Below are 72,089 nucleotides of genomic sequence, written 5' to 3'. Positions count from 1 at the left end.
CTGAGCACATTACTTACTAATTCTATCTCACACTTATCCTAACTGATTTGAGTAAGAATACCAAGAGATATGATCTAAGATAAAACCTAAGCACATAGTTAATGCAATCAACGAAAACAAATCGCAACTAAATTATCTTTCATCCAAAAAACATGAGAGCCAGACTTGCTTATTGAGACCCCAGGGCACCACCGTTTGCAACTTATGAATCCACTCGATCTCTCTTCTGAGTAATTTATTCACATCCCCACCTCTGGGGGGTCTGTTAACTTGATCTATAGGCATACAGCGAAGGTCAGCAACCGTATGTTTCTCTTGCAAATAATGCAATGCCACCGGCTGGTCACTCTTTCCTTTCTTCAGGGCTTGTCTTATGCTTGACCGGTAATTAGCCATTCTGTCCTTCAGGGGGCACTCCTTTTTGCCTACATAGGTAAGGCCACACGGGCATTTAATAATGTAGACCACCATCTGCGAAGAACAGGTTAATCTATGCTTTAAAAAGGTCCTTTTGCCCGTCCTGGGGTGACTAAACGATTTGTCCATAATAAGGCTGTTGCAGTTTATACATGCATCTAATCTATGGCAGCCTGGGTTAATGTCCCAACTTGTGACGTCATAACTTCGAATAGGGTCAGTTCGAACCAGAAGGTCCTTCAAACTTTTTCCTCTCCTATATCCAATCAGAGGGCGGGTTTTGAAAACACACTTCAGAGAGTCATCTGTAGATAGTGTCCCAATACGTGTATATTAATTGTTTCATCTGCTGAGTGACTAAATTAAACCTAGGGGTAAAGACACATGAACGTTGTTCAGAGCTTGCAGCTCTCTTGGTCATCTTACTCCTTATTCTGGCACTCTCAACACTCTTTACTGAAAAGCCTATATCAAGGAATTTGTTGGTCATTTCCTCCTCCCTAACCTTTATCTGTCCCTCATCAGAGACAATTCTATTGATCCTTGAAAATTGGATAATAGGTAAGCTATCCAATAGTTATTTGGGGTGAAAACTTAAAGCCAAAAGCAGTGAATTTCTATCTGTATCCTTCACATAAAGGTCAGTCTGTAGCACCCCTCCCTGCTTCACTACCATCACATCCAAGTATGGAATATGAGTGCAGCTCTCATTCATAGTAAATCTGATTTCGAGGGAATCCTATTCAACTTGTTAATAAACTAAGTCAGTTTGTCCATGGTGTCAGTCCATACAAAAAACAGGTCATCTATATATCTACAATAACCTTTTATCTTGTCACCAAATTCAATATCTCCAAAGATGTGTCGCTGTTCATATTCAAACATAAACATGTTGGCAAGCAAAGGGGCCACATTCGAACCGATTGCTGTCCCAACCCGTTGTCTATAGTAGGACTTCTCAAATTTAAAATAATTATTAGACAAAACAAAATCCAACAGTTCCAATAGAAAACCGCTACAAGGACCATTATACTGACCACTTTTTCTGATAACCCCCAGCACACTATCAATGCCCTCCTTGTATGTCTATGTTAGTATACAGACTAGAAACGTCTAAGGTTACTAAAATCATATCAGTCCTTATTTCACTATTATCTTTTAACCTTTGCAAAAAATGAGACGTGTTTTTATCACAGTCACTAACTCCCATACACAGGGCTGAAGGCAAAAATCTATAAACTGTGCAATGCGCTACATCACAGATCCCCTAGCCAACACAATAGGGCGGCCAGCTGGTGCCAACGGATCCTTATAAATTTGGGGTATGCAGTATAGTATAGGTCTAATAGGAAATTTCTGAGTAAAAAATAAAGCGGTTTCCTCATTTAATATTCCCCCCTGCAACACCTATACTGATCAATCTATCAGCTTCTCTTTTGATGTCAATGGTGGGGTCACGGTCTAGCTTCTCATAAACTGAAATATCTGTCAATTCTCTCAAAATCTCTATTTGAAAGGAGCTATAGTTTTGTACAACGATGCCCCCACCCTTATCGGCCCCCCTGATCACTATACTGTTATTTTTCTTTAAAGAGTCAAGTGTGTCCAGTTCAGGTTTAGTTAAATTAAAGAAACATTTCTTAGGGTGCATCATGACATCTTGTCTAACCCTACGGCAAAAGGTAGAAATGCTGGCATTAGTACTAGAGAAGTCCCTAACGCTTTTCAGCCTAAAGTCAGATCTATCTCCTGTAGATCCACTAAACCTCTCAACTGCCAAAAGCCTCTGCATCTTAAACAATTCAATATCAACCTCCAGGTATAAAGATGGTATAAAATTCAAACCTTTTGATAACATTAACTACTCTGACAGGGTATAGTCACTCAAATTATATATTACTTTTTGTTCCCTCGTCTGGCACTTCTTAATCTTGTGCCTATAACCTCCCCTCCTAGTCCTCCTGGGTCTGGGTCTGACCCACGCTCACAAAAAACATCCTTCTGAGTAGAGGATCCTGATCTAATCTCGTCCTCACTGCTGCTACTACTAGTGGTATTACTATCCACAGCTCTATTCTCCCTCCTACCTCTGCGGCCTCTCCTTCTTTATATATATATATATATATATATATATATATATATATATATATATATATCTCACAAAAGTGAGTGCACCCCTCACATTTTTGTAAACATTTTATTATATCTTTTTATGTGACAATACTGAAGAAATGACACACTGCTACTATGTAAAGTAGTGAGTGCACAGCCTGTATAACAGTGTAAATTTGCTGTCCCCTCAAAATAACACACAGCCATTGATGTCTAAACCATTGGCAACAAAAGTGAGTACACCCCTAAGGGGAAATGTCCAAATTGGGCCCAATTAGCAATTTTCCCTCCCCTGTGTGATATCTGACTTGTTAGTGTTACAAGGTCTCAGGTGTAAATGGGGAGCAGGTGTGTTAAATTTGGTTTTATCGCTCTCACACTCTCTCATACTGGTCACTGGAAGTTCAACATGGCACCTAATGGCAAAGAACTCTCTGAGGATCTGAAAAAAAGAATTGTTGCTCTACATAAAGATGGCCTAGACTATAAGAAGATTACCAAGACCCTGAAACTGAGCTGCAGCACGGTGGGCAAGACCATACAGCAGTTTCACAGGACAGGTTCCACTCAGAACAGGCCTCGCCATGGTCGACCAAAGAAGTTGAGTGCACATGCTCAGCATCATATCCAGAGGTTGTCTTTGGGAATTAGACGTATGAGTGCTGCCAGCATTGCGGCAGAGGTTGAAGGTTTCGGAGTGTCATGGTCTGGGCCTGCATGAGTGCTGCCGGCACTGGGTAACTACAGTTCATTGAGGGAACCATGAATGCCAACATGTACTGTGACGTACTGAAGCAGAGCATGATCCCCACTCCCTTCAGAGATTGGGCCGCAGGGCAGTATTCCAACATGATAGCGACCCTAAACACACCTCCAAGACGACCAATGCCTTGTTAAAGAAGCTGAGGGTAAAGGTGATGGACTGACCAAGCATAGCTCCAGACCTAATCCCTATTGAGCATCTGTGGGGCTTCCTCAAACGGAAGGTGAGGGAGCGCAAGGTCTCTGACATCCACCAGCTCTGTGATGTCATGGTGGAGTGGAAGAGGACTCCAGTGGCAACCTGTAAAGCTCTGGTGAATTCCATGCCCAAGAGGGTTAAGGCAGTGCTGGAAAATAATGGTGGCCACACAAAATATTGACACATTGGGCCCAATTTGGACATTTCCACTTAGGGTTGTACTCATTTTTGTTGCCAACGGTTTAGACATTAATGGCTGTGTGTTGAGTTATTTTGAGGGGACAGCAAATTTACACTGTTATACAGGCTATACACTCACTACTTTACATTGTAGCAAAGTGTAATTTCTTCAGTGTTGTCACATGAAAAGATATATAAAAATATCTACAAAAATGTAAGGGGTGTATTCACTTTTGTGAGATACTGTATGTGTATATATGTGTGTATATGTGTGTATGTGTATATATAATATGTGTGTGTGTGTTTATGTGTATGTATATATATGTGTATGTATATGTATGTGTATATATATATATATGTATATGTATATGTGTGTATATATATATATATATATATATATATATATATATATATATATATATGTATGTATGTGTGTGTATATATATATATATATATATATATATATATATATATATATATATATATATATATATATATATATATATATGTGTGTGTGTATTGTTCTACATAGTGAATGTTCTGAAAAAAATATATTGCTGCAGTGTGAGCAGGTGAAGAGTGTTCATATTTGGCCTGAATTAAAGGTGGCTACTCTCATATGAGTGTGTGTTTGTATATGTATATATGTATGACTGAGTGTTTGTATGAATACATATGTATGAGTAAGTATGTATGAGTATGTGTTTGTATATATATGGACCATGATTGTAATACTTAAAGGGACAAGAAACTCAAAATATCTTTTGTTTCTCTTAATTTTTTGGTATGCTTTATTGAAAAGAATACCTAGTTAGGCTCAGGAGCAGGGATGCATTACTGGGAGCTAGCTGCTGATTGGTGGCTGTACATATATGCTTCTTGTATTGTGTTCACCCAATGTGTTCAGCTTTCTCCTAGTGGAGCATTGCTCATCCTTCAATAAACAATACCAAAAGAACAAAGCAAATTTGATAATAGAAGTAAATTGAAAAGTTATTTAAAATTGCATGCACAGTCTTAATCGCAAAATTATGTTTATTATTGCTTGAGGTTTATTAGAGAAATATCTATTGAATAACAAAGATGATAGGCCACTTTGATTTTCGTTTGGCCATGTTGCAACAAGATAATCTGCCACATTGCCCCTCCTGATATTGGGTTCTAGATCCTCCCCTAGTCCATTTGATGTCTATTTTAAATGCTTTTTAATACAGCATGTCTAAAATAGGTAAATAAATACATTTTGCCACCAATAAACTTAAAGGGACAGTCTAGTCAAAAATAAACTTTCATTATTCAGATAGGGCATGTCATTTTTAAACAACTTTTCAATTTACTCTAATACTCAATTTTGCTTTGTTCTCTTGATATTCTTAGTTGAACGCTAAACCTAGATAGGCTTATATGCTATTTTCTTAGCCCTTGAAGGCCTTCTCTTATCTGGATTTTTCTCACAACTAGAGGGCATTAGTTCATGTGTTCCATATAGATAGCATTGTGCTCTCGCCCGAGGAGTTACCTAGGAGTAGGCACTAATTGGCTAAAATGCAAGTCTGTCAATGGAACTGAAATAAGGGGGCAGTCTGTAAAGGTTTAGATACAAGGTAATCACAGAGGCAAAATATGATGATTATGCATAACTCGGAGAATGGGTAATAAAGGGATTATCAATCTTTTTTTAAATAATAAATATTTTGGAGTAGACTGTCCCTTTAATTCCTTCGCTACAGAGAATTACAAAGAAAAACTTGCCCAAAATACTGGAGAATTTTTAGAATTTCTGTTATCACTCCACTAAAACAGAAATGGAGCCTTTTTTATTTGCCTATCAAAAAAAAAAGTCACTAAAATGCAATCATATAAAATTAATAGTTTTTCTCCAATTTTGAGCATCTCATTTAAATTATTTACATGCCACTTGTGAAGTCTGAACAAAAATGGTTGTAAAAGCTTCTCTGGGATCCCCTTTGTTGAGAAATAGCAGACATGCATGGCCGCTAATTGCAGCTGCGCACTACACTTCTGAAATTCCTGGCACAGAAATGGTTAGTTAGCTGTCAAGGGTAATATTATTGTAGTGTAGGTATTAACCTCCGACATGACACCTCCTAAAATGCTCCCTTCCCTCCACCCCACTGCTTACCACCATCTTAACCCCTTAACGACCGAGGACGTGCCAGGAGCATCCTACAAAAAAAATACCCTTAACGACCAAGGACATTCCTGGCACCTCCTCTGGGGTTTAAAGTGGTGGAAGCGATCGTGATCGCTTTCGATATTGAGGCATCACTGCAATACCTTTTTTCCACCGATGCAGAGAGGGCCACTCTGTGGCCCTCTCTGCATCGGCCAGCGATGGTGCCTATCATTGGTGGGTGGGAGCCATTACAGGGAGGCGGGTGGGCGGCTCATCGCTGGCGAATATACGCCAGAGGGGGGCGGGATCGGGTGCAGGGGTGCCGGGAACGGGTGGGAGCGCTACACTATGGAACATATTTCAGTTATACATGCAGGAAGAGGGTAATCTGAACCCAGGAGCTGCTCAAACAGTATTGCAGTGATGCCTCGATGTTGAGGCATCCTGCATTACTGTTCCTGACTGCTGGGTTCCATTTTAATCGCTCTCATGGAGTGATCACTTCCGGTTTGACTCCACGTGGATCCCAGCAGTCAGGCAGAGCATCAGAAGCCATCGATCAGGCTTCTGATGCTCTGTAAGTGTGCTTAAGTTCCTTGGTGGGTCGAGGCACTTAGTAATGTAAATTAACACACACACAAAATTAATAAAAAAATATGTATTTTTAATAAAATAGCCGCATATAGTCCCCCTCCCCCTCCTCCATGTGGCTTCAAAGATGGCGATGCCCAGTGCATCATGGGGCTTCTGGGGGTGTCCCTAGCCTGCCTCATATGGGGCAGGCTGGCGTCATCCAATCAGAGCTTGCTCTATAATTTAATTTATAATAACAAAATATCCCATTTGTCTGATCATGTCAATATTAGTAAATATTGACACTGATCAGTGTGGATCTCCCTCCCTCTCCTCACTTGCGTTTTTGTTGGAGAGAGAGAGATCTGTGTAGAGAGAGATTGATTTATTTAGTTATATTAGTTTAAAAATTGAAAAACCCAAAGGTTCTTTTCAGAGCCATTAACCCCTAGCTTGCCAGTGATCACTACAAATCACTGGCTCCTGCACAAAAGCACTTTTCTCTTGTAAGGTGTATCCAGTCCACGGATTCATCCTTTACTTGTGGGATATTCTCCTTCCCTACAGGAAGTGGCAAAGAGAGCACACCGCAGAGCTGTCCATATAGCTCCCCCTCTAGCTCCACCCCCCAGTCATTCTCTTTGCCGGCTCTAAGCACTAGGGTCTCTCTCGGGAGGGTAAAGTGAATGTGGTGTTAGAAATGTGTTTTTTATTTGATTAAAGTTTGTTATTTTAAATGGTACCGGTTTGTACTATTTACTCTCTAGCAGAAAAGTGATGAAGATTTCTGCTGAGAGGAAAATGATTTTATCATGTTGTAACTAAAATCCACTGCTGTTCCCACACAGGACTGAGGAGTACCAGAAAACTTCAGTTGGGGGGAACAGTTTGCAGGGTGAACTGCAATAAGGTATGTTCAGTCATTTATTTCTAGACAAGACTGAGATAATGCTAGAAGAGACTGACAATATCCCCATGAGGGGAGGGTAAGCTATGTTCACAGACTTAGTAAGGAATTGAATGCTTACATAATAGGGCTAATTATGCTGGTTGACACTTATTCAGGGCAATCGATTGTATAGCTAAGGAAAATATCGTTTGTAAGACACTTTGAAAGCCCTTTTGGGTTCTTTCTGGGGTTATTACCCACATGGCTATTTTTTATTCACTTAGAAGTGATTTCCTAGGCCTCACAACTCCGGAATAGAGTGGGAGGAGCCTAATTTCGCGCCTCAGATGCGCAGTTAGAATTGCAGAGAAGTTCATGCTGCTTCACATGGAGGGTCCTGCTGCTGTTTGAGGGCCTTAAAGAAGCTATATTCCCCCAAATCTGATCCCTAAGGGCAGGTAGGGCCACAGCAAGAGCTGTGGCAAGGTGCTGTAGTAATTTTAACCGGGTGTTGGCTTTAGGCCGCTCCGGTTTGGGCATTAAGGGGTTAATCGTTTTGCAATCTTATTAAGGCTTTAGGTACATACTGTGAAAATTTCAAAAGGATTGCTGCATTTTTCACTGTTTTGTAAAATTGTGTGCTCTTTTTTATCTCTTAAAGGCACAGTAAAGTTTTTTCAAATTATGGATAGAATTAAGGCTCTAAAGCTAGCTAATTCCTTTATCACTGACGCCGCTTTCCAAATAGCTAAGTTAGCGGCAAAAAATTCAGGTTTCGCCATTTTGGCGTACAGGGCGCTATGGCTAAAGTCCTGGTCGGCCGATGTGTCGTCTAAATCCAAGCTTCTGAACATTTCTTTCAAAGGAAAGACTCTCTTCAGGCCTGAATTGAAAGAGATTATTTCAGATATCATCGGGGGGAAAAGGCCATGCTCTCCCTCAGGACAAGCCCTTTAAGACAAAGAACAAAGCTAATTTTAGTTCCTTTCGCAATTTCAGGAACGGCCCCGCTTCATCCTCTCCGGCTGCAAAGCAAGAGGGTAACACTTCACAGCCCAAGGCAACCTGGAAGCCTTACCAGGGCTGGAATAAGGGTAAACAGGCCAAAAAGCCTGCAGCTGCCACCAAGACAAGACATTCAAGGACTCTCCTCCGAGGGGAAGGTTCCACATTTCTCGTCTGTCTACAGATCAGACAAAGAAAGAGGCGTTTTTACGCTGTGTAGAAGATCTACATACAATGGGAGTGATCCACCCAGTTCCGATTGCAGAACAAGGACTGGGGTTTTACTCAAACCTGTTTGTGGTTCCCAAAAAAGAAGGAACTTTCAGACCAATCCTGGATCTCAAAATTCTAAACAATTCATTCAAGATGGAGACCATTCGGACAATCTTACCAATGATCCAGGAGGGTCAATATATGACTACCGTGGATCTAAAGGATGCGTACCTGCACATTCCTATCCACAAAGATCATCACCAGTTTCTCAGGTTCGCCTTTCTGGACAAGCACTATCAGTTTGTGGCTCTTCCTTTCGGGTTGGCCACTGCTCCCAGAATTTTCACAAAGGTGCTAGGGTCCCTCCTGGCGGTTCTAAGACCGCGGGGCATAGCAGTGGCGCCTTACCTAGACAACATCTTAATTCAGGCGTCGACTTTCCAAAGAACCAAGTCTCACACGGAGATTGTATTGGCCTTTCTGAGGTCTCACGGGTGGAAGGTGAACATCAAAAAGAGTTCTCTCTTCCCCCCTCACAAGAGTTCCATTCCTAGGAACCCTGATAGACTCGGTAGAAATGAAAATATTTCTGACGGAGGTCAGAAAGTTAAAACTCTTAACTACTTGCCGAGCTCTTCATTCCATTCCTCGGCCATCTGTAGCTCAGTGCATGGAGACAATCGGTCTAATGGTAGCGGCGATGGACATAGTCCCTTTTGCTCGGATACACCTCAGACCACTGCAATTATGCATGCTCAAACAGTGGAGTGGGGATTATGCAGATTTGTCTCCTCAAATTCAGTTGGACCAGGAGACCAGAGATTCTCTTCTCTGGTGGTTCTCAGGATCACCTGTCTCAGGGAATATGTTTCCGCAGGCCAGAGTGGATCATTGTAACGACCGATGCCAGTCTGTTAGGCTGGGGTGCGGTCTGGGACTCCCTGAAAGCTCAGGGCTTATGGTCTTGGGAAGAAATGCTTCTCCCGATAAACATTCTGGAACTGAGGGCGATATTCAACGCTCTTCAGGTATGGCCTCAACTAGCTGCGGCCAAATTCATCAGATTTCAGTCGGACAACATCACAACTGTAGCTTATGTCAATCATCGGGGGGAACAAAGAGTTCCCTAGCGATGACGGATGTAACCAAAATAATCAAGTGGGCGGTGGTTCACTCCTGCCATCTCTCAGCAATTCACATCCCAGGAGTAGACAACTGGGAGGCGGATTTTCTAAGTCGTCAGACTTTTCACCCGGGGGAGTGGGAACTCCATCCGGAGGTATTTGCCCAGCTGATTCAGCGATGGGGCACTCCAGAGTTGGATCTGATGGCGTCCCGTCAGAACACCAAACTTCCTCTCTACGGGTCCAGGTCCCGGGATCCCAAGGCGATATTGATAGATGCTTATGTTTTTCCACCGTTTCCTCTTCTACCTCGTCTGGTCGCCAGAATCAAGCAGGAGAAGGCTTCAGTGTTTCTGATAGCGCCTGCGTGGCCACGCAGGACTTGGTATGCAGACCTAGTGGACATGTCATCTGTCCCACCATGGACATTGCCCATGAGGCAGGATCTTCTAATGCAGGGTCCGTTCAAGCATCCAAACCTAATTTCTCTGTGTCTGACTGCTTGGAGATTGAACGCTTAATTCTATCAAAGCGTGGTTTTTCTGAGTCAGTTATAGATACTCTGATTCAGGCTAGAAAGCCTGTCACCAGGAAAATTTACCATAAGATATGGCGGAAATATCTTTGTTGGTGTGAATCCAAGGGTTACTCATGGAGTAAGATTAGGATTCCCAGGATATTGGCTTTCCTCCAAGAAGGATTGGAGAAAGGATTGTCAGCTAGTTCATTGAAAGGACAGATATCTGCTCTGTCTATCCTTTTACACAAACGTCTGGCAGAGATAACAGACGTTCAAGCATTTACTCAGGCTTTAGTCAGAATCAAGCCTGTTTACAAACCAGTGGCTCCGCCATGGAGTCTAAATCTAGTTCTTTCAGTTTTTCAAGGGATTCCGTTTGAACCCTTACATTCCATAAATATTAAGTTGTTATCTTGGAAAGTTTTGTTTTTGGTAGCCATCTCTTCTGCTCGAAGAGTCTCAGAATTATCTGCCTTGCAGTGTGATTCACCTTACCTGGTGTTCCACGCAGATAAAGTAGTTTTGCGTATCAAACCTGGTTTTCTTCCTAAAGTTGTTTCTAACAAAAATATTAACCAGGAAATAGTTGTTCCTTCTCTGTGCCCTAATCCTTCTTCGAAGAAGGAACGTCTGTTACACAATCTTGATGTAGTTTGTGCTTTTAAGTTCTATTTACAAGCAACTAAGGATTTCAAACATCTTCCCTGTTTGTTATCTATTCTGGTAAGAGGAGAGGTCAGAAAGCGACTGCTACCTCTCTTTCCTTTTGGCTGAAAAGCATCATCCGTTTGGCCTATGAGACTGCTGGCCAGCAGCCTCCTGAAACTGTTACTGCTCATTCTACCAGAGCAGTGGCTTCCACATGGGCTTTTAAAAATGAGGCACTGCATACTTTTTCCAAATTTTACAAATTCAATACTTTTGCTTCTTCGGAGGCTATTTTTGGGAGAAAGGTTTTGCAAGCAGTGGTGCCTTCCGTTTAAGGTACCTGTCTTGTTCCCTCCCTTCATCCGTGTCCTAAAGCTCTGGTATTGGTATTCCACAAGCAAAGGATGAATATGTGGACTGGATACACCTTGCAAGAGAAAACAGAATTTATGCTTACCTGATAAATTACTTTGGCAATTGAGTCAGGTACAAAATTTTTTGTTTCATCTACAGTCACCACTGCACCCTATGGTTTCTCCTTTTTCTTCCTAACCTTTGGTCGAATGACTGGGGGGTGGAGCTAGAGGGGGAGCTATATGGACAGCTCTGCTGTGTGCTCTCTTTGCCACTTCCTGTAGGGAAGGAGAATATCCCACAAGTAAAGGATGAATCCGTGTACTGGATACACCACAAGAGAAAGTAATTTCTCCAACATAGGTGTGTCCGGTCCACGGCGTCATCCTTACTTGTGGGATATTCTCTTCCCCAACAGGAAATGGCAAAGAGCCCAGCAAAGCTGGTCACATGATCCCTCCTAGGCTCCGCCTACCCCAGTCATTCTCTTTGCCGTTGTACAGGCAACATCTCCACGGAGATGGCTTAGAGTTTTTTAGTGTTTAACTGTAGTTTTTATTATTCAATCAAGAGTTTGTTATTTTAAAATAGTGCTGGTATGTACTATTTACTCAGAAACAGAAAAGAGATGAAGATTTCTGTTTGTATGAGGAAAATGATTTTAGCAACCGTTACTAAAATCCATGGCTGTTCCACACAGGACTGTTGAGAGGAATTAACTTCAGTTGGGGGAACAGTGAGCAGTCTCTTGCTGCTTGAGGTATGACACATTCTAACAAGACGATGTAATGCTGGAAGCTGTCATTTTCCCTATGGGATCCGGTAAGCCATGTTTATTAAGATAGTAAATAAGGGCTTCACAAGGGCTTATTAAGACTGTAGTCTTTTTCTGGGCTAAATCGATTCATTATTAACACATATTTAGCCTTGAGGAATCATTTAATCTGGGTATTTTGATAAGATTATATCGGCAGGCACTGTTTTAGACACCTTATTCTTAGGGGCTTTCCCAAATCATAGGCAGAGCCTCATTTTCGCGCCGGTGTTGCGCACTTGTTTTTGAGAGGCATGACATGCAGTCGCATGTGTGAGGAGCTCTGATACATAGAAAAGACTTTCTGAAGGCGTCATTTGGTATCGTATTCCCCTTTGGGCTTGGTTGGGTCTCAGCAAAGCAGATACCAGGGACTGTAAAGGGGTTAAAGTTAAAAACGGCTCCGGTTCCGTTATTTTAAGGGTTAAAGCTTCCAAATTTGGTGTGCAATACTTTTAAGGCTTTAAGACACTGTGGTGAAATTTTGACAGTAACGGTTTTATTTTAAAACGTTTTTTGTACTTTGTTATCAAGTTTATGCCTGTTTAACATGTCTGAACTACCAGATAGACTGTGTTCTGAATGTGGGGAAGCCAGAGTTCCTTCTCATTTAAATAAATGTGATTTATGTGACAATGACAATGATGCCCAAGATGATTCCTCAAGTGAGGGGAGTAAGCATGGTACTGCATCATTCCCTCCTTCGTCTACACGAGTCTTGCCCACTCAGGAGGCCCCTAGTACATCTAGCGCGCCAATACTCCTTACTATGCAACAATTAACGGCTGTAATGGATAATTCTGTCAAAAACATTTTAGCCAAAATGCACACTTATCAGCGTAAGCGCGACTGCTCTGTTTTAGATACTGAAGAGCATGACGACGCTGATAATAATGGTTCTGAAGGGCCCCTAAACCAGTCTGATGGGGCCAGGGAGGTTTTGTCTGAGGGAGAAATTACTGATTCAGGGAACATTTCTCAACAAGCTGAACCTGATGTGATTACGTTTAAATTTAAGTTGGAACATCTCCGCATTCTGCTTAAGGAGGTATTATCCACTCTGGATGATTGTGACAAGTTGGTCATCCCAGAGAAACTATGTAAAATGGACAAGTTCCTAGAGGTCCCGGGGCTCCCAGAAGCTTTTCCTATACCCAAGCGGGTGGCGGACATTGTAAATAAAGAATGGGAAAGGCCCGGTATTCCTTTCGTCCCTCCCCCCATATTTAAAAAATTGTTTCCTATGGTCGACCCCAGAAAGGACTTATGGCAGACAGTCCCCAAGGTCGAGGGAGCGGTTTCCACTCTAAACAAACGCACCACTATACCCATAGAAGATAGTTGTGCTTTCAAAGATCCTATGGATAAAAAATTAGAAGGTTTACTTAAAAAGATGTTTGTTCAGCAGGGTTACCTTCTTCAACCAATTTCATGCATTGTCCCTGTCGCTACAGCCGCGTGTTTCTGGTTCGATGAGCTGGTAAAGGCGGTCGATAGTGATTCTCCTCCTTATGAGGAGATTATGGACAGAATCAATGCTCTCAAATTGGCTAATTCTTTCACCCTAGACGCCACTTTGCAATTGGCTAGGTTAGCGGCTAAGAATTCTGGGTTTGCTATTGTGGCGCGCAGAGCGCTTTGGTTGAAATCTTGGTCAGCTGATGCGTCTTCCAAGAACAAGCTACTTAACATTCCTTTCAAGGGGAAAACGCTGTTTGGCCCTGACTTGAAAGAGATTATCTCTGATATCACTGGGGGTAAGGGCCACGCCCTTCCTCAGGATCGGCCTTTCAAGGCCAAAAATAAACCTAATTTTCGTCCCTTTCGTAGAAACGGACCAGCCCAAAGTGCTACGTCCTCTAAGCAAGAGGGTAATACTTCTCAAGCCAAGCCAGCTTGGAGACCAATGCAAGGCTGGAACAAGGGAAAGCAGGCCAAGAAACCTGCCACTGCTACCAAGACAGCATGAAATGTTGGCCCCCGATCCGGGACCGGATCTGGTGGGGGGCAGACTCTCTCTCTTCGCTCAGGCTTGGGCAAGAGATGTTCTGGATCCTTGGGCGCTAGAAATAGTCTCCCAAGGTTATCTTCTGGAATTCAAGGGGCTTCCCCCAAGGGGGAGGTTCCACAGGTCTCAGTTGTCTTCAGACCACATAAAAAGACAGGCATTCTTACGTTGTGTAGAAGACCTGTTAAAAATGGGAGTGATTCATCCTGTTCCATTAGGAGAACAAGGGATGGGGTTCTACTCCAATCTGTTCATAGTTCCCAAAAAAGAGGGAACGTTCAGACCAATCTTAGATCTCAAGATCTTAAACAAGTTTCTCAAGGTTCCATCGTTCAAAATGGAGACCATTCGAACAATTCTTCCTTCCATCCAGGAAGGTCAATTCATGACCACGGTGGATTTAAAGGATGCGTATCTACATATTCCTATCCACAAGGAACATCATCGGTTCCTAAGGTTCGCATTCCTGGACAAGCATTACCAGTTCGTGGCGCTTCCTTTCGGATTAGCCACTGCTCCAAGGATTTTCACAAAGGTACTAGGGTCCCTTCTAGCTGTGCTAAGACCAAGGGGCATTGCTGTAGTACCTTACTTGGACGACATTCTGATTCAAGCGTCGTCCCTTCCTCAAGCAAAGGCTCACACGGACATCGTCCTGGCCTTTCTCAGATCTCACGGATGGAAAGTGAACGTGGAAAAGGGTTCTCTATCTCCGTCAACAAGGGTTCCCTTCTTGGGAACAATAATAGACTCCTTAGAAATGAGGATTTTTCTGACAGAGGCCAGAAAAACAAAACTTCTAGACTCTTGTCGGATACTTCATTCCGTTCCTCTTCCTTCCATAGCGCAGTGCATGGAAGTGATAGGTTTGATGGTAGCGGCAATGGACATAGTTCCTTTTGCGCGCATTCATCTAAGACCATTACAACTGTGCATGCTCAGTCAGTGGAATGGGGACTATACAAACTTGTCTCCGAGGATACAAGTAAATCAGAGGACCAGAGACTCACTCCGTTGGTGGCTGTCCCTGGACAACCTGTCACAAGGGATGACCTTCCGCAGACCAGAGTGGGTCATTGTCACGACCGACGCCAGTCTGATGGGCTGGGGCGCGGTCTGGGGATCCCTGAAAGCTCAGGGTCTTTGGTCTCGGGAAGAATCTCTTCTACCGATAAATATTCTGGAACTGAGAGCGATATTCAATGCTCTCAAGGCTTGGCCTCAGCTAGCGAGGGCCAAGTTCATACGGTTTCAATCAGACAACATGACAACTGTTGCGTACATCAACCATCAGGGGGGAACAAGGAGTTCCCTGGCGATGGAAGAAGTGACCAAAATCATTCTATGGGCGGAGTCTCACTCCTGCCACCTGTCTGCTATCCACATACCAGGAGTGGAAAATTGGGAAGCGGATTTTCTGAGTCGTCAGACATTGCATCCGGGGGAGTGGGAACTCCATCCGGAAATCTTTGCCCAAGTCACTCAACTGTGGGGCATTCCAGACATGGATCTGATGGCCTCTCGTCAGAACTTCAAAGTTCCTTGCTACGGGTTCAGATCCAGGGATCCCAAGGCGGCTCTAGTGGATGCACTAGTAGCACCTTGGACCTTCAAACTAGCTTATGTATTCCCGCCGTTTCCTCTCATCCCCAGGCTGGTAGCCAGGATCAATCAGGAAAGGGCGTCGGTGATCTTGATAGCTCCTGCGTGGCCACGCAGGACTTGGTATGCAGATCTGGTGAATAGGTCATCGGCTCCACCATGGAAGCTACCTTTGAGACGAGACCTTCTTGTTCAAGGTCCGTTCGAATATCCGAATCTGGTCTCACTCCAGCTGACTGCTTGGAGATTGAACGCTTGATCTTATCGAAGCGAGGGTTCTCAGATTCTGTTATCGATACTCTTGTTCAGGCCAGAAAGCCTGTAACTAGAAAGATTTACCACAAGATTTGGAAAAAATATATCTGTTGGTGTGAATCTAAAGGATTCCCTTGGGACAAGGTTAAGATTCCTAAGATTCTATCCTTCCTTCAAGAAGGATTGGAAAAAGGATTATCTGCAAGTTCCCTGAAGGGACAGATTTCTGCCTTGTCTGTGTTACTTCACAAAAGGCTGGCAGCTGTGCCAGATGTTCAAGCCTTTGTTCAGGCTCTGTTTAGAATCAAGCCTGTTTACAAACCTTTGACTCCTCCTTGGAGTCTCAACTTAGTTCTTTCAGTTCTTCAGGGGGTTCCGTTTGAACCCTTACATTCCGTTGATATTAAGTTATTATCTTGGAAAGTTTTGTTTTTGGTTGCAATTTCTTCTGCTAGAAGAGTTTCAGAATTATCTGCTTTGCAGTGTTCTCCTCCTTATCTGGTGTTCCATGCAGATAAGGTGGTTTTACGTACTAAACCTGGTTTTCTTCCAAAAGTTGTTTCTAACAAAAACATTAACCAGGAGATTATCGTACCTTCTCTGTGTCCGAAACCAGTTTCGAAGAAGGAACGTTTGTTGCACAATTTGGATGTTGTTCGCGCTCTAAAATTCTATTTAGATGCTACAAAGGATTTTAGACAAACATCTTCCTTGTTTGTTGTTTATTCCGGTAAAAGGAGAGGTCAAAAAGCAACTTCTACCTCTCTCTCTTTTTGGATTAAAAGCATCATCAGATTGGCTTACGAGACTGCCGGACGGCAGCCTCCCGAAAGAATCACAGCTCATTCCACTAGGGCTGTGGCTTCCACATGGGCCTTCAAGAACGAGGCTTCTGTTGATCAGATATGTAGGGCAGCGACTTGGTCTTCACTGCACACTTTTACCAAATTTTACAAGTTTGATACTTTTGCTTCTTCTGAGGCTATTTTTGGGAGAAAGGTTTTGCAAGCCGTGGTGCCTTCCATCTAGGTGACCTGATTTGCTCCCTCCCATCATCCGTGTCCTAAAGCTTTGGTATTGGTTCCCACAAGTAAGGATGACGCCGTGGACCGGACACACCTATGTTGGAGAAAACAGAATTTATGTTTACCTGATAAATTACTTTCTCCAACGGTGTGTCCGGTCCACGGCCCGCCCTGGTTTTTTAATCAGGTCTGATAATTTATTTTCTTTAACTACAGTCACCACGGTATCATATGGTTTCTCCTATGCAAATATTCCTCCTTAACGTCGGTCGAATGACTGGGGTAGGCGGAGCCTAGGAGGGATCATGTGACCAGCTTTGCTGGGCTCTTTGCCATTTCCTGTTGGGGAAGAGAATATCCCACAAGTAAGGATGACGCCGTGGACCGGACACACCGTTGGAGAAAGTAATTTATCAGGTAAACATAAATTCTGTTTTATCAGAGTCCCATCATTCAAGATGGAGACCATTCGTTTTTTCTCTGTGCATTTTTTTAGGGGTTAATTTTTTTTTAGTATTTTTTTGTGGGACCCAGAGCCATTTAGTTAATTTAAATTTAAATTTTGTGTTATTAACCCGTAGCTTGTCAGTGATCACTATAAATCACTGGCTCTTGCACAAAAGCAGTTTTTTGTACTCTTTTGCTCTGTGAAATTTTTTTAGGGGTTCTTTTTTTTTTTTTTAAGTAATTTTTTGTTATACCCAAAGGCTCTTTTCAGAGCCATTTAGTAAATTAAATTTGTTTTCTTTTGAAAGATGTACCGAGTCCACGGATTCATCCTAACTTGTGAGATATTGCCCTTCCTGACAGGAAGTAGCAAAGAGAGCACCACAGCAGAGCTGTCTATATAGCACCCCCCTTAACTCCACCCCCCAGTTGTTCTCTTTGCTGGCTCTAAGCAGGAAGGGTAAAGAGAAGGTGTTAAACTGTAGTTTTTATTTTACCTTCAATCAAGAGTTTGTTATTTTAAATGGTACCGGTGTTGTACTATTTGCTCTCAGGTAGGACATAGATGAAGATTTCTGCCTGGAGGATGATGATCTTAGCATTTGTAACTAAGGTCCACTGCTGTTCCCACATGAGCTGAGGAGTACAGGAAAATTTCAGTGTGAGGAACGGTTTTTGCTATACAGCAATGAGGTATCTTCAGTCATTTTTCTGCAGAGACTGTGTTAACTCAGAAAGGCTGACAGTATACCCTTTAGGGGAAGGGTAAGCAGTAATCCTAGGGTTAAGAGGTTTTACTAGCTTGCATAAAGGGCTTATTTGGTTTATTTGTGAGCACTCAGTTTGTATGTGAAACTGGAAGGACAAACGTTTGGGTGTTCTGGGAGTAACGTTCTTTATTGGGACTTTTGCAGAGGGTTCATTTGGCTTATATTGGGGTTATTATAACCCACATGGCTTCAGACAAGGTTTTTTTTGGATTTGGGTAGGCCTCAGCCACATCGAGTGGTGAGCGGAGCCTATTTTCGCGCCTCTGTTGCGCATTTAGTTCTACTGGCAAGCAGCAAGAGACTTCTCCTGAGGCCCTGATATTCATCCTGAGGGCCTAATCGAAGCTTTAATACCTTTCTATTGTTCCCTAAGGGCAGGTAGGGCCACAGCAGAGCTGTGGCAAGGGGCTGATAGGGGTTTAAACCGGTTTTAGACATTTTGTGATCCGGTTTTGTTAATTGGGGGTGCATTGCTTATTTACTTGGGGTGCAATCCTCCTAAAGCTTAATAGGTACACTGTAAAAATTTCAGAAAATTTGAAGCTATTTTAACCTGTTTTGCAGATTGTATATGCCTTTTTTTTCTCTTAAAGGCACAGTACCGTTTTTTGAAAATTGTGTTTTTTTTCATTAAATAAAGTGTTTTCCAAGCTTGCTTGTCTCATTACTAGCCTTTTTAACATGTCTGACATTGAGGAAACTCATTGCTCAATTTGTTTAGAAGCCATTGTGGAGCCCCCTATTAAAATGTGTCCCACTTGTACTGATATGTCTATAACTTGCAGACAACATATTTTGAGTTTGGCAATGGATGATTCTCAGACAGAAGGAAATCGGGTTTTGCCATCTAGTTCTCCCCAAGTGTCACAATCAGTAACGCCCGCACAAGTGACGCCAAGTACTTCTAGTGCGTCTAATTCTTTCATCTTGCAGGAGAATGGCCTCAGTTATGAATACTTCCCTTACAGAGGTTTTATCTAAACTGCCAGGGTTGCAAGGGAAGCGCAGTAGCTCTGGTTTAAGAACACATTCTGAACCTTCTGACGCTTTAGTTGCCGTATCCGATACTCCCTCAAAATGTTCTGAGGTAGGGATGAGTGATTTGCTATCTGAGGGAGAGATTTCTGATTCAGGAAGATTACTCCCTCAGACAGATTCAGATATGACGGCATTTAAATTTAAGCTAGAACACCTCCGCTTATTGCTTAGGGAGGTTTTAGCGACTCTGGATGATTATGAACCTATTGTAGTTCCAGAGAAATTGTGTAAAATGGACAAATATTTAGAGGTTCCTGTCTACACTGATGGTTTTTCCGGTCCCTAAGAGGATTTCGGACATTGTTACTAAGGTGTGGGATAGACAAGGTATTCCGTTCGCTCCCCCTCCTGTTTTTAAGAAAATGTTTCCCATATCTGACACCATGAGGGACTCCTGGCAAACGGTCCCTAAGGTGGAGGGAGCTATTTCTACTTTGGCTAAGCGTACAACTATACCTATTGAAGACAGTTGTGCTTTCATAGATCCTATGGATAAAAAATTAGAGGGTCTCCTAAAGAAAATTTTTGTTCATCAAGGTTTTCTTCTCCAACCTATTGCATGCATTGTTCCTGTAACCACTGCAGCTGCCTTTTGGTTTGAGACTCTAGAAGAGGCTCTAAACGTGGAGACCCCACTAGAGGATATTCTGGACAGAATTAAGGCTCTTAAGCTAGCTAATTCTTTTATTACAGACGCCGCTTTTCATTTCGCTAAGTTAGCGGCAAAGAATTCAGGTTTTGCCATTTTAGCGCGTAGAGCGTTATGGCTTAAGTCCTGGTCGGCTGATGTGTCATCTAAATCCAAGCTTTTGTCCATCCCTTTCAAAGGTAAGACCCTATTCGGGCCTGCACTGAAAGAGATCATTTCTGACATCACTGGAGGGAAGGGTCATGCCCTTACCCAAGATAAGTCGAATAAGTCAAGGACCAAACAAAATAATTTTCGTTCCTTTCGAAACTTCAAGGGTGGTCCCGCTTCCTCTTCCCCTGCGGCAAAGCAAGAGGGGAACTTTGCTCAATCCAAGCCAACCTGAAGACCTAACCAGGCTTGGAACAAGGGTAAACAGGCCAAAAAACCTGCTGCTGCCACTAAGACAGCATGAAGGGTTAGCCCCCGATCCGGGACCGGATCTAGTAGGGGACAGACTCTCTCTCTTTGCTCAGGCCTGGGCAAGAGACGTTCGGGACTCCTGGGCCGTAGAAATTGTAACCCAGGGGTACCTTTTTAGATTTCAAAGATTCTCCTCCAAGGGGGAGGTTCCATCTTTCTCAATTGTCTGTAAACCAGACAAAAAGAGAGGCGTTCTTACGCTGTGTAGAAGACCTCTTTACCATGGGAGTGATCTGTCCAGTTCCGAAAGCAGAACAGGGACAAGGTTTCTACTCCAATCTGTTTGTGGTTCCCAAAAAAGAGGGAACCTTCAGACCAATTCTAGATCTCAAGATTCTAAACGAATTCCTAAAAGTTCCATCCTTCAAGATGGAGACCATTCGGACTATTTTACCAATGATCCAGGAGGGTCAATATATGACCACTGTGGATTTAAAGGATGCGTATCTACACATTCCTATCCACAAAGATCATCACCAGTTCCTCAGGTTTGCCTTCCTGGACAGGCATTACCAGTTTTTGGCTCTTCCCTTCGGGTTGGCCACGGCTCCGAGAATCTTCAAAAAAGTGCTAGGGTCCCTTCTGGCGGTCCTAAGGCCGCGGGGCATAGCAGTGGCGCCTTATCTAGACGACATACTTATTCAAGCGTCGACTTTTCAACTAGCCAAGTCTCACACAGACTTAGGGGCCCATTTATCAAAGGGCTTGCGGACCTGATCCGACACTGCGGATCAGGTCCGCAAGACCTCGCTAAATGCGGAGAGCAATACGCTCTCCACATTTAACATTGCACCAGCAGCTCACAAGAGCTGCTGGTGCAACGCCGCCCCCTGCTGACTCGCGGCCAATCGGCCGCCAGCAGGGAGCTGTCAATCAACCCGATCGTATTCGATCGGGTTGATTTCCGGCGGTTCCTGTCCGCCTGCTCAGAGCAGGCGGACAGGGTTATGAAGCAGCGGTCTTTAGACCGCTGCTTCATAACTTGTGTTTCTGGCGAGTCTGAAGACTCGCCAGAAACACGGCCCTTCAAGCTCCATACGGAGCTTGATAAATGGGCCTGCTTGTGTTGGCCTTTCTAAGATCTCATGGGTGGAAGGTGAACGTGAAAAAGAGTTATCTTATTCCTCTCACAAGAGTTCCATTCCTGGTGGACATGAAAATTTTTCTGACGGAGGTCAGGAAATCAAAGATTTTAACCACCTGCCGAGCTCTTCATTCCATTCCTCGGCCGTCAGTGGCTCAGTGTATGGAGGTAATCGGACTAATGGTAGCGGCAATGGACATAGTTCCGTTTGCTCGCTTGCATCTCAGATCACTGTAACTATGCATGCTCAGACATTGGAATGGGGATTATGCAGATTTATCTCCTCAGATAGATCTGGATCAAGAGACCAGAGACTCTCTTCTTTGGTGGTTGTCACAGGATCACCTGTCCCGGGGAATGTGTTTCCGCAGACCAGCGTGGGTTATAGTGACGACGGACGCCCACCTACTGGGCTGGGGTGCAGTCTGGAATTTCACTGAAAGCACAGGGTTTGTGGACTCAGGAGGAGGCCCTCGTACCGATAAATATTTTGGAATTAAGAGCGATATTCAATCCTCTTCAGGCATGGCCTCAGCTGGCTTCGGCCGGATTCATCAGATTTCAGTCGGACAACATCACGACTGTAGCTTATATCAATCATCAGGGGGGAACAAGGAGTTCCTTGGTGATTATAGAAGTTTCCAGGATAATCCGATGGGCAGAGACTCACTCTTGCCATCTATCAGCGATCTATATCCCAGGGGTAGAGAACTGGGAGGCAGATTTTCTAAGTCGTCAGACTTTTCATCTGGGGGAGTGGGAGCTCCATCCGGAGATGTTTGCTCAACTGATTCAGCTGTGGGGCACACCAGAATTGGATCTGATGGCGTCTCGTCAGAACGCCAAGCTTCCTTGTTACGGATCCAGGTCCAGGGATCCTCAGGCTGTACTGATAGATGCTCTAGCAGTACCCTGGTCGTTCAACCTGGCTTATGTGTTTCCACCTTTCCCTATCCTTCCGTGTCTGATTGCCAGAATCAAACAGGAGAGAGCTTTGGTGATTTTGATAGCACCTGCGTGGCCACGCAGGACTTGGTATGCAGACCTGGTGGACATGTCATCTCTGCCACCATGGACTCTGCCACTGCGACAGAACCTTCTGATCCAAGGTCCGTTCAAGCATCCAAATCTAATTTCTCTGCAACTGACTGCTTAGAAATTGAACGCTTGATTTTATCAAAGCGGGGTTTCTCCGAGTCTGTCATAGATACCTTGTTTCAGGCTCAAAAGCCTGTCACCAGGAAAATCTATCATAAGATATGGCGTAAATATCTTTATTGGTGCGAATCCAAAGGTTACTCATGGAGTAAGATCAGGATTCCTAGGATTGTGTCCTTTCTCCAAGAAGCTAGTTCCCTAAAGGGACAGATATCTGCTTTATCAATTCTATTGCACAAGCGTCTGGCAGATGTTCCAGATGTTCAGTGGTTCTGTCAGGCTTTAGTTAGAATCAAGCCTGTGTTTAAACCTTTTGCTTCGTCATGGAGTTTAAATTTAGTTCTTAATGTTCTTCAAGGGGTTCCGTTTGAACCCATGCATTCCATAGACATTAAGCTTCTATCTTGGAAAGTTCTGTTTCTAGTTGCTATCTCTTCAGCTCAAAGAGTTTCTGAGCTATCTGCTTTACAGTGCGACTCGCCTTATCTTGTTTTCCATGCTGATAAGGTGGTTTTGCGTACTAAACCTGGGTTCCTCCCTAAGGTTGTTTCTAACAGGAATATCAATCAGGAAATTGTTGTTCCTTCTCTGTGTCTTAATCCTTCTTCTAAGAAGGAACGTCTGTTGCACAACTTGGACGTGGTTCGTGCCTTGAAGTTTTATTTGCAGGCAACCAAAGATTTTCGCCAATCATCTTCATTGTTTGTTGTCTATGCTGGAAAGCGTAGCGGTCAAAAGGCTACGGCTACCTCTCTTTCCTTTTGGCTGAAAAGCATCATCCGTTTGGCTTATGAGACTGCTGGACAGCAGCCTCCTGAAAGAATTACAGCTCACTCCACTAGAGCGGTAGCTTCCACATGGGCTTTTAAGAATGATGCTTCTGTTGAACAGATTTGTAAGGCTGCGACTTGGTCTTCACTTCATACATTTTCCAAATTTTTCAAATTTGATACTTTTGCTTCTTCAGAAGCTATTTTTGGGAGATAGGTTTTGCAAGCAGTGGTGCCTTCAGTTTAGGTTCCTGTCTTGTCCCTCCCTTTATCCGTGTCCTAAAGCTTTGGTATTGGTATCCCACAAGTTAGGATGAATCCGTGGACTCGGTACATCTTGCAAAAGAAAACAAAATTTATGCTTACCTGATAAATTTCTTTCTTTTGCGATGTACCAAGTCCACGGCCCGCCCTGTCTATTCAAGACAGTATTTTTTATGTAAACATCAGTCACCTCTGCACCTTATAGTTGCTCCTTTTCTTCCTTGGCCTTCGGTCGAATGACTGGGGGGTGGAGTTAAGGGGCGAGCTATATAGACAGCTCTGCTGTGGTGCTCTCTTTGCTACTTCCTGTCAGGTAGGACAATATCCCACAAGTTAGAATGAATCCGTGGACTCGGTACATCGCAAAAGAATGAAATTTATCAGGTAAGCATAAATTGGGGTTTTTTTTAGTATTTTTTTTTTCTCTCTGACAGATAAAAATAAATTACGTCACAGAAAACATATACTGCTGAGGAGGAATATGCCATCCTTGCGTCAATCAGACGCCTCTATGTCGGACTCAGACCCCTATTTTGACCCTGCCATATGCTCAAATACATCATTAGATACAGTCTCAACTGATAGTGATGTATCTGGGACTGCTGCTTTTTTAACTTGGAATGCGCCCCCTAAAAATAGAACCCAACACACCTATACATGGGTGGTATCACTGTACTCATGAGATGTTGTTGAACACATATTGAGGTGTTTTTTGGCAGTAACACATAACAGGAACTGAGAATCCATGCCTAAAGTACAATGTGTGTGAAAAATAACACAAAAACATGACTACCCAAAAGTTTGACAAAGACTGGTAGTTGAATTAGTGCATGGAAAGTGTTAAAATACCAGCATTTCAAGTTGAAAAACTGGAATGCGCCCCCTAATAATAAGGCCTTTTAGCCCCCAGAGAACACGACACACACCTATACATGGGTGGCATCACTGTACTCAAGAGATGCTGCTGAAGACATATTGGGGTGTTATTTGGCAGTGACCCTTAATGTTCTCAGTAAATATATTCTTAAATTGCTATTTTGTCAAAAAATCACCACTTTTTCAAACTTTGGCATAGATTGGTGGTAAAATGGTTGTATGGAAAGAGTCAAATACCCCATGTTTAATACCTTAGGTTGTCTTCTTTTAAAAAAAAATAATAATATACAGGTGGCCCTTGTTTTACAACGGTTCAATTTACACCGTTTCAGAACAACAACCTTTTTTTCCAGTCATGTGTCTTGCTATTGAAAAGCATTGAGAAGCAGTGCATTTATTAAAATAGCCAGTAGGTGGAGCTGTCCGCTTGTGTTGCAGTAAAGCAAGCTGAAATTAATCAGTTTAACCACACCTGAGCTATTGAGCAGATTTCAAAGGAACAAAATCTTATTGTCTATAACTCAGTCCAGATTGGAATGCATAGAAAGAACTGTTTGCAGAAAAATGCAAGTGAAGTCTGTGTTGTGTGATTATTTTATTAGGTTTATAATGCTGTTTAGCAAATGTTTTTGTTCATTTAACTTAGTTTAATTATATATTTTGTGTTGTATGATTATTTTATTAGGTTTATAAGGCTGTCTAGCATTTTAAGTCTTCATTTCAAAGCTTTAAAAATAATGTATTAGGTGTTACTTATGACAATTTTGAGAGGGGCCTGGAACCTATCTCCCTCACTTCCCATTGACTTACATTATAAACTGGGTTTCAATTTACAACGGTTTCGATTTACAACCATTCCTTCTGGAACCTAACCCCGGCGTAAACTGAGGGCTACCTGTGTGTGTATATATATGTATATATGTGAAGGGTTATTCAGGGATTCCTGACAACTTTCGCTAATTTTGAAAAAAATGGTTTGGAAATAGCAAAGTGCTACTTCTACTTATTGCCCTATAACTTGCAAAGAACATGTAAACATTGGGTATTTCTAAACTCAGGACAAAAATTAGAAACTATTTAGCATGAGTGTTTTATTGTGGTTGTAGATGTGTAAGAGATTTTGGGGGTCAAAGTTAGAAAAAGTGTGTGTTTTCATTTTTTCCTCATATTTTATATTTTTTTTTTATAGTAAATTATAAGATTTGATGAAAATAAAGGTATCTTTAGAAAGTCTATTTAATGGCGAGAAAAACTGTATATAATATGTGTGGGTACATTAAATGAGTAAGAGAAACATTACAGCTAAACACAAACACCACAGGAATGCAAAAATAGCCTTGGTCCCAGACGGTCAACAAATGGAAAAGTGGTCTGTTCACGAAGGGGTTAAAGGGCCATGATACCCAATTGTTGAAACACTTGAAAGTGATGCAGTATAGCTGTAAATAGCTGACTAGAAAATATCACCTGAACATCTCTATGTAAAAAAACAGAATTTATGCTTACCTGATAAATTACTTTCTCCAACGGTGTGTCCGGTCCACGGCGTCATCCATTACTTGTGGGAAATATTCTCCCCCACAGGGAAAGGCAAGGAGAGCACACAGCAAGAGCTGTCCATATAGCTCTCCCTCTGGCTCCGCCCCCCAGTCATTCGACCGACGGTTAGGAGAAAAAGGAGAAACTATAGGGTGCCGTGGTGACTGTAGTGTATAAAGAAAAAATTTTCAACCTGATTAAAAAACCAGGGCGGGCCGTGGACTTTACACACCGTTGGAGAAAGTAATTTATCAGGTAAGCATAAATTCTGTTTTCTCCAACATTGGTGTGTCCGGTCCACGGCGTCATCCATTACTTGTGGGAACCAATACCAAAGCTTTAGGACACGGATGAAGGGAGGGAGCAAATCAGGTTACCTAAACGGAAGGCACCACGGCTTGCAAAACCTTTCTCCCAAAAATAGCCTCAGAAGAAGCAAAAGTATCAAATTTGTAGAATTTGGCAAAAGTGTGCAGAGAAGACCAAGTCGCTGCCTTACATATCTGGTCAACAGAAGCCTTGTTCTTGTAGGCCCATGTGGAAGCCACAGCCCTAGTAGAGTGAGCTGTGATACGGTCAGGAGGCTGCCGTCCGGCAGTCTCATAAGCCAAGCGGATAATGCTTTTCAGCCAGAAAGAGAGAGAGGTAACAGTAGCTTTTTGACCTCTCCTCTTACCAGAGTAAACGACAAACAAAGATGAGGTTTGTCTAAAATCTTTTGTTGCTTCTAAATAGTATAGTAATAAACTTTAAAGCACGAACAACATCTAAATTGTGTAATAAACGTTCCTTCTTTGAAACTGGATTCGGACACAAAGAAGGAACAACTATTTCCTGGTTAATATTCTTGTTGGAAACAACTTTTGGAAGAAAACCAGGCTTAGTACGCAAAACAACCTTATCTGAATGAAAAACCAGATATGGTGGATTACACTGCAAAGCAGATAATTCAGAAACTCTTCTAGCAGAAGAAATAGCAACCAAAAACAGAACTTTCCAAGATAATAACTTAATATCTATGGAATGTAAAGGTTCAAACGGAACCCCTTGAAGAACTGAAAGAACTAAATTTAGACTCCAAGGAGGAGTCATGGGTCTGTAAACAGGCTTGATTCTAACCAAAGCCTGAACAAAAAGCTTGTACATCTGGCAAAGCTGCCAGTCGTTTGTGCAACAAGACGGATAATGCAGAAATCTGTCCTTTTAGAGAACTAGCTGACAACCCTTTATCCAAACCTTCTTGGAGAAAGGAGAGAATCTTTGGAATTTTAATCTTGCTCCAAGAGAATCCTTTGGATTCACACCAACAGATATATCTTTTCCATATTTTATGGTAAATCTTTCTAGTCACAGGTTTTCTGGCTTGGACCAGAGTATCTATCACAGAATTTGAAAACCCACTCTTGGATAAAATCAAGCGTTTAATTTCCAAGCAGTCAGCTGCAGAGAAACTAGATTTGGATGTTCGAATGGACCTTGTACTAGAAGATCCTGTCTCAAAGGTAGCTTCCATGGTGGAGCCGATGACATATTCACCAGGTTTGCATACCAAGTCCTGCGTGGCCACGCAGGAGCTATCAGAATCACCGAGGCCTTCTCCTGTTTGATCCTGGCTATGAGCCTGGAAAGGAGAGGAAACGGTGGAAACACATATGCTAGGTTGAACGACCAAGGCGCCACTAATGCATCCACTAGAGTCGCCTTGGGATCCCTGGATCTGGACCCGTAGCAAGGTATCTTGAAGTTCTGACGGGACGCCATTAGATTCATGTCTGGAATGCCCCATAATTGGGTTAACTGAGCAAAGACCTCCGGATGGAGTTCCCACTCCCCCGGATGGAAAGTCTGACGACTCAAATAGTCCGCCTCCCAGTTGTCTACTCCTGGGATGTGAATAGCAGATAGATGGCAGGAGTGATTCTCTGCCCATTGGATTATCTTGGTTACTTCCTTCATCGCTAGGGAACTCTTTGTTCCCCCCTGATGATTGATGTACGCAACAGTCGTTATGTTGTCCGACTGAAATCTTATGAACCTGGCTTCCGCTAGCTGAGGCCAAGCCAGGAGCGCATTGAATATAGCTCTTAGTTCCAAAATGTTTATCGGGAGAAGCGACTCTTCCCACGACCATAGGCCCTGAGCTTACAGGGAGTCCCAGACCGCGCCCCACCCCAAGAGGCTGGCGTCGGTCGTGACGATGACCCACTCCGGTCTGCGGAAACTCATTCCCTGAGACAGGTGATCCTGGGTCAACCACCAGAGAAGTGAGTCCCTGGTTACCTGATCTACTTGAATTTGGGGAGACAAGTCTGTATAGTCCCCATTCCACTGATTGAGCATGCATAGCTGTAATGGTCTTAGATGAATTCGAGCAAAAGGAACCACATCCATTGCTGCGACCATTAGTCCTATTACTTCCATGCATTAAGCTATGGAGGGTTGAGGAATAGAATGAAGAACTCGACAAGCTTTTAGAAGCTTTGCCTTTCTGACTTCTGTGAGAAAGATCTTCATTTCCACAGAATCTATTATTGTTCCCAGAAAAGGAACCCTTGTGGACGGTGACAGTGAACTTTTTTCTACGTTCACCTTCCACCCGTGAGATCTGAGAAAGGCCAACACAATGTCTGTATGAGCCCTCGCTTTGGAAAGGGACGACGCTTGGATTAGGATGTCGTCTAGATAAGGTGCTACAGCAATGCCCCTCGGCCTTAGGACCGCTAGAAGGGACCCTAGCACCTTTGTGAAAATTCTGGGAGCGGTGGCTAAACCGAATGGAAGAGCCACAAACTGGTAATGTTTGTCCAGAAAGGCGAACCTCAGGAACTGATGATGAGATTTGTGGATTGGGATATGCAGATACGCATCCTTTAGATCCACGGTAGTCAAAAATTGACCCTGCTGGATTGTCGGTAAGATTGTCCGAATGGTTTCCATCTTGAAGGATGGAACTCTGAGGAACTTGTTTAATATCTTTAAATCCAGAATTGGCCTGAAAGTTCCCTCTTTTTTGGGAACCACAAACAGGTTTGAGTAAAAACCTAGACCTTGTTCCCCGGAGGGGACTGGGTTTATCACTCCCATCTTTGATAGGTCTCTTACACAATGTAAGAATGCCTGTTTCTTTATCTGGTCTGAAGATAAGCGAGACAGGTGGAACCTTCCCTTTGGAGGAAGTCCCTTGAATTCTAACAGGTATCCCTTGGAAACTATCTCTAGTGCCCAGGGATCCAGAACATCTCTTGCCCAAGCCTGAGCGAAGAGAGATAGTCTGCCCCCTACCAGATCCGGTCCCGGATCGGGGGCTACCCCTTCATGCTGTCTTGGTAGCAGCAGCAGGTTTCTTGGTTTGTTTACCCTTGTTCCAGCCTTGCATGGGCTTCCAAGCGGGTTTGGGCTGGGCCGCGTTACCTTCTTGTCTAGCGGCAGTGGAGTTATTAGCCGGTCCGTTCCTGAAATTGCGAAAGGAACGAAAATTAGACTTGTTCTTAGCCTTAAAAGGCCTATCCTGTGGGAGGGCATGGCCCTTACCCCCAGTGATGTCTGAAATAATTTCCTTCAATTCCGGCCCAAAAAGGGTCTTACCCTTGAAAGGAATATTCAGTAACTTAGTCTTGGACGACACATCTGCCGACCAGGATTTTAGCCAAAGCGCCCTCCGCGCTACTATAGCAAAATCTGAGTTTTTCGCCGCCAATTTCGTTATTTGAAAGGCGGCATCCAATATAAAGGAATTAGCTAACTTTAATGCATGAATTCTGTCCATGACTTCTTCATAGGAAGTCTCTTTCTGGAGCGACCTTTCTAGTTCTTCGAACCAAAAGGACGCCGCTGAAGTGACAGTAATAACACACGTAGCTGGTTGAAGGATGAACCCTTGCTGAACAAAAATCTTTTTAAGCAATCCATCCAATTTTTTATCCATAGGATCTTTGAAAGCGCAGCTGTCCTCTATAGGAATAGTTGTGCGCTTCGCTAGTGTTGAAACAGCTCCCTCAACCTTCGGGACCGTTTGCCATGCGTCCCTTCTAGGGTCTACTATGGGAAACATTTTCTTAAACATAGGAGGTGGGGCAAAGGTTACACCTGGCTTCTCCCACTCCTTTTCCACTATGTTCGCTACCCTCTTAGGTATTGGAAAAGCGTCATCGTGCACTGGGACCTCTAAAAATTTGTCCAATTTGCACAACTTCTCTGGTACTACCATGGAATAACAGTCATCCAGAGTAGCTAATACCTCCTTAAGCAAAGCGCGGAGATGTTCTAGTTTAAACTTAAATGCCACTAGATCAGGTTCTGCCTGTTGAGAAATTTTTTCCTGAATCTGAAATTTCACCCTCAGACAGCCCTTCCCTTACAGCCAATTCCGATTGATGCGAGGGTAAAATTGATAAGGCATCGTCAGCGTCTGATTGTTCATCCTTTTTATCTGTATTTAAAACTGAACAATCACGCTTTCTCTGAAAAGCTGGCAGTTTGGATAAAAGATTTGCTATAGAATTATCCACTACTACTGATAATTGTTGCATAGAAATAAGCACTGGCGCGCTAGGTGTCGCCTGCGCGGGCAAAGCTGGTGTAGACACAGAAGGAGAGGATGTAGAGCTATCCCCACTACCTTCATTAGATAAATCATCTTGGGCAACATTATGAAAAATAACAGAGCTGTCCTGATTTTGTTTGGACGCTATGGCGCAATTATCACAAACACTCGAAGGGGGAACCACATTTGTCTCTATACACACAGAACATAGGTTATCTGATGGAACAGACATGTTAAACAGATTTAGGCAGGCAAACAATGCAATAAAAACGATTTTAAACAAAAATGTTACTGTCTCTTTAAATAATAAAATGACACATTTATTTCTGAATGTTCAAAAAACTATGAAGGCAATATCCGATTTTTCTGAAATTTGGACCCCAGTGTCTTAATGCTTAGAAAGTATTGCACAGCAAATATGGAGACTCTAGCTCTTAAAACAAGCAAACCGGAGCTAATTGTTGGATTTAACCGTTTTTATACACCACAATCCCAGCTACAGCCTTGCTGCAGCTTTTTACCTTCCTTAGGGGTCACCATTCACAGAAAAAAGCCTTTTGGAGTCACTTTCTGAGCCACAGGACCCTATCTGCATGCACTGCCTTGTAAATCAACTGTGCAGCTGAAGCACCAAAATGAGGCTTCCTCCCTCAGCACACTAGAGTGAAGGGGCCTTCCTGACTAGATTTAGGTGTCTAAAACAAGCCAGATCAATAAAAAACGTTCCCCAGTGTATGTGAGCTTATAAAATATTTCAAATGGTATAATATTGTAATAAAAACCAATCGATTTTGCCCCTAACAGTGTCTACCAGCATAAAAAACAAAAAAGGGGAAGCCTGTTATCTTTTTTGCTGAGGTGAAAGAAAAATGGCTTACCTTTTCCCCTGAGGGGAAATATGACTTTCATCTAGCATTAGCCTGTGTTGTTAGACTAGTCATACCTGAAGCAGATGAGTCTGCAAACTGTTACCCCCAACTGAAGTTCTCTTGTTTCAACAGTCCTGCGTGATAACAGTAATGGATTTTAGTTACTGGTGCTAAAATCATAGCCCTCTTAAACAGAAATCTTCATCACTTTTCTGTTATAGAGTAAATAGTACAAGCCAGCACTATTTTAAAATAACAAACTCTTGATAGAAGAATAAAAAACTACAACTAACACCACAAACTCCTCGCCATCCCCGTGGTAGATGCTACTTGTTCAGAGCGGCAAGGAGAATGACTAGGGGGCGGAGCCAGAGGGGGAGCTATATGGACAGCTCTTGCTGTGTGCTCTCCTTGCCTTTCCCTGTGGGGGAGAATATTTCCCACAAGTAATGGATGACGCCGTGGACCGGACACACCAATGTTGGAGAAAGAAAGATATTTTACCTCAAAATGTCCTATGTATTCAAACACCATTGAAAAAGAATTTAAGCAGCAAATCAGCAGGTCTGTCACGGGACATGCAAAGGAACGAGCTTCGTGCACACTCCTGTTATTTCTTTATTCAGTTTAAGGAAGTTAACTATGAAATCTCATTAAAGTTAAGTCAAATTTCATGAGATCACAGTAAAAGAGTTCATGACCTCAGCACTGTTGATGCTGATTGGCTGCAGTTCATTTCTTATTTTTTTTTTAACCTGCAGCTGGACAGCAGCTGAAGTATAACTTTTTACACAGGACTTACTCTGGTAAGCTGAGGAAATTGTGAGGTAAAATATCTTCCTTTTTTTACATAGAGATGCTCAGGTGATATTTTCCTGGCAGCTTTTTACAGTTATACTGCATCCGTTTAAGTTATTTAGCATATGAGTATTATGTCCCTTTAAGTACTGGCAGACAGTTTGCCAGTATGAAATTGTAGGGCTTTTTAAAAAAAATAATAATAAAAATAAAATTCTGCAGTGTAGGTATCCCCCATCATCCCCCCCCTCAAATGGTCCCTGCCATCTTAGCTGTCTGCCCGTACCTACTTAAAATCAGTTACTTTTTTATTTGTATTTTTTTATTAATATATATTTTTTTATGTATTGTAGGGTTCCCCACTGCCAAGTGATTATGTTTAGGATACCGCCTCATCATTTTCTTTGACGCAGTGTAGGGACCCATCCCTCCCTCTCTCCTAATGATTTATTTTCTGTAGCATAGGGAACATTCTCCTTCCTTCCCCTCTGGCAAAGTGCCACCCACCTGCCTCCCTCCTTCTCACACACCACCCATGGCACCAGATACAGTGACACTGTCTTTTTTTTCTGCAATCTATCTTCTTATGGTAAAGGAAGCACAATCGGCAGCATGCGTCGCACTGTTGAACGTGGGCACTACATCGACACAGCACGCTGGGCAAAGTACTGTGTGATGTAGTACCTATGTACATTTGGCATAAGGGATTAATGAAACCGTAAAGTCAAAATTAAACTTTTGAGTCAGGTAAGGCATGCTATTTTAAACAACTTTCTAATTTTGATTCATTCTCTCTGTATGTTTTGTTAAAGAAAAAGAAGGAAATCTACACAACGGAGCGCTTCAGAAATGTTTGTCTTCCAGTAATACAGACGGCACAATCGAGAGAGGGCGGGAACACACTCCCTTACTCGCCGGACATCGGGTCATAGGTTAAGGCTGCTCCTTTCCAGCGTGACATCTCCTACACGCTAATATCAAACTCAGGATGTATAGAAACGGAAAGAAAGCGCACTTGGAAACCCAGAATATAAAGTTCAATATTTATTTGTAAATCCTCATAAGGTTAAAAACATGGGTCATAAAAGACTTCCCATAAAATTCCAGGATGATATGCAGGTACTCAGCGTAGCATACACGTTTTGTGCGCTTGCGCACTTGGGCCTCCATTACATATAGAGCGTCGCCCGCAAAAGCCGGCGACGCCAGATTTTGCGCATTTTTGGTATCCTATATGCAGCGCCGCATATAAATGTGGCACGTATATTTCACCCGTCGCTCGCAATTTTTACTCCCATAAGCTAACATGGGACCGCGTCGTAAATCGGTATTCAATATCCAGCGCAAGGCCTTACGTGGCGGAAATGGAGAAATCTTACTCCATTTTTACCTTGCCATAAAAGGCAGCCGTAGCAGGCCTTGCGCTGAGTATGGGAGCACCGTAACTCCCTAAAATGCCTGCAAAAAAAAAAACTAACACCTAATGCATGTGCAATGTCTATCTACCTGTCAACCGCAATCCCCCACCGCAATAACTAATAAAGTGTATTAACCCCTAAACTGCCATAGCCCACACCGCAATAAACCCCAACGTCGCCGCCACTATAATAAAGTTATTAACCCCTAAACCTAAGTCTAACCCTAACACCCCCCTAACTTAATTATTATTTAAATAAATCTAAATAATATTACTATTATTAACTAAAGTATTCCTATTTAAAACTAAATACTTACCTGTAAAATAAACCCTAAGATAGCTACAATATAATTAATAATTACTTTGTAGCTATTTTAGGATTTAGTTTTATTTTACAGGCATCTTTGTATTTATTTTAACTAGGTACAATAGCTATTAAATAGTTAATAACTATTTAATAGCTACCTAGTTAAAATAATTACAAATTTACCTGTAAAATAAAACCTAACCTAAGTTACAATTACACCTAATACTACACTATCATTAAATAAATTAAATTAACTACAATTGGCTAAAATTAAATAAAAATACCTAAAATAAACTAAAGTACCAAACCCCCCCCCACTAAATTACAGGAAAAAAAAATTGCAAGAAGTTTAAACTAATTACACCTAATCTAAGCCCCCTAATAAAATAAAAAAGCCCCCCAAAATAATAAAATGCCCTTCCCTATACTAAATTACAAATAGCCCTTAAAAGGGCCTTTTGCGGGGCATTGCCCCAAAGTAATCAGCTCTTTTACCTGTAAAAAAAAAAGTACAATCCCCCCCCAACATTACAACCCACCACCCACACACCCCTACTCTAAAACCCACCCAATCCCCCCTTAATAAAACCTAACACTACCCCCTTGAAGATCACCCTACCTTGAGCCGTCTTCACCCAGTGGTCATCCGATCCGGGCAGAAGTCTTCATCCGATGGGGAAGAAGAGGACATCCATACCGGCAGAAGTCTTCATCCTATCCAGGCAGAAGAGGATATCCGGACCGGCAGAAGGTAGGAAAAATCCAATTGGCTGATTTTTATTAAGGGGGTATTGGGTGGGTTTTAGAGTAGGGGTGTGTGGGTGCTGGGTTGTAATGTTGGGGGGGATTATACTTTTTTTTTACAGGTAAAAGAGCTGATTACTTTGGGGCAATGCCCCGCAAAAGGCCCTTTTAAAGGGACAGTCAAGTCCAAAAAAAAATCATGATTTAAATAGGGCATGCAATTTTAAACAACTTCCCAATTTACTTTTATCACCAATTTTTCTTTTTTCTTTTAGTATTCTTAGTTGAAAGCTAAACCTAGGAGGTTCATATGCTAATTTCTTAGACCTTGAACACTGCCTCTAATCTGAATACATTTTGACCACTAGAGGGCATTAGTTCACATGTTTCATATAGATAACATTGAGCTCATGCACGTAAAGTGACCTAGGAGTGAGCACTGATTGGCTAAACTGCATGTCTGTCAAAAGAACTGAAAAAAAGGGGCAGTCAGCAGAGGCTTAGATACAAGATTGTTACGGTTGCCTCCAGGCTGGCTGGAAGTTGGACCGTAGAAAAGGATGCTCCTAGCGCTCACCAAAGGATCATCAGCACCGTAGACACCATAAGTAATGCAGACTCTATGAACCACCGCTGCTGGGCTGGTATCTCCCCGTCTGCTCTGCGCCCTGGACATACGACCAGGCTCCAGTAGGTGAACCTCTTCCTTCTGTAGAGCGAAGCAGGATCAGGAACAAGAGCTCTTACAAGAGCTCAGTAGCTTAAGGGAGTATATAGAGCATAGCAATCCCTGTAGTGATTTTAGCTGTCCTCTACAAACATGAGTCAAGGCTGCAAGTTAGAGGGTCAGAAAAGGTCTGAAGTGCTTGAACACCCAGCCTGCTTTTTTATTGAGGTTACATGCAAAAAGGACACTCTCTCAGGGGGAGGCATAAAATCCCCAATCACACATTTGATACATTTAGATAGAGACAACGCCCTGTGACAGGCCACAATGAATTACATTACTTTAGCTGATAACAAGTTACACACAAGAAAACAATGCAGTCCATCTTATCAACTAGAAATCTGACTCTGGAGGTGATTAGACAATGGGAATGTTTATCACTGATGCCAGCAAACTTGTATTAAGAAAATAGCTTCTTGAAGCTGAACAAAATTAACTCTTTAGTTCTGCCCGAAGGGTCTGTCACATAGCACTTAATGGCACACAATGAAAACTAATGCTTTTGTAACAGTGCTCCCCTTCTGTGGAACACTCTGCCTGTGTGGTACTTGGTTCAGTAAGCCCTATTTACTGAACCAAGTGGGAGAAAGCCAGGGACAAGTTATTTTACAGGTCTGGGGACATAGTCTTAAAGGGGCATTGTTCACCAAAGTCACAATATGTCCCCAGACGGTTCTTAAAGGGCCATACACACCCAATAAAAGTTAATACGTTTTCAGGGGCACAATCTTCCAGGGGCCATAGTCATGAGGAAGGAGGCTGGCAAATAGGCTTCTCCACAATCCAGGGAAGCAGGGCAATTTTCCATTTAAAGGGCCAGTTACAAATAGCAGTTTGTAACATATCTCCCCTTTTGGAGGGAGACTAACCAGGCACCTGACCTTCTGTCGGTCAGTGCCTAAGTTAGTCTCGCAACCCACCCACAAATAAACATTAGCAGCAAAGTAGCCCCCCCCCACAATAAGTAGTACTGGCCTGTAGGTTCCAGGTTGTAGGATGAAAGTGTAGCATCCTCGGCCTTCCTGGCGCAGCTGGGCAAATAGCTGGTGGTACTTGGGGGCAGAGGCCAGCGGCACTCTGCCCTGGTGCCAGCGCTTCTGCTGGGGTGAGGGGTTTGCAGGCCAGCCCTGTAACAAGGGGGTCAGTGGGGGTTAACATCTCCACTGTTAACCCTGGGCCCAAGTTAGGAGTTAGCTGGGGAGGGGGAGATTGGCTTACCTCCTCCTCCTGATACTCCGGCGGCCGTGGGGAAGGGAGGTCGATGCTCTCCGCTCCCTGTGGAACATGCTGGGGAGAGAGACCAGTTGTCTCCTCTCCCTGGAAGGCACACTCCGGCTGGGGAGGGAGGTCGATGCTCTCCCCTCCCTGTAGCTGGGTCTGTCGCTGGGGATCTGGGCCGCCTGCCCAGCATCCCTGTAGGGCCGGTAGAGAGACTGCGGTCCCATCTCCACCTGCCTGCTGGGGGTCCTCCCAGGACCAGTCTATGAGGCCTGCTGCCTCTGGTATCTCTGGTTGGGGTTGGGGAAGGAGACCGGTTGTCTCTTCCCTCTGCACGGTATACTGCCGCTGGGGAGGGAGGTCGCTGCTCTCCTCTCCCTGTGACTCAGGCTGCCGCTGGGGAGGGAGGTCGTTGCTCTCCGCTCCCTGTAACTCACTTTCTCGCTGGAGAGCAGGTGTCCATACCCCCAAACTCCACAGTTGGCGCTCAAAGGCTCATGCCGCTTCGTTCTCAGTAGCCAATTTTCGGATGATTCGACTGACTACCTCCTGCGCAGGGTCTGGACCATATCGGACTAGCCGCCTCTTTACCTCTGGAACGAAATCAGCGCCCTCATAGCGACGGATCAGGTTGAGGTGCTCTTCACAGGGTTCTGACCAGTGTCTTGTCAGCTCCATTCTGCTGTAGGTAGGGACGCTGCGCAGTGGCTAGCGTTGCCCTCAATAACTCTCATACGATATCAGTGTTGTTGGGGTGCTGCTCCTTGCGCGAGGGTCAGAAAAGGTCTGAAGTGCTGGAACACCCAGCCTGCTTTTTTATTGAGGTTACATGCAAAAAGGACACTCTCAGGGGGAGGCATAAAATCCCCAATCACACATTTGATACATTTAGATAGAGACAACGCCCTGTGACAGGCCACAATGATTTACATTACTTTAGCAGATAACAAGTTACACACAAGAAAACAATGCAGTCCATCTTATCAACTAGAAATCTGACTCTGGAGGTGATTAGACAATGGGAATGTTTATCACTGATGCCAGCAAACTTGTATTAAGAAAATAGCTTCTTGAAGCTGAACAAAATTAACTCTTTAGTTCTGCCCGAAGGGTCTGTCACATAGCACTTAATGGCACACAATGAAAACTAATGCTTTTGTAACAGTGCTCCCCTTCTGTGGAACACTCTGCCTGTGTGGTACTTGGTTCAGTAAGCCCTATTTACTGAACCAAGTGGGAGAAAGCCAGGGACAAGTTATTTTACAGGTCTGGGGACATAGTCTTAAAGGGGCATTGTTCACCAAAGTCACAATATGTCCCCAGACGGTTCTTAAAGGGCCATACACACCCAATAAAAGTTAATACGTTTTCAGGGGCACAATCTTCCAGGGGCCATAGTCATGAGGAAGGAGGCTGGCAAATAGGCTTCTCCACAATCCAGGGAAGCAGGGCAATTTTCCATTTAAAGGGCCAGTTACAAATAGTAGTTTGTAACAAAGATAATTACAGAGGTAAAACGTGTATTATTATAACTGTGTTGGATATGCAAAACTGGGGAATGGGTAATAAAGGGATTATCTTTCTTTTTAAACAACAAAAATTCTGGTGTTGACTGTCCCTTTAAGGGCTATTTGTAATTTAGTATAGGGTAGGGCATTTTATTATTTTGGGGGGCTTTTTATTTTATTAGGGGGCTTAGATTAGGTGTAATTAGTTTAAACTTCTTGTAATTTTTTTTCTGTAATTTGTTTTTTTTGTTGGTACTTTTAGTTTATTTTAGTTGTATTTAATTTTAGCTAATTGTAGTTAATTAATTTAATTTATTTAATGATAGTGTAGTGTTAGGTGTAATTGTAACTTAGGTTAGGTTTTATTTTACAGGTAAATTTGTAATTATTTTAACTAGGTAGCTATTAAATAGTTATTAACTATTTAATAGCTATTGTACATAGTTAAAATAAATACAAAGTTGCCTGCGAAATAAAAATAAATCCTAAAATAGCTAAAATGTAATTATTAATTATATTGTAGCTATCTTAGGGTTTGTTTTACAGGTAAGTATTTAGTTTTAAATAGGAATACTTTAGTTAATAATAGTAATATTATTTAGATTTATTTAAATAATAATTAAGTTAGGGGGGTTAGGGTTAGCCTTAGGTTTAGGGGTTAATAACTTTATTATAGTGGCGGCGACGGCAGATTAGGGGTTAATAGATTTAATAGGCTATGTGGGCTATGGCGGTTTAGGGGTTAATACTAGAATAGGTTTATTGCGGTGTGGGCCATGGCAGTTTAGGGGTTAATACATTTATTATTAGGAGTGAGAGGGGGGATTGCGGATATATGGGTATACGTATCGGGCTTATTTTTGGGAGGCGTATTAGACAGTTACGGGAGATTTAAAATTTTAGTTAATTTTCTTAGGTGCCGGCAGTTTCTAAAGTGCGGTAAGTCTCTGGCGACTCCATAAATTTGTATTTACGCTTATTTCTGGACATCGCTAGTTTATCCGACTTACGGCACTTAGGAAATACCGGCGAATTATATGTAATTATATGTAATACCCACGCTTACGCCGAAACGTACGCCGTATATCGGATCGTGCCCTTGGTCACTGCTCACCTGTGTACCTGCATGTCATCTATTTAAAGTAAACCAACAATTAATTAATGGGATACCACAAAACTAAGTTCAAGAAGCATACTTGCAATTTAAACATCATATGTGATATAAACATTATGTATATTAAGAAAAACAAAGCAAAGCATTTGGTTATTCCTAAATACTGGTACACAACCTCAGAAAAACAAGACATAATGTATTATTACAATAGATGGAACGTAGGACCATTCTTTGATCACTGCATTAAACAAACCTGTATGAATGAACCTCCAATATCTATATAGTATTCTATTCATTTTCTACTAAGTATTAATCTAAGAAGTATACCTTAATATTAGTAGGTGGATTAGAAGATATAGCTCTACATAAGTTCTTAATTTGCATATGTGTTAATGGAAAATAATATTATCTATCCATTCCAAACACATTTTATCATACTTATCCTCAAATATTTTTTAAATAATAAATCAAACCTCTTTCTATATGCAATAGAATTTACTACTCAGACAAAAAGATCTAAGTCCCTTCTCTTATTTATCCCCTGTGGATGACTAGTTTCAAGAGAAAACATCCAGTAAATCTCTCTTTTTTTGAGTCATCTCTCTATTGCCTTCTCTTCTCCATATTGGTACAAAATCTATACCCTGTATTGTTAATGCTGTTGTATCTGAATTATGTAAATGTCTAAAATGTCTAGCGACTGGGGTGTCTGATTCTGGGTCCTCTATTGAGCGAAGATGTTCCAGGAATCTATCCTTCAGTGGTCTTTTAGTCTTACCTGTATATTGCATAAAACAAATATTACAGGTAAGAAGATAGACCACATGTGTCGTAGCACAATTAATGAAGAAATTAATTTTATGTTCCTTCTGTGTTACAGTCGACTTAAATTTGTCACCTTCAGTCACAAAGACTTGTGGATTTGTGACTGAAGGTGACAAATTTAAGTCGACTGTAACACAGAAGGAACATAAAATTAATTTCTTCATTAATTGTGCTACGACACGTGGTCTATCTTCTTACCTGTATTATTGTTTTATTTTAAGTTACGTTTTGAAAATAAAGTTTGAATGTAACCCGTATCAGAAGGGCATATGGGCACCTCAGCTTAGGTTAAGCTGAGGTGTACATAGGTTCTGCAGTAATTGCGTACTATTTTAGTTTCTTTCTGCACACAAAAATAAAAAGTTGTTTTAAAATTTAAAGAGACAGTAACGTTTTTTATGTCTTAATTTTTATTAAAAAATGTAAGCTGTTTATTTAATTCATCCTTTGTGACTCTGGATGGAACAAGAGGCTCTGCTAGGTGTCTCTTGTTTTTAGGCTTTGATGCCGAGGTGGTACTACCAATCCTTTTCTGTTCCTCATCTATTGAGAGAACATTAATTTATAAAAATAGACTTTTTCTGAACCTACTCCTTCTAAGGTGCATGCTGTTTAGGAGTCTATTGACAATGGTTAAGATATGCCACAAATTTCTCCTATAGTGTCCCAAAAAATGTATAGCCCACATGCAGTGCCTTGCGCTTCCTCTCACACTACACCAGGAGTTACCTTGCATTTCATGCATTGTTTGTTTTCTTTCATGTAATTGGCAAGAGTCCATGAGCTAGTGACATATGGGATATACAATCCTACCAGTAGGGGCAAAGTTTCCCAAACCTCAAAATGCCTATAAATACACCCCTCACCACACCCATAATTCAGTTTTACAAACTTTGCCTCCTATGAAGGTGGTGAAGTAAGTTTGTGCTAAGATTTCTACGTTGACATGCGCTTCTCAGCATTTTAAAGCCCAATTCCTCTCAGAGTACAGTGAATGTCAGAGGGATGTGAAGGGAGTATCACCTATTAAATACAATGGTCATCCTAACGGGGATCTGTTTCATAGGTTCTCTGTTATCGGTCATAGAGATTCATCTCCTACCTCCCTTTTCAGATCGACGATATACTCTTATACCATTACCTCTGCTGATTCTCGTTTCAGTACTGGTTTGGCTATCTACTTTATGTAGATGAGTGTCTTTTGGTAAGTATGTTTCATTTATTTAAGACACTCTCAGCTATGGTTTGGCACTTTGTATTTAAAGTTCTAAATATATGTTTATACTTATATTTGCCATGATTCAGGTTTATCAGTATATTTCCTTTTTTGCATACTGTCAGTTTCATATTTGGGAAATGCATTAAAAAAAAAAAAATTTTACCTGAGGTTTTCAAATTGATTCTTTTTTCTAAATTGTGGGCTGTATTATGCTCGCTTGAGCGCAAAATGCTATAATTTATTGAGTCATTCTTTGGCGCAAGACTTTTTTGGTGCGAGAATTACGTTTGTTTACGCAAATTCGTCATTTCCGGTGTCTTAGTTAGCGCCAAGTCTTTTCACGAGGTTGCGTCATCTATGACGCTCATGTTTGTTGCGGACGTTTTTGGCGCCAAAAAATATTTTCAGTTGTGGGCGTCATACTTGGCGCCAAACAGTTTGTCGTTATTATTATTTAAGACTTCATTTCCTTTTGCCTCTGGTCCTTTTTTTCTTTGTCAGAGGCCTATTCTGTTTGCATTTTTTCCCATTCCTGAAACTGTCATATAAGGAAATAGATCATTTTGCCTTATATGTTTTTTCTCTTACATATTGCAAGATGTCTCAATCTGATCCTGTTTCAGAATCTACTACTGGAATCCTGCTGCCTGATATCGGTTCTACCAAAGCTAAGTGCATTTGTTGTAAACTTGTAGTAACTGTTCCTCCGGCTGTAGTTTGTAATAGTTGTCATGATAAACTTTTATATGCAGAGAATATTTTCATCAGTAGTGTTGCATTACCTGTTGCTGTTCCATCAACATCTAATGTTCAGGATATTCCTGTCAATTTGAGAGACTTTATTTCTGATTCCATTCAGAAGGCTTTGTCTGCCATTCCGCCTTCTAATAAATGTAAAAGGTCTTTTAAAACTTCTCATACAGTTGATGAATTTTCAAATGACCGACAACATACTGATTTATCTATCTCTGATGAGGATCTGTCTGATTCAGAGGATCCTGCCTCAGATATTGACACTGACAAATCTTCGTATTTATTTAAAATGGAGCATATTCGTTCTTTATTGAAGGAAGTGTTGATTGCATTAGATATAGAGGAGTCTAGTCCTCTTGATACTAAAACTAGTTAACGTTTAAATCCGGTTTATAAACCTCATGTTGTTTTTCCAGAGGTTTTTCCAGTTCCTGATGCTATTTCAGATATGATTTCAAAGGAATGGAATAGACTGGGTGGTACTTTTACTCCTTCAAGGTTTAAAAAATTGTATCCTTTGCCTATTGATAGATTAGAGTTGATGGGGCCATCTCTACTCTTGCAAAGCGTACTACTATTCCTACGGAAGACATTACTTCTTTTAAAGATCCTTTTAGATAGGAAACTTGAATCCTATCTAAGGAAGGTTTATTTATGTTCAGGTCATCTTCTTAGGCCTGCTATTTCTTTGGCTGATGTTGCAGCTGCTTCAACTTTTTGTTTGGAATCTTTAGCGCAAAAAGTATCAGACCATAATATGTATAGCATTGTTAAGTTAATTCAACATGCTAATAATTTTGTTTGTGATGCCATTTTTGATGTCATCAGAATTGATGTTAGATATATGTTTTTAGCTAGAAGAGCTTTATGGCTTAATTCTTGGAATGCTGATATGACTTCTAAATCAACGTTGCTATCTCTTTCTTTCCAAGGTAATTATTTGGTTCTCAGTTGGATTCTATAATTTCAACTGTTACTGGGGGGGAAGGAAGCTTTTTTACCTCAGGATAAAAAAAATGTAAGGGTAAATTTAAACCTTATAACAGTTTTCGTTCCTTTCGACAGAATAAGGAACAAAAACCTAATCCTTCCCTAAGGAATCTGTTTCCTATTGGAAGCCTTCCTCAGTCTGGAATAAATCCAAGCCATTTAAGAGATCTAAACCAGCCCCCAAGTCCGCATGAAGGTGCGGCCCTCATTCCAGCTCAGCTGGTAGGGGGCAGACTAAAATTTTCAAGGATGTTTGGATAAATACAGTCCAAAATCATTGCATTCAGAACATTGTCTCCCAGGGGTACAGAATAGGTTTCAGAGTAAGACAGCCCGTGAGAAGTTTCTTTCTCACGCATTCCAGTGAACCCCGAGAAAGCACAGGCTTTCCTGAAGTGTGTTTTAGACCTGGAGTCTTCTGGGGTAATCGTGCCGGTTCCTTTTCAGGAACAGGGTCTTGGGTTTTATTCAAATCTGTTCATTGTCCCAAAGAAAGAAAAATCTTTCAGACCAGTTCTGGATCTAAAAATCTTGAATCGTTATGTAAGAATACCAACATTCAAAATGGTGACTATAAGGACTATTCTGCCTTTTGTTCAGCAAGGGCATTATATGTTCTCAATAGACTTACATGATGCATATCTTCATATTCCGATTCATCCAGATCACTATCAGTTCCTGAGATTATCTTTTCTAGACAAGCATTACCAATTCGTTGCTCTTCCTTTTGGCCTAGCAACAGCTCCAAGGATCTTTTCAAAGGTTCTCTGTGCCCTTCTCTCTGTAATCAGAGAGCGGGGTATTGTGGTGTTTCCTTATTTGGACGATATCTTGGTACTTGTTCAGTTTTTACGTTCTGCAGAATCTCACACGAATCAACTAGTGTTGTTTCTTCAAAGACATGGTTGGAGGATCAATTTACCAAAAAGTTCTTTGTTTCCTCAGACAAGGGTAACCTTTTTAGGTTTCCAGATAGATTCAGTATCCATGACTTTGTCTCTAACAGACAAGAGACGTTTGAAGTTGGTTGCAGCCTGTCGGAACCTTCAGTCTCAGTCATTCCCTTCAGTAGCTATGTGCATGGAGGTTTTAGGTCTCATGACTGCAGCATCGGACGCGATCCCCTTTGCTCGTTTTCACATGAGACCTCTTCAGCTTTGTATGCTGAACCAATGGTGCAGGGATTATACAAGGATATCACAATTAATATCCTTAAATCCCAATGTTCGGCTATCTCTGACTTGGTGGTTAGATCACCATTGTATAGTTCAAGGGGCCTCTTTCTTCTACAAGATATGACAAGTCCACGGATTTCAACCTTACTTGTGGGATTTATCCTCCTGCTAACAGGAAGTGGCAAAGAGCACCACAGCAAAGCTGTATATACAGCTCCTCCCTTCCCTCCACCCCCAGTCATTCTCTTTGCCTGTGTTAGTAATAGGAAGAGGTAAAGTGAGGTGTTAGTTTAGATTCTTCAATTAAGAAGTTTTTTTGTTTTAAAATGGTGCTAGTGAGTACTATTTTCTTCAGGGAGAAATCGTCCGTCTGGATTCCCAGGAGGAATGGAGATCTTAATTTATTCTGCCCTGATGTTGATGATCTTACAAACATTATCTAAGATCCATTTTGGTTCCCACAGAGCTTCTGAAGGTAGTGCAAGAAAAATCTTCAGTGTGGAGAACGGTGTCATGCTACAAGCAGCATTGAGGTATGTTCAGTACTTTATTCTGTGGAGACTTGTTATATCAGAACAGGCTGACATTATTCCCTACCGGGGAAGGGGTAAGCAGTAGACCTATATGCTTGATGGGGGTACTGGAATTACCGTTTTTTATATTGCACACTAGATGTTATTGGTGAGTCAATATGGGCTAGACACTGGGAGATGCGGTTGAGAGACTGTCCTATTATGGGATAATTGGCCTAGAAAGATGGCTGTGTATGTACTTGGTTTTTTACTATACATGAGGGGTCCACATGGCTTGACTGAATTTTATTCCCATGCGGTTGTGGGGAAGGCTGATGCGTCGCCCATGGTGGGCAGGGCCTATTTTGTGCGCTCAGACGCGCAGTTTCTCTTCAGATAAGGAAGCAAAGCTCTAACTCCGGTGGGGCCCAAGTTCGTTTTTCAAGCACCGGTTCGTCGTCGTTGCAGAGTTGAGTACCCTGGGGGCAGGTAGGCGCCACAGGAGAGCTGTGGCGAGGTGCAGGGGCTGATATTGTTTAAAAACTTGGTCAGATCACATAAATCTGATATAAAATGTGATTTAGCATTTTCTAACAGTTTCTGCAATATTCATTGGCCAATTTGAGCATCTTATGATATTTTTATTGCTGCAAAATCGTTTTTGGGTAGAAAAATTGTTGCGCTTTTATTATTTAAAGGCGCAGTACTTTTTTTTTCTGACTTTTTTTGAGTCATTAAATAAGTTTAAAAAACGACTATTGTTGCTATTGCTAGTCTGCTTAACATGTCTGAACTTGAGGAGACTCCTTGTTCTATGTGTTTAGATGCCATTGTGGAACCCCCTCTTACTTTGTGTACCTCTTGTACTGAAAGGGCCTTACAATGTAAAAAGCATATTTTATGTAAAGAAAGTGTGCCTAAGGATGATTCTCAGTCTGCGGAGAATCAGGATATGCCGTCACAACCTCTAACGCCCACCCAAGTGACGCCTGGTTCCTCAACCGCGTCTAATTCATTTACTCTGCAGGATATGGCTGCAGTTATGTCAACTACCCTTACAGAGGTATTATCTAAGTTACCAGTGTTACAGGGCAAACACAGTAGAACAGGAATCAATGTGAATACCGAGTCCTCTGATGCTTTATTGGGTATTTCCGATGTACCCTCACAGGGATCTGAATTGGGGGTCAGGAAACTTTTGTCTGAGGGAGAACTTTCGGAATCGGGAAGTGTGTTACCTCAGACAGACTCGGACGCTATGTCCTTTAGATTTGAGCTGGAACACCTCCGCCTGTTACTTCGGGAGGTTTTAGCGACTCTGGATGACTGTGATCCTATTGTGGTAACATCAGAGAAATTGTGTAAAATGGACAAATACTTAGAGGTGCCTGTTTAAACTGATGTTTTTCCGGTTCCTAAGAGAATTTCGGAGATTATCAAGAGGGAATGGGACAGACTGGGCATACCGTTCTCACCTTCTCCTAATTTTAAGAAAATGTATCCCATATCTGACACTGTCCGGGACTCTTGGCAGACAGTCCCTAAGGTGGAAGGAGCTATATCTACCCTGGCTAAGTGTACAACTATTCCTATTGAGGACGGCTGTGCTTTCAAAGACCCTATGGATAAGAAAATGAAGGGTCTTCTAAAAAAGTTATTTATTCATCAGGGTTTCCTTTTACAACCAACAGCCTGCATTGTTCCTGTTACCACAGCAGCGGCTTTCTGGTTTGAGTGCCTTAGAAGAGTCTCTTAAGACTGAGACTCCTTTAGAGGATATCTTAGATAGAATTAAGACTCTCATGCTGGCTAATTCTTTTATCACAGATGCTGCCTTTCAAATTGCTAAGTTGGCGGCTAAGAATGCTGGATTTGCCATTTTAGCGCGTAGAGCGTTATGGTTAAAATCTTGGTCTGCTGATGTGTCATCTAAGTCAAAGCTTTTGGCTATTCCTTTCAAGGGTAAGACCCTATTCGGGCCTGACTTGAAGGAAATCATTTCTGACATTACTGGAGGTAAGGGTCATCTCCTACCTCAGGATAAGACTGTTAAATTGAGGGGTAAGAATAATTTCTTCTGTTAAGTGTGATCAGTCCACGGGTCATCATTACTTCTGGGATATTAACTCCTCCCCAACAGGAAGTGCAAGAGGATTCACCCAGCAGAGCTGCATATAGCTCCTCCCCTCTACGTCACTCCCAGTCATTCTCTTGCACCCAACGACTAGATAGGAGGTGTGAGAGGGCTATGGTGATTATACTTAGTTTTATATCTTCAATCAAAAGTTTGTTATTTTAAAATAGCACCGGAGTGTGTTATTACCTCTCTGGCAGAGTTTGAAGAAGAATCTACCAGAGTTTTTGCTATGATTTTAGCCGGAGTAGTTAAGATCATATTGCTGTTTCTCGGCCATCTGAGGAGAGGTAATCTTCAGATCAGGGGACAGCGGGCAGATGAATCTGCATAGAGGTATGTAGCAGCTTTTATTTTCTGACAATGGAATTGATGAGAAAATCCTGCCATACCGATATAATGTCATGTATGTATACTTTACACTTCAGAGAATTACACTGTAAGAAGTACATAAAGCTGTTTAATAACTAGAAATTATGTTTAACGTTTTTGCTGGAATGTAAAATCGTTTTCATTTGCTGAGGTACTGAGTGAATAAATGTTTGGGCACCATTTTTCCACTTGGCAGTTGCTTAAATCTGTTTTTTTCTGTCAGTTTCTGTTCTCCCTCACTGCTGTGTGTGAGGGGGAGGGGCGGTTTTGGCGCCTTTTCTATGCATCAGTTATTTCAGTCAGCAGCTCATTGTATTTCCTGCATGATCCGGTTCATCTCTACAGAACTCAGGGGTCTTCAAACTTATTTTGAGGGAGGTAATTTCTCTCAGCAGAGCTGTGAGAATTATAGTTGACTGTGATAAAAAAACATTTATTCTGTAATTGTTTCCTGCTTTCAGAATTTGTTATCTTTGCTATTGGGATAAACCTTTGCTAAAGTTGTGTTGTTTACAAGGATTGAGGCTATAACTGTTTCAATTTATTAATTTTCAACTGTCATAGATTTTCTGTGCTTCTTAAAGGCACAGTACGTTCCAAGTTGCAAGTTTATTTGCTAGTGTGTTAAACATGTTTTATTCAGAGGATGATACCTGTGTCATTTGTTGCAATGCCAAAGTGGAGCCCAATAGAAATTTATGTACTAACTGTATTGATGCTACTTTAAATAAAAGTCAATCTGTACAAATTGAACAAATTTCACCAAACAACGAGGGGAGAGTTATGCCGACTAACTCGCCTCACGTGCCAGTACCTGCATCTCCCGCTCGGGAGGTGCGTGATATTGTAGCGCCGAGTACATCTGGCCGGCCATTACAAATCACATTACAGGATATGGCTTCTGTTATGACTGAAGTTTTGGCTAAATTACCAGAACTAAGGGGTAAGCGTGATCACTCTGGGGTGAGAACAGAGTGCGCTGATAATATTAGGGCCATGTCAGATACTGCGTCACAGGTTGCAGAACATGAGGACGGAGAACTTCATTCTGTGGGTGACGGTTCTGATCCAAACAGACTGGATTCAGATATTTCAAATTTTAAATTTAAACTGGAAAACCTCCGTGTATTACTAGGGGAGGTGTTAGCGGCTCTGAATGATTGTAACACAGTTGCAATACCAGAGAAAATGTGTAGGTTGGATAAATATTTTGCAGTACCGACGAGTACTGAGGTTTTTCCTATACCTAAGAGAATTACTGAAATTGTTTCTAAGGAGTGGGATAGACCCGGTGTGCCGTTCTCACCCCCTCCGATATTTAGAAAAATGTTTCCAATAGACGCCACCACACGGGACTTATGGCAAACGGTCCCTAAGGTAGAGGGAGCAGTTTCTACTTTAGCTAAGCGTACCACTATCCCGGTGGAGGATAGCTGTGCCTTTTCAGATCCAATGGATAAAAAATTAGAGGGTTACCTTAAGAAAATGTTTGTTCAACAAGGTTTTATATTGCAACCCCTTGCATGCATTGCGCCGATCACGGCTGCAGCGGCGTTCTGGATTGAGTCTCTGGAAGAGAACATTAGTTCAGCTACTCTGGACGACATTACGGACAGGCTTAGAGTCCTTAAACTAGCTAATTCATTCATTTCGGAGGCCGTAGTACATCTAACTAAACTTACGGCGAAGAATTCAGGATTCGCCATTCAGGCACGCAGGGCGCTGTGGCTAAAATCCTGGTCAGCTGATGTTACTTCTAAGTCTAAATTGCTTAATATACCTTTCAAAGGGCAGACCTTATTCGGGCCCGGGTTGAAAGAGATTATCGCTGACATTACAGGAGGTAAAGGCCATGCCCTGCCTCAGGACAAAGCCAAAACTAAGACTAGACAGTCTAATTTTCGTTCCTTTCGTAATTTCAAAGCAGGAGCAGCATCAACTTCCTCTGCACCAAAACAGGAAGGAGCTGTTGCTCGCTACAGACAAGGCTGGAAACCTAACCAGTCCTGGAACAAGGGCAAGCAGACCAGGAAACCTACTGCTGCCCCTAAAACGTCATGAATTGAGGGCCCCCGATCCGGGATCGGATCTAGTGGGGGGCAGGCTTTCTCTCTTCGCCCAGGCTTGGGCAAGAGATGTCCAGGATCCCTGGGCGCTAGAAATAATATCTCAGGGATACCTTCTGGACTTCAAATCCTCTCCTCCAAGAGAGAGATTTCATCTGTCAAGGTTGTCAACAATCCAGACAAAGAAAGAGGTGTTTCTACGCTGCGTACAAGAGCTCTTGTTAATGGGAGTAATCCACCCAGTTCCACGATCGGAACAGGGACAGGGGTTTTACTCAAATCTGTTTGTGGTTCCCAAAAAAGAGGGAACTTTCAGACCAATCCTGGACTTAAAGATCCTAAACAAGTTCCTAAGAGTTCCATCGTTCAAGATGGAGACTATTCGGACAATTTTACCTATGATCCAAGAGGGTCAGTACATGACCACTGTAGATTTAAAAGATGCTTACCTTCACATACCGATTCACAAAGATCATTACCGGTACCTAAGGTTTGCCTTCCTAGACAGGCATTACCAGTTTGTGGCTCTTCCATTCGGATTGGCTACAGCTCCAAGAATCTTCACAAAGGTTCTGGGTGCTCTTCTGGCGGTACTAAGACCGCGGGGAATCTCGGTAGCTCCATACCTAGACGACATTCTGATTCAAGCTTCAAGCTTTCAAACTGCCAAATCTCATACAGAGTTAGTACTGGCATTTCTAAGGTCACATGGATGGAAGGTGAACGAAAAGAAAAGTTCACTCGTTCCACTCACAAGAGTTCCCTTCCTGGGGACTCTTATAGATTCTGTAAAAATGAAGATTTACCTGACAGAGGACAGGTTAACAAGACTTCAAAGTGCTTGCCGCACCCTTCATTCCATTCAACACCCGTCAGTGGCTCAATGCATGGAGGTAATCGGCTTAATGGTAGCGGCAATGGACATAGTACCCTTTGCACGCCTACACCTCAGACCACTGCAACTGTGCATGCTAAGTCAGTGGAATGGGGATTACTCAGACTTATCCCCTTCTCTGAATCTGGATCAAGAGACCAGAAATTCTCTTCTTTGGTGGCTTTCTCGGCCACATCTGTCCAGGGGGATGCCATTCAGCAGACCAGACTGGACAATTGTAACAACAGACGCCAGCCTTCTAGGTTGGGGTGCCGTCTGGAATTCTCTGAAAGCTCAGGGACAATGGAGTCAGGAGGAGAGTCTCCTGCCAATAAACATTCTGGAATTGAGAGCAGTTCTCAATGCCCTCCTGGCTTGGCCCCAGTTGACAACGCGGGGTTTCATCAGGTTTCAGTCGGACAACATCACGACTGTAGCTTACATCAACCATCAGGGAGGGACACGAAGCTCCCTAGCTATGATGGAAGTATCAAAGATAATTCGCTGGGCAGAGTCTCACTCTTGCCACCTGTCAGCAATCCACATCCCGGGAGTGGAGAACTGGGAGGCGGATTTCTTAAGTCGTCAGACTTTTCATCCGGGGGAGTGGGAACTTCATCCGGAGGTCTTTGCCCAAATACTTCGACGTTGGGGCAAACCGGAGATAGATCTCATGGCGTCTCGACAGAACGCCAAGCTTCCTCGTTACGGGTCCAGATCCAGGGATCCAGAAGCAGTCCTGATAGATGCCCTGACAGCACCTTGGGACTTCAGGATGGCTTACGTGTTTCCACCCTTCCCGATGCTTCCTCGATTGATTGCCAGAATCAAACAAGAGAGAGCATCAGTGATTCTAATAGCACCTGCGTGGCCACGCAGGACTTGGTATGCAGATCTGGTGGACATGTCATCCTGTCCACCTTGGTCTCTACCTCTGAAACAGGACCTTCTGATTCAGGGTCCCTTCAAACATCAAAGTCTAACTTCTCTGAAGCTGACTGCTTGGAAATTGAACGCTTGATTTTATCAAGACGTGGGTTTTCTGAGTCAGTTATTGATACCTTAATACAGGCTAGGAAACCTGTTACCAGAAAGATTTACCATAAGATATGGCGTAAATACCTATATTGGTGTGAATCCAAAGGTTACTCTTGGAGTAAGGTTAGGATTCCTAGGATATTGTCTTTTCTACAAGAAGGTTTAGAAAAGGGTTTATCCGCTAGTTCATTAAAGGGACAGATCTCAGCTCTGTCCATTCTGTTACACAAACGTCTGTCAGAAATTCCTGACGTCCAGGCTTTTTGTCAGGCTTTGGCCAGGATTAAGCCTGTGTTTAAAACGGTTGCTCCACCATGGAGTTTAAACCTTGTTCTTAATGTTTTACAGGGCGTTCCGTTTGAACCCCTTCATTCCATTGATATAAAGTTGTTATCTTGGAAAGTTCTATTTTTAATGGCTATTTCCTCGGCTCGAAGAGTCTCTGAGTTATCAGCCTTACATTGTGTTTCTCCTTATTTGATTTTTCATTCGGATAAGGTAGTTCTGCGTACTAAACCTGGGTTCTTACCTAAGGTAGTTACTAACAGGAATATCAATCAAGAGATTGTTGTTCCTTCTTTATGCCCAAATCCTTCTTCGAAGAAGGAACGTCTACTGCACAACCTGGATGTAGTCCGTGCTCTAAAATTTTACTTACAGGCAACTAAGGAATTTCGACAAACGTCTTCTCTGTTTGTCGTTTACTCTGGGCAGAGGAGAGGTCAAAAAGCTTCTGCTACCTCTCTTTCTTTTTGGCTTCGTAGCATAATTCGTTTAGCTTATGAGACTGCTGGACAGCAGCCTCCTGAAAGGATTACAGCTCATTCCACTAGAGCTGTGGCTTCTACTTGGGCCTTTAAGAATGAGGCCTCTGTTGAACAGATTTGCAAGGCTGCAACTTGGTCTTCGCTTCATACTTTTTCCAAATTTTACAAATTTGACACTTTTGCTTCATCGGAGGCTATTTTTGGGAGAAAGGTTCTTCAGGCAGTGGTTCCTTCTGTATAAAGAGCCTGCCTATCCCTCCCGTCATCCGTGTACTTTTGCTTTGGTATAGGTATCCCAGAAGTAATGATGACCCGTGGACTGATCACACTTAACAGAAGAAAACATAATTTATGCTTACCTGATAAATTCCTTTCTTCTGTAGTGTGATCAGTCCACGGCCCGCCCTGTTTTAAGGCAGGTAATATTTTTTAATTTATACTCCAGTCACCACTTCACCCTTGGCTTTTCCTTTCTCGTTGGTCCTTGGTCGAATGACTGGGAGTGACGTAGAGGGGAGGAGCTATATGCAGCTCTGCTGGGTGAATCCTCTTGCACTTCCTGTTGGGGAGGAGTTAATATCCCAGAAGTAATGATGACCCGTGGACTGATCACACTACAGAAGAAAGGAATTTATCAGGTAAGCATAAATTATGTTTTTCGTTCCTTTCTGAACTTTAAAGTAGTATCCTCTTCTTTCTCTTCCTCCACAAAACAGGAAGGGAATTTTGCTCAGGCCAAGTCAGTCTGGAGACCCAACCAGGTTTGGAACAAGGGTAAACAACCCTAGAAGCCTGCTGCTACTACCAAGACAGCATGAAGGGGTGGCCCCCGATCTGGGACCGGATCTAGTAGGGGGCAAACTTTCTCTCTTTGCCCAGGCTTGGGCAAGAGATGTTCAGGACCCCTGGGCACTGGAAATCGTGACCCACAGGTATCAACTGGAATTAAAAAAAATTATCCCAAGAGGGAGATTTCTTCTTTCACGATTGTCTGTAGACCAGATAAAAAAAGAGAGGCGTTTTTACGCTCTGTAAAAGACCTCTCTACTATGGGAGTAATTCGTCCCGTTCCAAGACTAGAACAGGGGCAGGGGTTTTACTCAAATCTTTTCGTGGTTCCCAAAGAAGAGGGAACGTTCAGACCCATTTTAGATCTCAAGAGTCTAAACAAGTTTCTCAGAGTGCCATCTTTCAAGATGGAGACTATTCGAACAATTTTACCAATGATCCAGGAGAGTCAATATATGACTAACGTGGACTTGAAGGATGCATACCTTCATATTCCTATCCACAAGGATCATCATCAGTACCTAAGGTTTGCCTTCCTGGACAAACATTTTCAGTTCGTGGCTCTTCCCTTCGGGTTGGCCACAGCACCCAGGATCTTCACAAAGGTTCTAGGGTCCCTTCTGGCGGTTCTCAGGCCACGGCGCCTTATCTGGACGATATTCTGATTCAGGCGTCAACTTATCTAACAAAGTCTCATACAAACACAGTGTTGTCCTTTCTGAGAACGGATGGAAGGTGAATTTAGAAAAGAGTTCACTAATTCCACAGATAAAGGTTACCTTCTTGGAAACTCTGATAGATTCTATAGCCATGAAGATTTTTCTGACGGAGGTCACAAAGTCAAAGATTCTAAATACATGCCGAGCCCTTCAGTCCAATCCTCGGCCATCAGTGGCTCAGTGCATGGAGGTAATTGGATTGATGGTGGCGGCAATGGACATAATTCCGTTTGCTCGATTTCATCTCAAACAACTGCAACTGTGCATGCTCGGACAGTGGAATGGGGATTATGCAAATTTATCTCCTCAGATAAATCTGGACCAGGAGACCAGAGACTCTCTTATTTGGTGGTTGTCGCCGGATAATCTGTCCCAAGGGACGTGTTTCCGCAGACCCTCGTGGGTGACAGTGACAACGGACGCCAGTCTACTTGACTGGGGTGCAGTCTGGAATTCCCTGAAGGCTCAGGGTGTATGGACTCAGGTGGAGTCTCTACTTCCAATCAATATTCTGGAATTGAGAGCAATATTCAATGCGCATCAGGCGTGGCCTCAGTTGGCTTCGGCCAAATTCATCAGATTCCAGTCGGACAACATCTCGACTGTGGCTTACATCAATCATCAGGGAGGAACGAGGAGTTCCTTAGCGATGACAGAAGTTTCCAAGATAATTCGATGGGTGGAGGCCCATTCTTGTTATCTGTCAGCAATCTACATCCCAGGAGTGGACAACTGGGAAGCGGACTTTTTAAGCCGACAGGCATTTCATCCGGGGGAGTGGGAACTCCATCCGGAGGTCTTTGCCTCACTGATTCTCCGATGGGGCAGACCGGAATTGGATCTGATGGCGTCTCGACAGAATGCCAAGCTCCCAAGATACGGATCCAGGTCGAGGGATCCTCAGGCCGAACTGATAGATGCATTGGCAGTGCCTTGGTCGTTCAACCTAGCTTATGTGTTTCCACCGTTTCCTCTCCTTCCCCGGGTGATTGCTCGGATCAAACAGGAGAGAGCTTCAGTAATTATAATTGCGCCTGCGTGGCCACGCAGGACTTGGTATGCGGATCTAGTGGACATGTCCTCTCTTCCTCGGTGGAAACTTCCAGTGAGACAGGACCTTCTCATTCAAGGTCCTTTCCAACCTCCAAATCTACTTTCTCTGCAGCTGACTGCTTGGAGATTAAACGCTTGATTTTATCTAAGTGGGGGGTCTCTGATTCGGTCATCGATACTTTGATTCAGGCACGTAAGCCTGTCACTAGAAAGATCTATCATAAGATATGGCGTAAATATCTTTTTTGGTGTGGATCCAAGGGCTACTCATGGATTAAAGTTAAGATTCCCAGGATTCTGTCTTTTCTTCAAGAAGGATTGGAGAAAGGGTTATCTGCGAGTTCCTTAAAGGGACAAATTTCTGCTTTTTCAATTTTGATACACAAACGTTTGGCAGATGTTCCAGATGTTCAGTCTTTTTGTCAGGCTCTAACCAGAATTAAGCCTGTGTTTAGACCGATTGCTCCACCCTGGAGTTTGTATTTAGTTCTTAATGTTCTTCAAGGGGTTCCGTTTGAACCCATGCATTCCATACATATTAAGTTGTTATCTTGGAAAGTTTTGTTTTTGGTTGCCATTTCTTCTGCTCGTAGAGTTTCTGAGGTTTCAGCGTTACAATGTGATTCGCCTTATCTTATCTTTCATTCTGATAAGGTGGTTTTATGTACCAAACCTGGTTTCCTTCCTAAGGTTGTTTCTAATAAGAATATTAATCAGGAAATTGTTGTTCCTTTATTATGTCCTAACCCTTCTTCTAAGAAGGAGCGTATGTTGCATAACCTGGACGTGGTCCGTGCCCTGAAGTTTTACTTGCAGGCGACTAAGGATTTCCGTCAATCATCTTCATTATTCATTGTTTTTTCTGGAAAGCGTAGGGGTCAGAAAGCTACGGCTACCTCTTTCTTTTTGGCTGAAGAGTATTATCTGTCTGGCATATGAGACTGCTGGACAGCAGCCTCCTGAAAGAATTACGGCTCATTCTACTAGGGCTGTGGCTTCCTCATGGGCATTTAAAAACGATGCTTCTGTTGAACAGATTTGCAAGGCTGCGACTTGGTCGTCTCTTCACACTTTTTCCAAATTTTATACTTTTGCTTCTTCTGAGGCTGGTTTTGGGAGAAGGGTTCTTCAAGCAGTGGTGCCTTCCGTTTAGGTTCCTGTCTTGTCCCTCCCTTTCATCCGTGTCCTGTAGCTTTGGTATTGTATCCCACAAGTAAGGATGAAATCCGTGGACTCGTCATATCTTGTAGAAGAAAAGGAAATTTATGCTTACCTGATAAATTTATTTCTTCTATGATATGACGAGTCCACGGCCCACCCTGTCATTTTTAAGACGGGTTTAGATTTTTATATTTTTTATAAACTTCAGTCACCTCTGCACCTTTGGCTTTTCCTTTCTCTTCCTATCTTCGGTCGAATGACTGGAGGTGGAGGGAAGGGAGGAGCTATATATACAGCTTTGCTGTGGTGCTCTTTGCCACTTCCAGTTAGCAGGAGGATAAATCCCACAAGTAAGGATGAAATCCGTGGACTCGTCATATCGTAGAAGAAATAAATTTATCAGGTAAGCTTAAATTTCCTTTTTGTTCGTCCAACCTGCACCGTGATCAAAACAGATGCAAGCCTTTCAGGTTGGGGAGCTGTCTGGGGATCTCTGACAGCACAAGGGGTTTGGAAATCTCAAGAGGCGAGTTTACCAATCAATATTTTGGAACTCCGTGCGTTTTTCAGGGCTCTTCAGATTTGGCCTCTCTTGAAGAGAGAACTGTTCATTTGTTTTCAGACAGACAATATCACAACTGTGGCATATGTCAATCATCAGGGTGGGGCTCACAGTCCCCAAGCTATGAAAGAAGTATCTCGGATACTTGCCTGGGCGGAATCCAGCTCCTGTCTAATTTCTGCGGTCCATATCCCAGGTATAGACAATTGGGAAGCGGATTATCTCAGCCGTCAGACTTTACATCCGGGAGAGTGGTCTCTTCACCCAGATGTTTTTTCAAATTGTTCAGATGTGGGGGCTTCCAGAAATAGATCTGATGGCATCTCATCTAAACAAGAAACTTCCCAGGTACCTGTCCAGGTCCAGGGATCCTCAGGCGGAGGCAGTGGATGCATTGACACTTCCTTGGAATTATCAACCTGCCTATATTTTTCCGCCTCTAGTTCTCCCAAGAGTGATTTCCAAAATCATCATGGAGCAATCGTTTGTGCTGCTGGTAACTCCAACATGGCCACACAGGTTTTGGTATGCGGCTCTTGTTTGGATGTCCAGTTGCCAACCTTGGCCACTTCCGTTAAGACCAGACCTTCTATCTCAAGGTCCATTTTTTTACATCAGGATCTCAAATCATTAAATTTGAAGGTATGGAAATTGAACGCTTAGTGCTTAGTCATAGAGGTTTCTCTGACTCAGTAATTAAAACTATGTTGCAGGCTCGTAAATCTGTTTCTAGAAAGATTTATAATCGTGTTTGGAAGACCTACATTTCATGGTGTTCTTCTCATAACTTCACTTTGCATTCTTTTAGAATTCCTAGAATTTTACAGTTTCTTCAGGATGGTTTGGATAAGGGTTTGTCTGCAAGTTCTTTGAAAGGACATATTTCTGCTCTATCTGTCTTATTCCACAGAAAAATTGCTAAACTTCCTGATATTCATTGTTTTGTACAGGCGTTGGTTCGTATCAAGCCTGTCATTAAATCAATCTCTCCTCCCTGGAGTCTTAATTTGGTTTTAAAGGCTTTGCAGGCTCCTCCGTTTGAGCCTATGCATTCTTTGAACATTAAATAGCTTTCTTGGAAGTGTTGTTTCTTTTGGCCATCTCTTCTGCTAGAAGAGTTTCTGAATTATCTGCTCTTTCTTGTGAGTCTCCTTTTCTGATTTTTCATCAGGATAAGGCGGTTTTGCGGACTTCATTTAAATTCTTACCTAAGGTTGTGAATTCCAACAATATTAGTAGAGAAATTGTTGTCCCTTCCTTGTGTCCTAATCCTAAGAATTCTTTGGAAAGATCCTTACATTCTTTGGATGTGGTGAGAGCTTTGAAATATTATGTTGAAGCTACTAAAGATTTCAGGAAGACTTCTAGTCTATTTGTTATCTTTTCTGGTTCTAGGAAAGGTCAGCAGGCTTCTGCTGTTTCCTTGGCTTCGTGGTTAAATCTTTTGATTCATCACACTTATTTGGAGTCAGGTAAATCCCCGCCTCAGAGGATTATGGCTCATTCTACTAGGTCTGTTTCCACTTCCTGGGCTTTTAAAAATGAAGCTTCAGTCGATCAGATTTGCAAAGCAGCAACTTGGTCTTCTTTGCATACATTTACTAAATTCTACCATTTTGATGTTTTTTCTTCAGAAGCAGTTTTTGGTAGAAAAGTTCTTCAGGCAGCTGTTTCAGTTTGATTCTTCTGCTTATAATTTCAGTTTTTTTCTTTTTCTTTATAAGATTAAAATTTATGATTTGGGTTGTGGATTAATTTTTCTCAGCGGAATTGGCTGTCTTTATTTTTATCCCTCCCTCTCTAGTGACTCTTGTGTGGAGTTCCACATCTTGGGTATTTGCTATCCCCTACGTCACTTGCTAATTACATGAAAGAAAACATAATTCATGTAAGAATTTACCAGATAAATTCATTTTTCTTTCATGTAATTAGCAAGAGTCCATGAGCTAGTGACGTATGGGATATACATTCCTACCAGGAGGGGCAAAGTTTCCCAAACCTCAAAATGCCTATAAATACACCCCTCACCACACCCACAATTCAGTTTTACAAACTTTGCCTCCCATGGAGGTGGTGAAGTAAGTTTGTGCTAGATTCTACGTTGATATGCGCTTCGCAGCAGGCTGAAGCCCGGTTTTCCTCTCAGAGTGCAGTGAATGTCAGAAGGATGTGAAGAGAGTATTGCCTATTTGAATACAATGGTCTTTTTCTAGGGGATCTATTTCATAGGTTCTCTGTTATCGGTTGTAGAGATTTCTTCTCCTACCTCCCTTTTCAGATCGACGATATACTCTTATATACCATTACCTCTACTGATTCTCGTTTCAGTACTGGTTTGGCTATCTACTATATGTAGATGAGTGTCTTAGGGTAAGTAAGTCTTATTTTATTTATGACACTCTAAGCTATGGTTGGGCACTTTATATGTAAAGTTCTAAATATATGTGTTTAAACTTATATTTGCCATGATTCAGGATAATCAGTATTCCTTCATTCAGACTGTCAGTTTCATTATTTGGGATAATGCATATGAATAAATATTTTTTTCTTACCTTAAAAATTTTCAATTGACTTTTTTCCTTGCGGGCTGTTAGGCTCGCGGGGACAGAAAATGCTTCAATTTATTGCGTCATTCTTGGCGCAAACTTTTTTGGCGCAAAGTTTTGTCATTTCCGGCGCCATTGTTGACGCCGGAAGTTTGTTAGTAGTTGCGTCATTTTTTGACGCATGTTTGTTACTGATGTTTTTTTGCGCCAAAAAATGTGGGCGTCGTTTTCGGCGCCAGAGGATGTGGCGACATATTTGGCGCCAAAAAATATAGGCATTGTACTTGGCGCCAATAATGTGGGCGTCATACTTGGCGCCAAAAAATGTGGGCGTCATACTTGGTCCACCTTTTCACATTATTTAAGTCTCACTTTTTCATTGCTTTTGGTTGCTGGAGGCTGGTTTATTTTGCGTTTTTTTCCCATTCCTGAAACTGTCATTTAAGGAATTTGATAATTTTGCTTTATATGTTGTTTTTTCTATTACATATTGCAAGATGTCACAACCTGACCCTGGATCAGAATCTACTTCTGGAAAGACGCTGCCTGATGCTGGTTCTACCAAAGTTAAGTGCATTTGTTGTAAACTTTCGGTAACTGTTCCTCCGGCTGTGGTTTGTGTTAGTTGTCATGATAAACTTTCTAACGCTGATAATGTCTCCATTAGTAATAATCCTTTATCTGTTGTTTTTCCTTCAACAACTAAAGTTCAGGATGTCCCTGTTAATGTAAAAGAATTTGTTTCTAATTCTATTAGGAAGGCTCTGTCTGTTATTCCTCCTTCCAGTAAACGTAAAAGGTCTTTTAAAACTTCTCATATTTCAGATTAATTTTTAAGTGACCGCCATCATTCTGACGTATCTGTTTCTGATGAGGATCTATCTGGTTCAGAAGATTCTGCCTCAGATATTGACACTGATAAATCTTCATATTTATTTAAGATGGAGTTTATTCGTTCTTTACTTAAAGAAGTGTTGATTGCATTAGATATGGAGGAGTCTAGTCCTCTTGATACTAAATCTACTAAGCGTTTAAATTCGTTTTTTAAACCTCATGTAGTTATTCCAGAAGTTTTTCCAGTTCCTGATGCTATTTCAGAAGTAATTTCTAGGGAATGGAATAGTCTGGGTACTTCATTTACTCCTTCTCCAAGGTTTAAGAAATTGTACCCTGTGCCATCTGATAGATTAGAATTTTGGGACAAAATTCCTAAAGTTGATGGGGCTATCTCTACTCTTGCTAAACGTACTACTATTCCTACGGCGGATAGTACTTCCTTTAAGGATCCTTTAGATAGGAAGCTTGAATCCTTTTTAAGGAGAGCTTATTTATGTTCAGGTAATCTTCTTAGACCTGCTATTTCTTTGACTGACGTTGCTGCAGCTTCCACTTTCTGGTTGGAGGCTTTAGCACAACAAGTGTCAGACCATAATGCTTATAGCATTGTTAAACTTCTTCAACATGCTAATAACTTTTGTTTGTGATGCCATTTTTGATATCATTAGAATTGATGTCAGGTATATGTCTTTAGCTATTCTAGCTAGAAGAGCTTTATGGCTTAAATCTTGGAATGCAGATATGACTTCTAAGTCAACATTGCTTTCTCTTTCTTTCTAAGGTAATAAATTATTTGGTTCACAGTTGGATTCTATAATTTCAACTGTTACTGGGGGGAAAGGAACCTTTTTGCCTCAGGACAAAAAAATCTAAAGGTAAATATAGGGCTGCTAATCGTTTTCGTTCCTTTCGTCAGAATAAAGAACAGAAGCCAGACCCTTCCCCTAAAGGAACGGTTTCCGTTTGGAAACCTTCTCCAGTCTGGAATAAATCCAAGCCTTTTAGAAAGTCAAAACCAGCTCCCAAATCCGCATGAAGATGCGGCCCTCATTCCAGCACAGCTGGTAGGGGGCAGGTTACGATTTTTCAAAGATATTTGGATCAATTCGATTCACAGTCTTTGGATTCAGAACATTGTTTCACAAGGGTGCAGAATAGGTTTCAAGGTAAGGCCGCCTGTGAGAAGATTTTTTCTCTCACGCATTCCAGTAAACCCAGTGAAGGCTCAGGCGTTTCTGAAATGTGTTTCAGACCTAGAGTTGGCTGGGGTAATTGTGCCAGTTCCAGTTCTGGAACGGGGTCTGGGGTTTTACTCAAATCTATTCATTGTACCAAAGAAGGAGAATTCCTTCAGACCAGTTCTGGATCTAAAAATATTGAATCGTTATGTAAGGATACCAACATTCAAAATGGTGACTATAAGGACTATTCTGCCTTTTGTTCAGCAAGGGCATTATATGTCTACAATAGACTTACAGGATGCATATCTTCATATTCCAATTCATCCAGATCACTATCAGTTCCTGAGATTTTCTTTTCTTGACAAGCATTACCAGTTTGTTGCCCTTCCGTTTGGCCTAGCAACAGCTCCAAGGATCTTTTCAAAGGTTCTCGGTGCCCTTCTCTCTGTAATCAGAGAACAGGGTATTGCGGTATTTCCTTATTTGGACGATATCTTGGTACTTGCTCAGTCTTTACATTCTGCAGAATCTCATACGAATCAACTTGTGTTGTTTCTTCAAAGACATGGTTGGAGGATCAATTTACCAAAGAGTTCTTTGATTCCTCAGACAAAGGTAACCTTTTTGGGTTTTCAAATAGATTCAGTGTCCATGACTTTGTCTCTAACAGAAAAGAGACGTCTGAAGTTGGTTTCAGCTTGTCGAAACCTTCAGTCTCAATCATTCCCTTCGGTAGCTTTGTGCATGGAAATTCTAGGTCTCATGACTGCTGCATCGGACGCGATCCCTTTTGCTCGTTTTCACATGAGACCTCTCCAGCTATGTATGCTGAACCAGTGGTGCAGGGATTATACAAAGATATCACAATTAATATCCTTAAATCCCAATGTTCGGTCTTCTCTGACTTGGTGGTTGAATCACCATCGTCTAATTCAAGGTGCCTCTTTTGTTCGTCCAACCTGGACTGTGATCTCAACAGATGCGAGTCTGTCAGGTTGGGGAGCTGTATGGGGATCTCTGACAGCGCAGGGAGTTTGGGAATTTCAGGAGGCGAAATTACCAATCAACATTTTGGAACTCCGTGCGATTTTCAGAGCTCTTCAGTTCTGGCCTCTTCTGAAGAGAGAATCGTTTATTTGTTTTCAGACAGACAATGTCACAACCGTGGCGTATGTCAATCATCAAGGTGGGACTCACAGTCCTCAGGCTATGAAAGAAGTATCTCGGATACTTGTATGGGCGGAATCCAGCTCCTGTCTAATCTCTGCGGTTCACATCCCAGGTGTAGACAATTGGGAAGCGGATTATCTCAGTCGCCAGACGTTACATCCGGGCGAATGGTCTCTTCACCCAGAGGTATTTCTTCAGATTGTTCAAATCTGGGGACTTCCAGAAATAGATCTGATGGCCTCTCATCTAAACCAGAAACTTCCCAGGTATCTGTCCAGATCCAGGGATCCTCAGGCGGAAGCAGTGGATGCATTGTCGCTTACATGGAATTATCAACCTGCTTATATCTTTCCGCCTTTAGTTCTTCTTCCAAAAGTGATTTAAATTCTAATGGAACGTTTGTTTGTATTGCTGGTGGCTCCAGCATGGCCTCACAGGTTTTGGTATGCGGATCTCGTTTGGATGGCAAGTTGCCAACCTTGGACACTTCCGTTAAGGCCAGACCTTCTATCTCAAGGCCCATTTTTCCATCAGGATCTCAAATCATTAAATTTGAAGGTATGGAGATTGAACGCTTGATTCTTAGTCATAGAGGTTTCTCTGACTCAGTGATTAATACTATGATTCAGGCTCGTAAATCTGTGTCTAGAAAGATTTATTACCGAGTCTGGAAGACTTACATTTCTTGGTGTTCTTCTCATAAATTCTCTTGGTATCCTTTTAGAATTTCTAGAATTTTACAGTTTCTTCAGGATGGTTTGGATAAGGGTTTGTCTGCAAGCTCTTTGAAAGGTCAAATCTCTGCTCTTTCTGTTCTTTTTCACAGAAAAATTGCTAATCATCCTGATATTCATTGTTTCGTACAGGCTTTGGTTCATATCAAGCCTGTCATTAAGTCAATCTCTCCTCCTTGGAGTCTTAATTTGGTTCTGAGGGCTTTACAGGCTCCTCCGTTTGAACCTATGCATTCTCTGGATATTAAATTACTTTCTTGGAAAATGTTGTTCCTTTTGGTCATCTCTTCTGCTAGAAGAGTTTCTGAGTTATCTGCTCTTTCTTGTGAATCTCCTTTTCTGATTTTTCATCAGGATAAGGCGGTGTTGCGGACTTCATTTAAATTTTTACCTAAGGTTGTGAATTCTAACAACATTAGTAGAGAAATTGTTTTCCCTTCATTGTGTCCTAATCCTAAGAATTCTCTGGAGAGATCTTTACATTCTTTGGACGTAGTAAGAGCTTTGAAATATTATGTTGAAGCTACTAAAGGTTTTAGAAAGACTTCTAGTCTATGTGTTATCTTTTCTGGTTCCAGGAAAGGTCAGAAGGCTTCTTCCATTTGTTTGGCATCTTGGTTAAAATCTTTGATTCTTCATGCTTATGTAGAGTCGGGTAAGTCCCTGCCTCAAAGGATTATGGCTCATTCTACTAGGTCAGTTTCTACTTCCTGGGCTTTTAGGAATGAAGCTTCTGTTGATCAAATTTGCAAAGCAGCAACTTGGTCTTCTTTGCATACTTTTACTAAATTCTACCATTTTGATGTTTTTTCTTCTTCTGAAGCAGTTTTTGGTAGAAAAGTTCTTCAGGCAGCTGTTTCAGTTTGATTCTTCTGCTTATAATTTTAGTTTTTTTCATTATAAGATTAAAACTTTTTGATTTGGGTTGTGGATTATTTTTCAGCGGAATTGGCTGTCTTTATTTTATCTCTCCCTCTCTAGTGACTCTTACGTGGAAGTTCCACATCTTGGGTATCTGCTATCCCATACGTCACTAGCTCATGGACTCTTGCTAATTACATGAAAGAAAACATAATTTATGTAAGAACTATTATTATTATTACTATTATTCCAATTCCTTATTTTGATGCTTTCGCTCCTTTCTTATCACCCCACTTCTTGGCTATTCGTTAAACTGAATTGTGGGTGTGGTGAGGGGTGTATTTATAGGCATTTTGAGGTTTGGGAAACTTTGCCCCTCCTGGTAGGAATGTATATCCCATACGTCACTAGCTCATGGACTCTTGCTAATATGAAAGAAATGAATTTATCAGGTAAGTTCTTACATAAATTATGTTCTTTCATATTGGCAAGAGTCCATGAGGCCCACCCTTTTTATGGTGGTTATGATTTTTTTGTATAAAGCACAATTATTCCAATTCCTTTGTTGATGGTTTTTTACTCCTTTCTTTATCACCCCACTACTTGGCTATTCGTTAAACTGAATTAGGGGTGTATTTATAGGCATTTTGAGGTTTGGGAAACTTTGCCCCTCGTGGTAGGATTGTATATCCCATACGTCACTATCTCATGGACTCTTGCCAATATGAAAGAAATGAATTTATCAGGTAAATTCTTACATAAATTATGTTTTTCCCACGCCGTAGGGAAAATGGCTAGAGGACATATTTTCAATCAGTGAAAGTGTGATTGATTCAGTAGTAGCTATTCCGAATGTTTCTTCCCTGTAACCTGAAAGAGGAAGATACTTCAGTAGTATCTGAAGGGGAATTCTCAGATTCAGATGGGGTAATACCTTTATCTGATCTTGAGTTTGTTTTCTTTCAGTTTTAGCTTGAATACCTCCATTTGTTACTTGAGGAGGTTTTAGCTACCCTGGGCGACTCCGACACTACCGGCATAGTCTATCCTTGAGAGTCCAGTAAGTTATACTAATATTGTGACATGCCCTTCATGGTGGAAGTTTTTCCTGTAACAGATAGGGCTATAGAGATATTTGCTCAGGAATAGGAGAAGCTGGGTATCCCTTTTTTCTCCTCCCCTATATTTAAAAGGATGTTTTCTATAGCAGACTCTATCAAGGAGTCTTGGCAGACGATACCCAGGGTGAATGAGAATTTCCACGCTAGCAAAGGGAGATACTATTCCCATAGAGGATAATAGTTCCTTAAGGACCCTATGCATTAGAAGGACCCAATGGATAGAAGTTAGAGGGTTTACATTGACAACCTGCGGTTGGTATGGCTTCTGTCACCAGTTCGGCGGCATACTGGTTTGATGCATTGTCTTTCTATTGGACATACACCCCTCTTGAAGGGTTAGGATAAAGGCCCTTAAGTTAGTAAACTCCTTTAATACAGAGGATTATTAAGCTGGGAGCTATGATTCAGGCTTTGCCATGTTAGCCGCAGAGCATTATAGTTAAAATCTTGGTCTGCGGATGTTTCATCTACAGGATAAGAGAAATTAGCAAAAAGGACGTCGGAGATAATTTAGTTTCTTCCTGGAAGACCCAATCAGTCTTAGAATAGGGGAAAACAGCCCAAAATGTCTGCTGTTGAATGAAAGACGGCATGAAGGGCGTGCACCCAATCTGTAAGGGGGCAGGTTTTCCTTCTTCAATCAGGCTTGGGTTTGTGTTTTCATGATCCCTGGGTGGTGTACATTAGTGTCCCAGGGATACAAATTAGAGATCATGACTTTCCTCCCAGGGGCAGGTTTCTGCTTTCAAGATTATCGGCAGACCAGACAAAAAGAGAGGCATTCTTACGCTGTGTACGGATCCTCTCCGACCTGGGAGTGATATTTCCTGGTTCAATGCAGGAATGAGGTCTGGGATGCTATTCCTATCTGTTCGGGGTTCCCAAGAATTAGGGAACCTTCAGACCTATTTTAGAATCCACACAGGGTTCTCAGAGTGCCGTATTCAAGGTGGAAACTATCGTTCCATTCTTTCTTTGGTCCAAGAGGGTCAATTCTGACCACGGGGGATTTGAATGATGCATACTTGCATGTTCCCATCCACAAGGACTATCTCAAATTTCTAAGGTTTGCCTTTCCAGACAAAGATTCCAACTCGTGACTCTTTCCGGCCCTGTCACAGTTCTCTGAATTTTCTCAAGGGTTCCGGGATCACTGCTGGTGGTGCTCCGATTTGTGGAGCATTGCAGTGGCACCTTCTCTGGACGACATTCTGGTTCAGGCGCCTTCTTTTAAACAAGAAGGATTTTGCATGATTTTTCCTGCTGTCTCCCGGATGGAAGGTGAATTTGTTAAAGAGTTTCTTAGTTCCAACTACAAGGGTAGTTTTCTTAGAGAGCTATATTAGTCTCCTCATTAATGAAGCTGACAGTAGTCTGGAATTCAAAGATTCTCGATTCTTGCCTAGCACTTCAGTCCCATCAGTGGCTCAGTGCATGGAGGCAATTGGTCTGATGGTAGCGGCAATGGACATCCTTCCAGTCGCCCGTGTTCACTTCAGTTCTTGGCAGTTAAGAATACTTTGGTGGTTGTCTCAGGATCCTTGTTCCCAGGGAACCTGCTTTCGCAGTTCTTCTGGGTGAATGTGACAACAGATGCCAGCCTTTTGGGCTGGGGAACTGTTTGGGGCCCTCTAAGAACAGGGAACATGGACTTGGGTGGAGTCTGTTCTTCCCATAAATGTGTTGAAATTGAGAGTAATCTTCAATTCTCTCCTAGCCTGGCCTCAGTTAGCTTCGGCCTGGTTTATCAGGTTTAAGTTAGATCTTACTTAAGAGTTTTCTTGGCCATGACAGAAGTAGCCAAGATTGTTCAGTGGGCTGAGACCCACAATTACTGTCTGTCGACGACCCACATCCCAGAGGGGACTTCTGAGAGGCAGTCTTTGTAAGTAGGCAGACTTTTTACCCAGGGGAGTGGGAACTCCAGCCGGGAGTGTTTTTCCAGCCTTATTCTCAATGGGGTCAGTTGCAATTGAGTCTCATGGCTTCTCGACAGAATGTCAAGCTTCTGAGGTACGGGTTGAGGTCTAAGATACATCAGGCTGTTCTAATAGATGCTTTAGCGTTACCTTGGAATTTGTCTTGCATACTTAATTCCTCTGTTTGATTTTTCTCCTGGCGTCTTGGCTTGAACTAAGCAGGAGAGGGCATCAGTGATCCTCATTTCACCGGCATGGCCCGCAGGATTGGTATGCAGTCCTGGTGGACATGTCACATCTTCCACCTGGGAGTCTCCGTGGAGGAAGGACCTTCTACTTCAAGGACCCTTCTTTATCCAAAAATAGTTTCTCTGAAGCTGACTACTGGAAGATGGAAGCTTTATTTTATCTAAGCATGGATTAGGAATTGGATATTGAGACCATGAATCGGGCTCGTAAGCCTGTGTCTAGGAAAATTTTACCCATATGACATGGCGTAAATATTTATACTGATGTGAATCCAAGGGATACTCTTAAATGGAGTAGGGTTCGGATTCCTATAATTTTTTCCAAGAAATAGCTACCATGTCTATTTTGTTACATGTTCCTCTGGTGGACATCCCAGACGTACATTCGTTTGGTCAGGCCTTGGCTAGGATCAGGCCTGTGTTCAAATCAGTTACTCCGCCTTGGAGTCTTAATTTAGTTCTTAAGGTTCTTCAGAGGGCTCCGTTTGAGCCGCTGCATTCCTTAGATATTTTCTCTGCTTATAGTGTGTCAGAGCTCTCGGCTTTACAGTATGAGTCTCCTTTCTTTATGTTCATTCGTATAAGGTGGATTTACGTTGTAATTTAGGGTTTCTCCCTAAAATGGTTCAGATGGGAACACTAATCAGGAGATTGTTTACTTGTATCCTAATCTTCCTTTTATGAGGAACGGCTTCTACTCAATCTGGACGTGGTATGTGCACTATTCATTTTTGTACAGGAGACTAAGGATATTTCTCAGTCTTCTTTTACTTTATGGCTGAAGAGTATCATTTGCTTTTGAGATGGTTGGTCAGCAGTCTCCTGAGGGATTTACGGCTTTATCTATGAGGGTTGTTCCCTCTTCATGGGCATTCAATTTGAAGCCTTATGGAGCAGATTTGCAAGTTCGCAACCTGGTCCTCTCTTCACACTTTTTCAGATTTTAAATTTGACTCTCTTTCCTTGGCTGAGGCCTCTTTTGGGGAAAGGTTTGTCAAGCAGTGGTGCCTTCCGTTTAGGTTTCCTGTCTTGGCCCTCCCTTATCATCTGTGTACTCTAGCTTGGGTATTGATTCCCAACAGTAATTAAGATGATCTGTAGACTCATCGTGTCATTAAAAAGAAAAGAAAATTTATGCTTACCTGATGATAAATTTATTTCTTTTTTGACATGAGTCAACCTTTTTTGACGCCTCTGCACCTTATTTTTTCCTTTCTTTCCTTTACTTCAGTCGAATGACTGGGGTGGGAGGGAAGGGAGGAGATATTTAACTGCTTTGCTGTGGTGCCCTTTGCCGCCTCCTGATATTCCCAACAGTAATTAAGATGATCCGTGGACTCATCGTGTCGAAAAAGATATACAATTTATCAGGTAAGCATAAATTTTCTTTTTCTTTCTAATGACAAGGTGAGTCCACGGATCATCATAATTACTGTTGGGAATACCAACTAGCCAAGTCTCACACGGACTTAGTGTTGGCCTTTCTAAGGTCTCACGGGTGGAAAGTGAACGTAAAAAAGAGTTCTCTTTTCCCCCCCTCACAAGAGTTTCATTTCTAGGGACTCTGATAGACTCGGTGGACATGAAAATATTTCTGACGGAGGTCAGGAAATCAAAGATTTTGTCCACCTGCCGAGTTCTTCATTCCATTCCTCGGCCGTCAGTGGCTCAGTGTATGGAGGTAATCAGACTAATGGTAGCGGCAATGGACATAGTTCCATTTGCTCGCTTGCATCTCAGACCACTGCAACTATGCATGCTCAGTGGAATGGGGATTATGTGGATTTAGCTCATCAGATAAATCTGGATCAAGAGACCAGAGACTCTCTTTAGTGGTTGTCACAGGATCATCTGTCCCAGGGAATGTGTTTCAGCAGGCCAGAATGGGTTATAGTGACGACAGACGCCAGTCTTCTCGGCTGGGGTGCAGTCTGGAATTCCCTGAAAGCTCAGGGTTTGTGGACTCGGGAGGAGGCTCTCCTACCGATAAATATTCTGGAATTAAGAGTGATATTCAATGGCCTTAGCTGGCTTCGGCCAGATTCATCAGGTTTCAGTCGGACAACATCACGACTGTGGCTTATATCAATCATCAGGGCGGAACAAAGAGTTCCTTAGCTATGATAGAGATCGCAAGGATAATCCAATGGGCAGAGGCTCACTCTTGCCATCTGTCAGCGATCTATATCCCAGGTGTAGAGAACTGGGAGGCAGATTTTCTAAGTCGTCAGACTTTTCATCCGGGGGAGTGGGAACTCCATCCGGAGGTGTTTGCTCAGCTGGTTCGGCTATGGGGCACACCAGAGTTGGATTTGATGGCGTCTCGTCAGAACGCCAAACTTCCTCGTTACGGCTCCAGGTCAAGGGATCCTCAGGCTGAGCATCAGTGATTTGGTAGCACCTGCGTGGCTACGCAGGACTTGGTATGCAGATCTGGTGGACATGTCATCCCTTCCACCATGGTCTCTGCCATTGAGACAGGACCTTCTAATTCAAGGTCCATTCAAGCATCCAAATCTAATTTCTCTGCAACTGACTGCTTGGAGATTGAATGCTTGATTCTATCAAAGCGGGGTTTCTCTGAGTCAGTCATAAATACCTTGATTCAGGCTTGAAAGCCTGTTACCAGGAAAATTTATCATAAGATATGGCGTAAATATCTTTTTTGGTGCGAATCCAAAGGCTTCTCCTGGAGTAAAATCAGGATTCCTAGGATTTTGTCTTTTCTCCAAGAGGGATTGGAGAAAGGATTATCAGCTAGTTCCTTAAAGGGACAGATATCTGCTCTGTCTATTTTGTTGCACAAGCGTCTGGCAGATGTTCCAGACTTTCGGGCTTTTGTCAGGCTTCAGCTAGAATTAAGCCTGTGTTTAAAAATATTGCTCCGCCATGGAGTCTAAATTTAGTTCTTAGAGTTCTTCAGGGTGTTCCGTTTGAACCCATGCATTCCATAGATATTAAGCTTTTATCTTGGAAAGTTTTGTTCCTAGTTGCTATCTCTTCAGCTCGAAGAGTTTCTGAACTATCTGCATTACAATGTGACTCTCCTTATCTTGTGTTCCATGCTGATAAGGTGGTTTTGCGTACCAAGCCTGGGTTCCTACCTAAGGTTGTTACTAACAGGAATATCAATCAAGAAATTGTTGTTCCTTCTCTGTGTCCTAATCCTTCTTGTAAGAAGGAACGTCTGTTGCACAACTTGGACGTGGTTCATGCTTTGAAATTTTATTTGCAGGCAACCAAAGATTTTCGTCAAACATCTTCTTTGTTTGTTGTCTATTCTGGAAAGCGTAGGGGTCAAAAGGCTACGGCGTCTTCTCTTTCCTTTTGGCTGAAAAGCATCATCCGTTTGGCTTATGAGACTGCTCGACAGCAGCCTCCTTAAAGGATTACAGCTCATTCTACTAGAGCGGTAGCTTCCACATGGGCTTTTAAAAATGATGCTTCTGTTGAACAGATTTGTAAGGCTGCAACTTGGTCGTCGCTTCATACCTTTTCAAAATTTTATAAATTTGATACTTTTGCTTCTTCGGAGGCTATTTTTGGGAGAAATGTTTTGCAAGCAGTGGTGCCTTCCGTTTAGGTTCCTGTCTTGTCCCTCCCTTCATCCGTGTCCTAAAGCTTTGGTATTGGTATCCCACAAGTTAGGATGAATTTGTGGACTCGGTACATCATGCAAAAGAAAACAACAAAATTTATGCTTACCTGATAAATTTCTTTCTTTTGCGATGTACCGAGTCCACGGCCCGCCCTGTCTATTCAAGACAGATAGTATTTTTTTATGTAAACTTCAGTCACCTCTGCACCTTATAGTTTCTCCTTTTCTTCCTTGGCCTTCGGTCGAATGACTGGGGGGTGGAGTTAAGGGGGGAGCTATATAGACAGCTCTGCTGTTGTGCTCTCTTTGCTACTTCCTGTCAGGAAGGACAATATCCCACAAGTTAGGATGAATCCGTGGACTCGGTACATCGCAAAAGAAAGAAATTTATCAGGTAAGCATAAATTTTATTTTTTCCATCAGGTCCTCAAATCATTAAATTTGAAGGTATTGAGATTGAACGCTTAGTGCTTAAAGGGACAGTCTAGGCCAAAATAAACTTTCATGATTCAGATAGAGCATGTAATTTTAAACAATTTTCCAATTTACTTTTATCACCAATTTTGCTTTGTTCTCTTGGTATTCTTAGTTGAAAGCTTAACCTAGGAGGTTCATATGCTAATTTCTTAGACCTTGAAGCCCACCTCTTTCAGATTGCATTTTAACAGTTTTTCACCACTAGAGAGTGTTGGTTCACGTATTTCATATAGATAACACTGTGCTCGTGCACGAGAAGTTATCTGGGAGCAGGCACTGATTGGCTAGACTGCAAGTCTGTCAAAAGAACTGAAAAAAGGGGCAGTTTGCAGAGGCTTAGATACAAGATAATCACAGATGTTAAAAGTATATTATTATACCTGTGTTGGGTATGCAAAACTGGGAAATGGGTAATAAAGGGATTATCTATCTTTTAAAACAATAAAAATTCTGGCGTAGACTGTCCCTTTAATTATAGAGGTTTCTCTGACTCAGTGATTAATATTATGTTGCAGGCTCGTACATCTGTGTCTAGAAAGATTTATTATCGAGTTTGGAAGACTTGCATTTCATGGTGTTCTTCTCATAAATTCTCTTGGCATTCTTTTAGAATTCCTAGAATTTTACAGTTCCTTCAGGATGGTTTAGATAAGGGTTTGTCTGCAAGTTCCTTGAAAGGACAAATATCTGCTCTTTCTGTTCTGTTTCACAGAAAAATTGCTAATCTTCCTGATATTCATTGTTTTGTACAGGCTTTGTTTTTTATTAAGCCTGTCATTAAATCAATCTCTCCTCCTTGGAGTCTTAATTTGGTTTTGAAAGCTTTACAGGCTCCTCCGTTTGAGCCTATGCATTCTCTGGACATTAAATTACTTTCTTGGAAAGTATTGTTCCTTTTGGCCATCTCTTCTGCTAGAAGAGTTTCTGAATTATCTGCTCTTTCTTGTGTGTCTCATTTTCTGATTTTTCATCAGGATAAGGCGGTTTTGTGGACTTCATTTACATTTTTACCTAAGGTTGTGAATTCCAACAACATTAGTAGAGAAATTGTTGTCCCTTCATTGTGTCCTAATCCTAAGAATTCTCTGGAGAGATCTTTACATTATTTGGATGTGGTAAGAGCTTTGAAATATTATGTTAAAGCTACTAAAGATTTCAGAAAGACTTCTCGTCTATTTGTTATCGTTTCTGGTTCTAGGAAAGGTCAGAAGGCTTCTGCTATTTCCTTGGCATCTTGGTTAAAGCTTTT

This window comes from Bombina bombina, chromosome 4 (assembly GCF_027579735.1).
Source record: "Bombina bombina isolate aBomBom1 chromosome 4, aBomBom1.pri, whole genome shotgun sequence".
In the NCBI taxonomy this organism is placed as follows: domain Eukaryota; kingdom Metazoa; phylum Chordata; class Amphibia; order Anura; family Bombinatoridae; genus Bombina; species Bombina bombina.
The sequence above is the reverse complement of the archived record's forward strand: the minus strand, read 5'-3'. Positions refer to the sequence as shown.